The sequence below is a fragment of the Orcinus orca genome, chromosome 19 (assembly GCF_937001465.1).
Source record: "Orcinus orca chromosome 19, mOrcOrc1.1, whole genome shotgun sequence".
NCBI classification, from domain to species: Eukaryota; Metazoa; Chordata; class Mammalia; order Artiodactyla; family Delphinidae; genus Orcinus; species Orcinus orca.
In genome coordinates this window covers 54,633,748-54,705,042 of record NC_064577.1, presented here as the reverse complement: position 1 = coordinate 54,705,042, position 71,295 = coordinate 54,633,748, and the positions used below count along the sequence as shown (strand labels likewise).

The 71,295-nt window shown below is 45.9% G+C and overlaps 1 protein-coding gene across 9 annotated transcripts; it reads left to right on the top strand.

The window, feature by feature from the left end:
- Positions 1–11,829: 11,829 nt before the first annotated feature.
- On the top strand, positions 11,830–66,494 carry HLF (HLF transcription factor, PAR bZIP family member). 9 transcript variants are annotated; one of them, XM_033431780.2, is made up of 5 exons: positions 11,830–12,372; positions 14,545–14,880; positions 33,331–33,522; positions 56,980–57,200; positions 58,281–62,344. In XM_033431780.2, exons 1-5 carry the CDS (start codon positions 12,258–12,260, stop codon positions 58,305–58,307), a joined length of 891 nt encoding a protein of 296 aa, XP_033287671.1. In that variant the 5' UTR covers positions 11,830–12,257; the 3' UTR covers positions 58,308–62,344. The 9 variants fall into 9 exon arrangements, with proteins under 9 accessions (XP_033287671.1, XP_033287669.1, XP_033287668.1 ...); XM_033431778.2 differs by having other exon boundaries at positions 58,222–62,344; XM_033431777.2 differs by lacking the exon at positions 58,281–62,344 and adding an exon at positions 57,636–58,082.
- Positions 66,495–71,295: the final 4,801 nt, after the last annotated feature.

Genomic DNA, 71,295 nt, shown 5'->3' with positions numbered 1-71,295 from the left:
CTGATCGGTACCTTTGGATGACCTGGGCAAATGACTCTAAATTTTGGTGTTGCCCCCATGCTATCCATATTTTTATGCCTTCAAACAGGTATTGTCTTCTATTTGGTGGTACGGAGTTAGGTATGGTGATGAATACCAAGAGGAAAGGACCACACCTTTGAGGAGAAGAGGGAGAGATGGACATGTAAGAAAGAGTTTCAGGAGTACAAAGGAGGAGGAAGTGTTTCTCAGGGTGTCAGGCAGGTTTCAGCAAGGAGTGGCAGCTGAGCTGAGCCCGAAGGTCAAGACAGGCATTCATCAAATGGGGAAAGGAAGGGAGCATGTGCTGTGAGAGCATGACTACTCATATTTATTGAGCTCATACTTTGGGCCAGGCTCTAGTCTAAATTCTTACGTGTATTAATGCATGTAATCCTCACCTGTGAGGTTGGTACAAGTGCTATTCTCATCTTATGACTGGGGAAACCGAAGCACCAAGAAGCTAAGTGACTTGCCCCAAATCATCCAACTGACAGATGGTGGAGCCAGGATTTGAGCCCTAAGGTCTTGTTCCAGAGGCTTCCACCTAAACACTGCATGCTGCCCCCTGCTGGTGGGACTGGAGTACAGGTGGAGAGCAGCAGACGGCAGGAGCTAGAAAGAATCTGGAAGACGGTGCTCAACTGGGACAGGGTGTCTGCTGCATGGTAAGAAGGCTGGGTTTCACTCTGCAGGTAGTGTGGAGACACTGAAGGCTCGTAAGTAAAACAAAACAAAATAAAATCCAATCAGGCTTTTGGAAGATAACTTTGTTGGAAGACTGTTTTGGGGTGGGAGTGAAGAGAGAAAGTACAGGGACAGCAGTAGGTAAGGAGGCGCCCCTCTAAGGAGAGCTGAAGCAAGTCTTAACCAAGCCAACGGTACTGAGGACAGAGGGGAGCGGGTATTTCTAAGAAACAGATAGAATCTGCCTTTGATTTTAAATATTGCATTTAGTTCTCAAAAAGTCAAATTAGGGGGCATGAGGAAGAAAGAAGGGTCAATTCTGTAGGTTCTAACTTGGTGACTTGGTAAATTGGTGCCAGTGGTGGCGGAGGGGGGGAAGGAAATACAAAAAGGGGAGGAGTTAGTTTATTTGAGAGCAGGAGGAAAGTGGAGCATAATTTAGAGTTATATTGCAAAGAGCATTAGATTCTCAGCTAAGCTCACTTGGTTGAATTAGAAAATTGTGCTAACCAGGCCGTATTGTTTCCATTTTCTATTTTCTTCATATTATGACGGTTTGACATCTTAAAAACCTTTCTGGCTGCGGGGAGACTGCCCCTCTTGGGGCTAGACAATTGTTAGAGATAGCAGAGGACTCAGCTGGGAGCATGCCTTTGATTTACTAACCAACGAACCCAGAGCCATACCTCCTCTAACTGGCCTGCACACCCCCAAGGACAAAATTCCTTTGCCTTAATTATCCCAGGGCTGGGTGCTATGCAGCTAGGGACCACCTCTATAGCCTGGAGCCCGCTGAAATTATTAAACTAGCCAATTGTAGACTGTGTACCCTTCCCTGACTTGCCTTTCCCACAGAAACTCCAGTAAAGGCTGTGGCCCAGGTTCTCCCCTCACTCCTGCCCCTTCTGCCTCTTGACCAGCACTGGTGTTTTCTCACGTGGCCCCGCACGGAGTGCCGTGCCTCCCATTTCTAGGACCTGTGGGTATAATAAACTTGCTTTCCTGAGCCTCTCCTTGTCTCCTCTGTGGCTGCACCTGACTGACCATCACCTGAAAGAATAAAAAAACACAGGCAAATTCACCAACTCTGAAGCCACAGACTGCGCTATTATCCTTGGGGAGAGAGAGAAGAATATAGTTACCTCATTGCAAATCCATCTCTCCTCATGGAAAAACAGTTCTAGGCAGAGATAATACGTAATCCTCATATATTGAAAGCATTTTTTTAGACTATCAACTTTAATTTTGATAAAATAATGTAGCTCCAAAGGGTTTGAATTTAATTTTGTCCATTGTTTGGCATCTAGTTAGCATTTATGTGCACGAATTGAACCCAGCACTTGAAAACAAGGAGGCAGCTCTCTGACAGGGAAACTGGTAAGACTCAAAACCGAAAACAAGGAGGTTGAGATAACCCAACATATTGTCTGTAAATGCATGGGGAGGAGGCCTGGGGGCCAGCAAAGGCCAAGCAATGTCCTTCGAGAGTGTGGGGCTGTGTAGGGGAGTGGAAATCAGTACTCAGATGCACCAGGGCTTCTCAGCCTTAGCACTACTGCCATTCTTGAGCCGGATCATTCCCTGTGGGGCTGTCCTGTGCAGGGTACAACTTTAGTAGCATCCCTGGCCAGAAGCAGCCCCACCCCCAACCAGAGTTGTGAGCAGCTGAGATATCTCCAGATGTTGCCAGCTGTGCCAAGGGGAGGGTGCAAAATCCTCCCTCTTTGAGAACCACAGAGAAAGACTTAGATTGGATTCCAGTTTCTGCTACTTATTAGCTGTGTGACCTCAACATGTTAGTCAGCCTCTCAAGCTTCAATATCCCCATTCCTAAAATAAAGAATGCAAGGGGCATATGTGATTTTGTCTGCCAAGGACCCTCTCCTCTAATTGGTCTTCCTTCCACTCCAACCATTTGGTCCCAGTTGGGTGGTCACATTCTTACCATCTACAACCATTGCTGATTAATCCCAGAATGGGCAGCCAACTTAAGCTGGGCCCATCTGAGCCCTTCTCTGGGATTTTTTTTTTTTTTTTTTTTTTTTTTTTAACTAAAACCAAGAAAGATCTGAAGTCAGGGAGGCTGATTCCTCCAGCTCTGTTTTTTTCTTTCTCAAGATTGCTTTGGCCATTCAGGGTCTTTTCTGTTTCCATACAAATTGTGAGATTTTTTGTTCTAGTTCTGTGAAAAATGCCATTGGTAGTTTGATAGGGATTGCATTGAATCTGTAGATTGCTTTGGGTAGTAGAGTCATTTTCTCAATGTTGCTTCTTCCAATCCAAGAACATGGTATATCTCTCCATCTGTTGATATCATCTTTAATTTCTTTCACCAGTGTCTTATAGTTTTTTGCATACAGGTCTTTTGTCTCCTTAGGTAGGTTTATTCCTAGGTATTTTATTCTTTTTGTTGCAATGGTAAATGGGAGTGTTTCCTTAACTTCTCTTTCAGATTTTTCATCATTAGTGTATAGGAATGCAAGAGATTTCTGTGCATTAATTTTGTATCCTGCTACTTTACCAAATTCATTGATTAGCTCTAGTAGTTTTCTGGTGGCATCTTTAGGATTCTCTATGTCTAGTATCATGTCATCTGCAAACAATGACAGTTCTACTTCTTTTCCAATTTGGATTCCTTTTATTTCTTTTTCTTCCCGGATTGCTGTGGCTAAAACTTCCAAAACTATGTTGAATAATAGTGGTGACAGTGGCCAACCTTGTCTTGTTCCTGATTTCAGAGGAAATGGTTTCATTTTTTCACCCTTGAGAATGAATGATGGTGGCCGTGGGTTGGTGATATATGGCCTTCATTATGTTGCGGTAAGTTCCCTCTATGCCTACTTTCTGCAGAGTTTTTATAATAAATGGGTGTTGAATATTGTTGAAAGCTTTTTCTGCATCTATTGAGATTATCATATGGTTTTTATCATTCAATTTGTTAATATGGACAGGACAGGAATAAAGACACAGACATAGAGAATGGACTTGAGGACATGGGGAGGGGGAAGGGTAAGCTGGGATGAAGTGAGAGAGTGACATTGACATATATACACTACCAAATGTAAAATAGATAGCTAGTGGGAAGCAGCTGCGTAGCACAGGAAGATCAGCTCGGTGCTTTGTGACCACCTAGAGGGGTGGGATAGGGAGGGTGGGAGGGAGATGCAAGACGGAGGGTATATGGGGATATATGTATACATATAGCTGATTCACTTTATTATACGGCAGAAACTAACACAACATCGTAAAGCAATTATACTCCAATAAAGATGTTAAATAAAACAAATAAAAATAAAAAACCAAGAAGGAGAGTTAGTCCCTCTCTGGTGGAAGAAAGCCAAAGAGTTTAATGAAACTCCTAAACAACCGGAAGTCATGTAGTGCACAGAAGAGGCCAGTTTGCAGAAAGAGGGAAGCAAGAGACAATGAGAAGGCAAAGAGGAGGCTTCCCAAGCTCCCCACACTTGCCTCAGCCAGTGTGACTTTGGCTTATGACACCCCAAGAATTTTCATCAATAAAAGTATATTAGGGCTTCCCTGGTGGCGCAGTGGTTGGGAGTCCACCTGCCGATGCAGGGGTCACGGGTTCGTGCCCCGGTCCGGGAAGATCCCACATGCTGTGGAGCCGCTGGGCCCGTGAGCCATGGCCGCTGAGCCTGCACATTCGGAGCCTGTGCTCTGCAACGGGAGAGGCCACAACAGTGAGAGGCCCGCGTATTGCAAAAAAAAAAAAAAAAAAAAAAAATTAGTGCCCGTCTCATAAGGTTGTCTTGAAGATGGTCTGTGATGATACAAAGTATTTAGTACAGAGCCTGGCCTGGTCTGTGTTCTGCAAATAGTCATTGTCATGGTTAAGATCATCTGTATCATTCTTATTCTTGTGAACTTGGCATTCCAGAAACTGAACAGCCTGTAGTTCCAGCTGTGCTATTCCACACCTGTGTACTTTGTACTGGGCAGACCTCTCCTGTTCCCCACCTTCCTAATCTACTCCTATGCTATCTACAAAACCTTCCTGAGGCCCCTCTCTGAAGACTTCCTAAGCCATTCAGACAGAGGCAGTCACTTCCCTCTTCACACCCCCTTTTTCTCTCTCAACTGTTCAGATCATACTGACGTAGGTATCTAGTTAACTGGCTGTCTCCCCACCTGACTGCAGGGAACCCCATACTTCTCTTCTTTGCTTTAATCCTCAGCATCCAGCATGGCACTTGGCCCCGAAGGGTCCTGCATCAGTGTTTTGTGCACTGAGGAGAAGAGGACCTGCAGAATCAGGAAGACAGGCCCGCTGTAAGCTCCTCAATCTTCATGTTCCCTGCCTGACGTTAAAAAAAAAAGCACTAACAGATGGGGAATAGCGTGCTTGGAGTCTAGTAAAAGTGGCACCCAAAGAGTCAGGAAGCCTGCTTCCAGCTCTGTGCAAAGACCAGTAGATGTGAAGCCTGTGAGATATAACCAGTAGGAACGGTGAGCTTAGAACATGTCTGTCAGTGTGTGAGAAGACCTAGCACCACCTCTAGCCAAGAAAGGCCCTTTCTCCTGCTTCTCCCACTCTGGCTCTCAGCCTCTGTGATGTAAATGTCCACATCCTCACAGCTACTCAATGGGAGAGAAGTCCCAGCAAGACTGTGTGCAGCCGGCTGGCTCTGCCTGGTGGCATTAAGGCCATGCAACTCACTTGCCTCACTCTGACTCCATGCCCAGCAAGGGTGCTCCCACGGAGAGTGTCCATATGGGGTAGGGAACACACTGTCCAGCTGACATGAATTTTTTTTTTTTTTTTTCCAGTACGCGGGCCTCTCACTGTTGTGGCCTCACCCATTGCGGAGCACAGGCTCCGGACGCACAGACTCAGCGGCCATGGCTCACGGGACCAGCCGCTCCGCGGCATGTGGGATCTTCCCGGACCGGGGCACGAACCCGTGTCCCCTGCATCGGCAGGCGGACTCTCAACAACTGCGCCACTAGGGAAGCCCATGACATGAATTTTTAAGGATTGCTTGAAGTTCAACATACCTGGTTTGCCCAGAGCTCCTTTCCAAAGGAAAGCCGTGCCAAGTTAATCTGGTGGCACATGGTTTGTGCCACGTGTTTGAGTTAAACCAGCTGCCTTGGCCTCTAGTAATTGAATCGATTACCAATGTCCCAACAAAGACACACACTTATAGGCATCAGGTTGGCCAGTCACTTATGAGATGGCAAAACTCGATATAGAATGGTGACGCTGTCTACGGATCAACCTTTGTCTTGGCGTGAAGACACAACGAACAGAGGGAAGTTTGTCCTGCATCCCTGCATGCGGAGAGCCAACTGTTCCTGTTCTCTCCAGGTCTGCGGGATGTGGTGGTCAGGGAAGTGCTTGATCCATGAGAGCGTGTGTCCTCAGCACAAGTTTGTGGTCTTCCTCTCTGCATGTTTAGCCTAACAGTAAATTCTCATCACCTCAGGGCATCTGGCCTTACATTTTCCATGCACCTAAAAGAGCCGAATGCGCAGCTTGGAAATTATATTTTAGAGAGTGATTAACGCTAATCGATTTTGCTGAGCCTGATGGACCCTGGATCCTGAGAAAACTGAAGACTAGATTCTAGGTCATGGCAAGGCCTTGCCTCTGTAGCTCAGCTGTCTCTAACTTCGGTTATATTTACTAGATTTGAAATATTTTCACGTGTTAATTAAGCCACAAATTTCTATTCCTCAGCTTTTAGTAAGACAGGAAATGGGCATCCCTCCTCTACTCTGGCTGAAGAGCTATTTGGAATCTGCTTTACTTGATTGTTTCATTGAACTTCAAACTCATATGTATTTTGGAGTCTGGGAGCAATAGAAGGTGGCTGCCCTGGGGAAAGGGAGAAGAGGGTGAGAAGAGAAAAGGACATGTGTGTTTGGATGAAAAGGAGCATTTAATATCATGGACCAAATAAACAGAAATGCAAACACACAAGTGGGAGCATCCCTGCAAAGGAGCAGAAAAACAGAAAATGCAAAAAGCCCCACTAAACAAGTTCTGACATTTGTTTAGTCCTTCACAATTTACCAAGCACCTCCATGTGCACTATCTCATTTAGTCCTCCAAGCGACTCTGTGAGCTTTAGTTTATATTTTACACAAAGAAAGTGGAGATCTGAGAGGTTATTCAAGGTCACACGACAGAGACAGAATTTGAACCAGCTGGAAGCCCAGCAAGTTTATTTGATGGATGATTGCCATTCATTTACTGTATGGAGGTTAAGAGCGTAAGATTTGCAGTCAAGCAGAACCGTTTTCAGCTACAGCTTCTCCATGTCTCAGCTAGCCATAGGACCATGGCAAGTCACTGACTTTTCTGAGTCACACTGTCCTCATCTGTAAAACAGGGAAAACAATGCTCCCTACCCTACGCTGTTGTTGCAATTATTATTTCAGTAGGAGCAGTAGTAGATACCGAAGTATGTCTCACCCCAAACTCTGTTTATTCTACTGTAACACACTGCATTTTTTTTTCTCTCCCTTTTTCACGTATATCTTTTTCTTTCCTTCTCTTCAACACAGTTTTTCTTCACCTTCCTTCCTATCACACATCCATAAAGCCTCTGGCTTTCAATAAACACACACATACTTGGCTTACTACCTATCTGTTTGTCCCAGTCTTCCTCACTCACATTTACTAAGCACCCCACGACCCAGAGCTGGGATAGGAAGCCCAGCCATGGTCCTTTGCACGAGTCATCCTTTGGAGGAGAGCTTAGCCTTCCAAACACGTGTTTGATTGTTTTTGGTTTGCATGTTCCTGCACCAAGAAAACGGATTTGAGGGTCTCCAGTAGTTAAGCTAATTCAATACAATTTTCCATTTTCAGTGTTTTAGCTGGGATAGAGGTTTCAGGAAGGAAAGAAAGCTGGGTTAGGTGTATCCAGCTCAACTCCCATGTGCTGCCTTTTACTTCTGATTTAATTCCCTGGATAAAGTGCCCTTTCTGGCAACAAGATGAACATCTTCATCTAGAAGTTTGGCTCGCTGGCATAGAAAGACTTTTATAACCCCAGTGCTTATCTCTCTCCACCCCAGGCTCCCAGCCCCTGGGAGGGTACAGTGGCAGGCATTGTGTGCTCAACAAGGTTTCACACCCATTGGGAATCTGAAACACAGACACTATTTACCCTGCAAAGACCTTTCTGCAGACCTGCAGGGCCAGTGCCAAGGTGGCTGCATCACATCTGCCCCCACTGGGCTGCGAGAAAGACTTCCTTACCCAACCTCACTATTCAAATTCCTGAAATAAGACAGGTAGAAAACATTGGCTGGGCAGAAGGCTGATTTCCAGAGCTTCGGGGCAGAGTAGGGCTGTGCTGGCATCTTTTAAGAAGTGGATTCTGAGAAACCTTTCTTCTATGGTCATTTCTATTTTTAGGACAGTTCCATACCCCGGAAGCCTCTGTTATCCTTCCTCGCTTGAAGAGGCAACTGAAGAGTTTTCCACTGACTTGTCAAATGTTCTCCTTATAGTATTTATTTGTTTGGATTTATGCAACAAAGGTTTGGTTTTGATTTTTTTCCCCCCCAAGCACATGCAGGTTAGGACAGGAGTGCTAAAAATGTTCATAGTTGTAACCAAAAACATTCAATAGACTTGATTATTTGCACATATACATAAAAAGCGAATTGGCCATTGCCTCTGCCTCTAGGCTCTTATTTACCCTAATGTAGACAACTTTGTAGAAGGTCTTGTAACAAACCAAAGGAGCCATCGAAACTGAGCCATTCATTTTAGCTATGAACTTGGATGAACTTTGTTCTGTTGCTTGATATGAATCAGAGCCCGGGAAACTTAGAAATAGCATTATTCTGTCCTTGGAAATAAAGCACCCACTTTCCCTTGGGGTCAAAAGTTTTGGTCACCCACAAATATACAGTCAAATAATTTTCAATAAAGGCACCAAAGCCATTCAAGGGGGAAATAAAAGCCTTTCCAACAGTTGCTGCTAGAACAATCAGATATTCCCATGAGAAAAAAATAGAACCTCAACCCCTACCTCAGTGCTATCCACAAAAATTAATTTGAGGTGGGTCATTGACCTAAAAGGAAAAGCTTAAACTATAAAAGCTTTAGAGGAAAATATCTCCAAAACTCAGGATTCTTAGTTCACAGAAAGTAATAACCATGAAAAAATTTTTAATACATTTCATCAAATTAAATTTCCATGAGTCCGTGAGTTTTTGCTCATGGAAAGGCAATGTTAAGAAAATTACTAGGCAAGCAACAGATTGGAAGGAAACACAACACATATATTTGTCAAAGGACCAAAGTATATAAAGAACCCCTAAAATTCAATAATTAAAAAAAAACGATTTTAAAATGGACAAGGCACTTGAACAGACACTTTGCACGGAAAGATGTACAAATGACTAATAAGCACATGAAAAAGTGCTTAACATCACTTGTTATCATGAAAATTCAAATTAAAAGCGCAATGAGACATCCACCCACTTCAATGGCTAAAATACTTTAAAATTGACACCACCAAATATTGGTGAGAATCCAGAGCAACCAGAATCCTCAACTGCTGCTGGAAACGTAGAATAAGTCACCTACTTCAGGAAGGTGTTTGGCGGTTTCTCGGAAAGTAAAACATGTATCTACCCAATGAAGCCATCTCCACTCCTATTTGTTTATCCAAGAGAAATGAAAACACATTCACAAATTGTCAGTTTCCTTTCTCCATATCTTTACCCATGTCATTCCCTTCTGGAATTCCCTCTTTCCTATCCCATCCCTGATTTCTGCACGTACAAATACTATGCAGTCTTAATGTCCTGTTTTGAGGAAGCTTGCTGGTTCCCTTCCCTTCTCTTTATCCTCCAGACCTCTTCTGTACTCTTCCTGTGTTTCTCATAGAACATCACTTTTCACATTGGTTACATATGGCATATCGCCAGCCAGTCTCTAAGCTCCCATCCGACCTGATCCCTCTGGTCTGATTTATCTTTGCACAGCACTCAGAGCTTTACAGTACCGAATGAATGACTGAGTGGACACATACTCATCCAATGACACGCTGGACTTACGGTCAGAAGATCTTGGTCCAAATGCTAGCTCTGTCCAATGATGTTGGATAAATTCTCTGATCTTATTTGCCTTTATTTAAGATAAAATAACTTAATGACTGTGGTAGACTCTTACTTTGGGGGCCTCTCAATGAAGTATGCCACCCAGCTTCCATGCCCTTGTATGGTACCTTCACACACCAACTCAAGGCTTGGCCACATGTCTTGCTTTGACCAGTGGAACATTAGCAAGAAAAGTCCGATGAGCACTGCACACTGGGGCTTATCTTAGATGGATGGCTCTTGGCAGCCCTGAGCTGCCACGTCAGAAGTCAGACTACACTGCTGGAGAGACCACACAAAGAGACCATGTAAGGAGGCCACATGAAAGTAGAGAAACCTTGACCCTCCATGGAGAGGAAGAGAAGGCTGGCCATCTCAGAGTCCCAGCTGAGCCTAGGCCAGATTGCAGGATGATGAGAGAGAATAAAATGGTTGTTCTTTTAAGCCAGTAGGTTTCTGAGTGATCTGTTTAGAGATGTCACTTCCATCTAACCATTATTGCTCATTTAAGACAATCTTATAATGCACATATATGCCAGGCCCGAAACTAAACTTCCTTGAGGGTTAGATATGTCTTATTCATCTTTTTCTCCCCAGTTCCAGCATAGTCCCTGGCATACAGTTGGTGCTCAATAAATGGATGTGGCATTAGCTAAGTCTGATGTTTTGGGAATTTGGTTGAAATCTGAAACATTACAGCACCGTCTCACTTAGAATGGTACCGTATCTTTCGTCATAATTTTCTAGTGAGGAGAAATGTAGAGGTCACTTGATCATATGCCTTTTATGAGGAAACTGCAGCTCAAAGAGGGAAGGGCACTTGCCAGTAGTCACCCTGCCAGGGGCACCCTGCACCTGGTCTCCTGGCTTCCAGATGCCATCGGGGGCTCCAGGGAAGAGCCACTGAGACTCCAGCATATCCCACCTCAGAGGCAGTCTTTACAGAGGCCTTTCTGCCTCATTGAAAGAATGTTTTCTTTAATTTGTGCCCATTCCTTCTTTCAGTTCCTTCCCCAGATCACGGTACCCTAATCTTAGCGAGGAGACGAAGGCGGGGTGGAAGACCCCGATGCCTGCTGCGAGCTCTCCAAGCCTGGATGCCAGCGCTCCCACCCAACCCACACCCAGTTGCTGGCAGTGCTCAGCGACCACCAGAGCCCTGAGACCAAACTGGCAAAGCTGCGGCCGCTGCGATCGCCCTGAACGCCTATACCACTTTAAGGGAAACTTTACAAAATTATTTTAATTACCGTGCAGATCTCGTAACCCAGGCACAAGTCATATATTCTCTCCTAGAGCAAATATTTCTGAAATACCATTCCCTGTGTGTCTCTCTCCTGTCCTCACTCAACTTCAGGCCAAAGTTTATCCCTATGAATACCCCCTTCAAAGCGTGGGAAACAGTTCACAACGAGTCTCTGTCGTCCCCCTCTCTGCTTTTTGTAACTCATTAGAACTTCTAGCAAGTACGGGGCAAGAGAGAGGGTGCTAAGCTTGGCTGGCACCAGGAGAAATATTTAGAAGGGTATTTTCAATTCGATCTAAACCAATCATTGTCGAACTTGGCTGCTCCTTAAAACCACTCCGGGAGCTTTAAAAACTAATGTTGCCTGGATGTCAGGCCAGAGGTCCGATTTAATTGATCTAGGATGCGGCCTGGGCATCTGGATTTTTTTTTTTTTTTAACTCCCTAGATTATTCCCAGGTTAAAAACTACTGAGATAAATTTCTCATTCCTCTTCTTGCTCTGAAAAAGTTAGATTCTCAGCCCAGGTCTGTGGCCCAGGGGACCTGACGCCCGACGCCTGTCTCTTTGCAGCCCGCTAGAGCCGCACGGTCCCAGAAATTTGGAGCGCGCGACGATGCTAAACACGGGGCGGCGGACGGGCGGGCCCGCGTGGGGCCCCGCCCCCGCACGCCTATCGGCGCGCGGTGCGGGCCCTGACGTCACTCTTGTCAGGCCGCGGCACATGGGCGGCCGAATGCGCTGAGCCCGGCGCTGCGGGGCAGCGGAGCGCGGGGGAGCAGCGGCCGCAGGCTCGGGGAGGGGGGTGGGGTGGGACGGCCCGCGGCCTCTGAGCTAGTGCGACGCGGCCGGGCGGTGCGGTGCCTTCCGCCCTCTGCAGCTGTCTGCATATTTTTTCTTCCTTTTTCGCAATTTTGAACATTTAACAAGACGAGGGGTTCGAAGCAAGTGAGAGCATCCTGCACGTCGTGGAGGAGCCCGCGGGCACTTGGCGCGCTCTCTGGGGACTGCATTGGGAACCCGAAAGTTTTTTGTTTTTATATTTTTACGCAGATGTATTTATAAAGACATAAGTAATTTTTTTTTCTTCCCTGTCTGCACCGCCTTGAAAGCGAGAACTTTTGGCAAAGGACGGAGGAAAACGCTCAGCAACATTTTTGGGGGAGGGTGGGGTTGGTTTTTTTTTTTTTAAGAAAAAAAAAAAATTGAGTGCTTCGCGATGGAGAAAATGTCCCGACAGCTCCCACTGAATCCCACCTTTATCCCGCCTCCCTACGGCGTGCTCAGGTCCTTGCTGGAGAACCCGCTGAAGCTCCCCCTTCATCACGAAGACGGTGAGCGCTGCCCTCCTGGCTGCCCCGCTCTGGGAAGGAACAACGCTTCCGGGGCCCCCTCCTGGGCCGGGCACCCCCGCTGGAGCATCCATACCCCTCCGTCCCTGCCCCCGGCACCCCGGCCTTGCTTTGATGAAATCGAGGAGCTCACCTATCGCCCCATCCCTCCTCCTCAAAAAGGGGAGGGGACCCCCTCGCTGAGCAACGTTTAAAATAGCGTTGGGGACCCGGCCGGGCCTTCCCGGGTCCCGCTCGGGCGGCGCAGGTGGGAGATAGAACTTGACAGGTCAGTGTTCCCTAGATTGAGGCTCACCCGCACGCAGAGTGAAACCGCCTGCACGCAGGCAGAGTAGCGCGGGCTGGGAAGAGAAACCACAGGGCCGGCTTCCACGCGGGTGGGGGCTCGAGTCGGGGGTCTCACTGCGGAGCCTGGGTATTGGGATCGTGCTTATCGTTGCTGTTAGTTGTTAGTGTTTGGAACACCCGAGGTGAGAGCGGAGACGCCTGTTCTCCCGGGCTGGGTGCTTCAGAAAGGGGGGTGTTGGCTGGGGTTGGCTGGGGGAGTGGTCTCTGGGCGGGATGCCGCGCACGCCCCCAGCGCTGCCACCTTCCCAGCGCACTTTTCCTGGTGGGAGGGGAGAGCGGAGCAGGCTCACGTGTAACCGCGCAGGAGCCTCCTCTGGCTTGAGCCTTTTCTTGGTAAGTCCCAAACCTTCCCCAGGCAACCTTGGTTGGAGCGGGCCAGGAGGGGTCGTGCGAGGAGGCGCCGAACCCAGCTGGTGCCGCCAGGGATTTGTTGTTTGGGTTTCATGCTTTCGATATCATGGTAGCAGATATGAACCGTGCGGTGAACCGTGCGGCTCAGAGTGTAAAGTCTTGAAAGATCATTTGGCTACAAGTAGCCCGGGATTACTCGCATCTTCTTTCCTAGAGCAACCTGTTGCATTATAAGAGTTGAGGGGTTTGGTTCGCCGTCTGCAGAACATAGTTTCCCTCTTAACTCCCCTTTAAGGAGGAGCACTTGGGAGGAAGGTGCTGCCTGCAGTCTTTTGCATCTGTGGGTGTTTTAAAGTCAGATTCTTGAGAGATGAGACCGTAGAGGATTAGAATGAATGGCGATGGAGACTGTGTTTCTGTGAGGAAGAAGCTCAGAAGCCAAATTGCTTAATCCCAGATGCCACCCGCACCTGAGTACTAGACTTGTTCAAATCCAGAGCGCTGGTTAAAGACCTAATGGGGTGAGTGATACTTCTAGGTAGAAGGCAGCTGCACACCTCCATCACAGGTATCCAGAGGAACCACCTTTCCTGATATTTGTGCTTTTGACAGGTTGCATACATGTATAATTTTTGAGTTGGATCATACTTCAGTGTTTGGGGAAGAGGAGGAAGAAAACACTTTGTATTTAAAACCAAACCAAAACAAAAAACTTCTTTTGTAAAATACGACGTACCTCAGTGGCTTTAGAAGCAAAGCACATTGTGGGCTAGGCAGTTCTCAGCTTTCCTCTCTGCAATGTGAGGCATTGGTCAAGCTCCTATCAAGTCTCAGAGCCTCCATTGCTTCATTGTGAATGGGGATCGTCGCTATTTGCAAGTTTATTATGAGATTTTTTTGAGGGAAAAATATATGGAAAGAACCAGGTATGTTAGTAGGTGCTCAGTACATGGTATCAAAGAAGGGTGGAGAGTCCCTGCTTTACCAAAATTAGAATTATGAATGCACTGGCTTTCTAAATATGAATGACCTCATATTGTTACTGTAATCAGTTTCCTGGAGGATAAATCATGCCTGGTTATTGGCTGTGTTCTTAAAAATCACAGCACTTGTATGTAATTGCAGGTGTTATTTTACCACTGTAGATTTAAATTATCGTCTCCTCAATAATGCACTGAATCCTGTGCTGTCTTGTTTATATCCCAGATCAGTCTCTAGCCCTGTCCCGAGGACTAGTGCTTTCTTTCCAAAGTAAATAGGAAGATGTTGAAAAACAGGCAGAGATCCATGTCCTGCCTGAACTTTTAACTCTAGGTCCACAAGAACCAGCAGCTAGAGAAGAACCCCGGCATTTGTGGGAAGTAGTCTTGTAGCAGAAGCCAGGAGGAGTGATTAAAAAAGCAAGACTTTTTCATTTTCTTTTTTAAACTCCAATTCCCCCCCCCCTTTTTGCAGCATTTAGTAAAGATAAAGACAAGGAAAAGAAGCTGGATGATGAGAGTAATAGCCCGACGGTCCCCCAGTCAGCATTCTTGGGACCCACCTTATGGGACAAAACTCTTCCCTATGATGGAGATACTTTCCAGTTGGAATACATGGACCTGGAGGAGTTTTTGTCGGAAAATGGCATTCCCCCCAGCCCGTCTCAGCATGACCACAGCCCTCACCCTCCCGGGCTACAGCCGGCTTCCTCAGCTGCCCCCTCCGTCATGGACCTCAGCAGTCGGACCTCTGCACCCATTCACCCTGGCATCCCATCCCCCAACTGTATGCAGAGCCCCATCAGACCAGGTAAACTCTCAGAAGGTTCTCCCTTCAGGTGGGGAGGAGGGAGAAGGAGGGAGAGGGTGCGGGTGATATAAACGTCTTAACGATCAGGGGTGCTTTAGCACACTTGAAAAGTGGAGTCTTGTATTTCATTGTAGTGGTTGTCCCACTTCAATGAGCATATCAGCTGGAGAGTCAGCTAAAGGCAGATTCTATGGAACCTACCCCCAGAAAGTCTGATTTTTCAGGTCTGGATGAGGCCCAGGGATATGCATTTTTAACCGGCTCCCTGGGGGATTCTATGCAGCTGATCCAAGGACTGCAGTTTAAGAAATACCAACCTACAGTTAATGATTTGGGTAATTTAGGCATCCATCTCATCTTCTGTCTCTTTTCCTCATTCCCCAAATACACAGATAATAGGACCTTGCTGAATGGTTTGGGTAGACAGACTGTCTATAAGGCTGTGGTTTACCTATATGCATTGTTCTCTGGCCCAAAGGAAAAAAATGTGAGTCAGGGGTGTGGGGCAGATAGCTTTTCCATCCATTTCATCTTGTGTTGTCGTCGATTGAGAAACTAAATCTAAAAGCAGCTCTCACATTAAGCGTGGCTTAGCCTTCTTCAGCATCAGATCCCGTCTCTCTCTTTTCCCCATTCCTATAAACCAAATTGTTCTTATATATTTTTTTTCATTTTCATCTGTTCACCACACGTAATCCACTTTTATCAAAACCCACAAGGCCCCAAGGCTGGCTTTAAATGGTGTTGAAATATTACACAAAAACGTTACCTGAAATGACCAGTACTTCAAAACCCACCGCCAAATGCTCAGATATAAACACAAGTTGAGGGAGCTCTGTCTTCGTGCCTTTAGTACCCTGTCGTACAAAATGAACAGGAAGAAAGGCCACTTCACGAGCGAGCGCAGGTAACCAGGAACAAAGATGCAGCCAGATAAATTGTCAGGAAGGTCGCTGAGCCAAGGGCCTTAGCTGCGGGGAGGACAGAAAGCAGGACAATGGGAGACTTGTGCTAGAGATCATTCCTGAAGTCTATGTCCTCAACTCGTGTAGAATTTCTGTGACACACAGAGCGAGATTAAAATGAAACGAAACGGTGCAGAGGAGGAAGAGAACGCCCCTGCCTTGAAATGTTAGTGTTGAAGCTTTCCCATCAAATCTCTCTGTGCTGCCCCTTCTCCAAAACCCACTTTGAATTATAACTTCAAGGCTACTGGCTGGCATGGCTTTAAGTCTTAGCCTCTGACCACCTCAGAAGGCCACGGAAGCTTAGGGAAACACTCCTTTATGTGACCCTGAGCCCCTGTTACTTAGGACACACAGGCCGTTTTCCCAGGAACAGACAACAAAATAAATAACCATTCAGAGTGAGAAAACAACCAGGAGGAAGGGGACAGAGCCTCAGGGAGAAGGTGCAGTTATGCCTCAGTCATCTTCCCTGCAGAATGAGACTGACCACTTTGTAGCCGTGTGACCTTACAAAGTGATACAGTCTTTCCGGGCCTCAGTTTCCCTTTGTGTAGGAGGGTATAATTTCTATTTGATTGGACTATTGTGAAAATTAGAGACAGTATGTATAAAGGGTCAAATGACAAGCACTAGTTATTTTTTAATGAGAGCAGTTACAATCATTATTCTGTGTCAACTTTCATCATTTATTCCAATTTCTGCCTTCTGAAATACCTTCATAAAGTAATTAGGTACAGTATATAACCCTTTTTTCTGGAGAGAAATGTCAGGAGATTTTGACCAATAGTTTTTGGCTTGGGGTATTCTAAGCCTAACACATACACTCAGTTGACACGTATTTCTCAGTTTTCTCTCGCGTACAGGATATGTGCCATGTTAGAAACGCTGTGTTTTTTCCCAAGAGGCATGCAGATATTGGGACCCCACCCTTAGGTTTCTACTGAAAAATCAAGAATTGGGGTTTTGGAGTTTGAAGCTTCCTTAAAAGTCACTTGTCAGGGCTCACAGAATCAGTATTAATGACTTTCAGAAACTTCTGATGCCCGAATCAGGTTTGCAATCCATAACAAAGGACTGCTGAGTTTCAGTGGCTATCATTTTGTTAGGTTATGGAGTTAAAGGCACTAGGATCAGACGGGGCACTGGCATCTAGAAATAAGCTCTTCATTTAAGCATCCTTTTCCATAATGGAAACACACTTCAAAATAATACTCTTCAATTCATTTAAACTCAGTGATAGTCCTGACAAAAAAGGAAAAGAAGTTAGAGCTCTTCTTAAAATACCAAATGCAGGTAAAATAACACTGCTTTTTCGTACAGTGCTGATCATTATAAAGGTGATAATGCAAAGTAAAATTCTAGGGAGTGTTGGATGGTATATCACAAGCAAACCTGAAAAAGGAGGAAGTTCTTGATTATCCTCTGTAATCACAGTGGTGACCAGAATAGAAATACCAAGTTAATCTTGAGGAAAATAAGTCCTCAGAAGGGAAGAGCACAGATGTAGCTGTGAACATTCTGGGAATTGTAGAATTTCAGTCTAGAGCAAGATTTCTCAGCTTTGGCACTGTTTGACGTTTCAGGTAAGTCTTTGTTGTAAGGACTGTCCTGTGCATTGTAGGATGTTTAAGGGCATCCCTGGCCTCTGTCCTCCAGAAGGCAGTAAAACTACCCCCTCCCACAATCTGTGACAAGTAAAAATGTCTCCAGTTACTACCAAATGTCCCCTGAGGGCAAAATCACCCCCGTTGAGAACTACTGATCTCGACTTTTGATTTGAATGACAAAATCTGGGCTTAATTCAGGGTCCTGTCACACACATGGATGCTTTTTACCTCCTGTAATGCTTTATGGCAAAACTTTTGAGGAGGTCAGGAGACCTTAAGTTGCCAAGAAGAAATATAATGTTAATAAGAGTATACTTATACACTTTTAGTTGATAAAACTGAGACATCAGACTAATCAGGAGATAATTGCAAAGCAATTTTATTAAACATTTGTTTTCTGCTCTCTGCTCAGCATGCATCTTTTGAGTTACACTCAGTAACATTGTGCCATTAGTGCTGCCTGTGTGGTTGAAAGGAAATGAAGCTGTGAGGTGACAAATTATGCATTTCTAGGTTTACCCCAAGTGTGTCTTGGAATGACAAGGTGAGCGTTCTTGTGAATTCTCTTATTATTTACCCTGACTGCCCTCCAACCCCTTTCCTGTTTTATATACTCATCCTTATTCCTCTGTCTAGCTATCTGATCAAAGAATGAATTAAATATCTGAATACAATTTTCCTTGAAGAAATAACCCAGGGATCCATTGAAACCTCCTGTGGCTATGGGGTTATTGCTAAGCTTTCTGGGGTGACATCTTAATGAAGGAAGAGTGGTGGTTCCTGGGTGCTATAGCCACCTGCACGGGCTTCTCAGTCACCCGAGATGCAGCTTCCTGGACTTTCCCGGGCCAGCCTGGACTTTCCCAGGCAGGAAATCATCCTGACCACTTCGATGTTTGCATGTCAGATGCTATCAGAGGTGGTACCTGGGAGTGCTTTCCTGGAGGTATGTGCTGCGTACTGGAAAAATAAGAATCAGTTTGCCCTGAGAATTGAGCAATTGCTTTAAGGACAGCAGTCCCTTTAGGGAAGTCATCTATAGCAGACAAAGGCAGAGTTATTTTTAAATCACATGCTTGTAAAGCCAGATTTGAAATTGTTTCCTCTGGTGGTTTTTCTTTGAATAGCTTGAGGGTGTCCTACCACTTTAGACCCGTATTCAGCTGAGAATTCCGAAGCCTCTCTTTCCAGTTCTGAGCACAGAGCCTAGGTTGTGATGAAGGCTGGTTACGGAGTGAAGTGAAAACCCTTACATGTGGTGGTGAGTGGGAAGAGGAGGGCATGAATGGGTGGCCCAAGGAGAGTGAGGAGGTAGGGGAGACCCCATGGTACCCTCGCAGGATGGAATCCGTGTCCTGGAATTGCTGACCTTGCCTTGTAATGAGCTTTTCACATGGAAGGAAGATGCTGGCTCTGGGTTCTGAACCATGGTGGAGGGGAGTTCTGTGCTGGTGGTTCTGGGATTATGAGAGTCCTGCTTAGGCAACAGGCTTCTTTTGGTTTTTCCAGCATCATGAGATGAAGCTTCAGTTTCTCCCTTCCCTTCAGGGCATGCAGTTCGTATATTTTCCCTTCCAGCATGTTGATAAATCTGCAGATTGGCAGCGCCCTGATTGAGTTGAGGTGCACCGCGCCCCAGGTATATCTTGAAAGTGCTTTTCATTCATCAGGTTCAAGGAGATCACGAGGGGAGAGAGACGGCTTTGTTCTGGAAGCAGGCAGACTTTTTTGTTTCTTGTAAGGGTTTGTCTTCTCCACCACACCTTGTAGAGGACAGGCCTGCCCTGTTCTCTTGGCTTTGTCATGTGAAACATTCCCAGGACAGTGGATCCTAGCCTTCTGGCAAGAGGTATTCCCAGACAGGTATGGACAGCAAGGGTGACTGGGTGCTTAAGAGTATCAGCTCTGGACCCAGGGACTTGGGTTCACATCCTGGATTTGTAACCAGAGGTCGATTCCTTGACCTCTTTAAGCCTTGGTTTTCTCATCAGTAGAATGGAGACTGTAAATAATCCCCCTTTTGTGGGGTTTTAACAGGGTGTGTGGCACATGCATACTCAGAGCCTGGAGCTAGAATAATGTCGTGGCTTGCAAGTAGGGAAAGGAATGGCTTATTCCCAAACCCGTTCTCCATTTAGGGATTTGTTTCATCCAGTGCCCTTCCCTCTGCAAAAATAGGACGTGCGTTTTTTTGTTGTTGTTGTTGTTTTTTCCCCAGCATGCCCAGGCCCTATTCCTTAGAGCCTGCCTGACTTTTCTCCTCTGCTCTGGGTTGAGACGAGCCACTTCCCTGACGTTACCCCAGCAGCTGCGCTTCTGGGTTAGCAACTCCTGTTCCTCCAGTGTGGAAACAGCCGCTCACTGGCTACCCAGCCCCCAGGTCTCGTGCGAGCCCCGGGCACCCTGGCTGCCTGCCTGCATGACCGTGTGCTCCAGGCACGTGGCTGTGCCCTGTGGAGCTCGCCCAGCTCTGGGTGGCGTGCTGGCTGCCTGCCACCCTCCTGCCCCCACTCTCGCTTCCCTTCCCAGGCGAACTACAGCGAGTGCCAGTGAGGAACTGTAATCCTGACCCTGGCATGAGAAAGCTGAGCTCTGGAGGGCCGTTCCCATGCCAGGGAAACCTGCTCTGCCCCACATTCTAGCCAGACCCCAAATGCAGCCCTCTCTCCTGCCCGTCTGCCCGGAGGCGCTGTGTTCTCTGCGCTGCTACAGGAGGCGGGATTCCTGTAGGCCAGCGCCTGCCAGGGGGCTTGTCAGAGTCTTTGCAGTTCAGCGCTGTGTCTACCAGACTAGAAAAATAGCAACATCAAGACAGAACTCGGTAGAGGAGAAGGAAGGGGGTGAGGGTGTGGGTGCGAAGAAAGGCGCTGTGATAACGTCCTGGTGTAGAGAGCCAGAGGGTGAGAGACAGCGGTGACTTATTAGGTTTCTCATAAACCTCCCCTCCAACCGGCACTAATCACTTTCACCCAGGAATCATTTTTTATGTCTCAGCAGTGGAAATGGAGGAGAGAGGGAAGGTAGTAGGGGAAGTAATGAGATTGAGAAAAACATTGGAAAATAATACATGAGAGAGGGACAGGCAGGTACAGGCCCTGTATCTGATTCTGTAAGGGAATGATTGAGAGTATTGGTCCCATCTGATGTCTTCCTTTATTATAATATTTGGTGTCCCCGCAGCAAATGTCTTAATCTGAAACCACTAAACCATTGTTTGGAATAAACTGAAATGTGCTGCAGACCTAGATGCCTGCTGGCTCACCATTCAAATGTCCATCAGAATGACCTGTGTTTGGAAAGACACAGATCCCTCCCGGCAAAATCCCGCCCCTGCCATGCCTGCTCACGATCTCAGGCAGGTCCTTCAAATGGTCTGAGCTTCGGATTTCCCACCTGGAACTTCGGAGTAATCCCTGGACCTGCCTCCTAGCATTGCTGAAGTTTATATGGGGATTACTAGGCACAGGGACGGGCACACAGCAACGCCCAATAACAGCTGCTCCGAGTGGCTTTCTCATTACCATCTGATCTCATTTCTCATAGGAGGACCTCCCACTGGACTCCTAGGCAGTCTCCATACTTTTCCCTTCCTAGCCAGTTAAGGCCTCTGGAGTTGGAATTCCTCCTCTGCTTCTCTGCCGAGCCTTTCTTGCCCCTCTCTTCGCCTCTGAGTTTTAAGTAGCCTTGGGTAGCTAACTTTATTCAGTCCTCCTTGTTCATGAGATTAAAAAAATCAAGCAAGCAAAATGCAGTTCAAAGAAGTTCTTGAGTAGAGGATTTCTCCAGGACATATATGGCTAGTAAATCAGTCAATCAATTGTTGTTACTATTATGAATTTTTACTAGTAGGCAGTAATTATACTTGAAGGAAATACAGTGACCTCAGGGGTAAAGGAACCATAAAGGCGTGTTAGGGTGCTGGGAGAGGAGGGGAGTCTAGTTCATCTTCCTACTTACAAGTAAGACTTTACATAAGCATTCCAGAATAATAATTCCTCCTTCCCCCCAGTGGTCCTTTAATGGATAAATCTTTCTCTTTCCACACATTTATTTTCTCATCTGCAAAGTAGCATTTTGGTTGGGTTGATGTGAGCTTTCTAATGTGCATGAAGGGCCAGCATGGTACCTACCCTAGTTGGCCAACCCTTACCCGAGATCCATACCGTTACTTTCCTGCAGTCAATGGTATGAAGATGAGAAAGCTGCAGAGGAAGCTGGCGGGGTGGGGAGCCGTGTGGATGGTCCCCAGCAATAGCATCAGCTTTGGCTTTGTGCTGCCCCCTGGGGAAGACAGACAAGGGTGTGATTTGGCTGCTGGTCTCCAGGAGATGGCAGCTTAGTAGGGAAGATAGAACTTGTAGGTAAAAAGATGAGTGACAGGGCAAGCTCGCACGTCCTCAGTGCCAAGTGATGTGTACATAGAAGCCTCCAATGTCTACTGAAAAGAGGAGGGTGAAAGAGTAAGCAATAAAGTGAGCAAAACATTTGAAAATTAATAAGGGAGCAGTGCAGACGGTGAGGGCTGCCAGGCCTCACAGGAAGCAGTCAGTGCCTGGGGCAAGAGGGCCTGGGGCGAAGCTTCTTGCAGGAGTTGGACCTTCCGTTGGGCCTCCAAGTGAGTGGTGGAGGAGCCAGGATGGTGAACGGCAGAACGTGGAGGCAGGGATGCCCACGGGTGTTTAGGGAACAAGGTGTGGATCCAGTTTGGCTGGTGCAGAAAATTCATATGAAGGAGGCAGGAGTGTGAGTCTGGAGAGGCAGGTGCCAGCCAGGCTGGCAGCTTCATGCATGCCAGGCTACCGAGCTTGAACTTGATCCAGGAGGCAGTGGGGAGCCATTGAAGGTTTTTGAGCAGGGAAGTGGCATGTGGACGTTTCCTCTTGGGTTCAAGGTTGGATTTGAAACATTTTTAGATACTTCACAATAGTTTCCTCTGGCGAACCGGGACTTCCTTATTTTTGTTATTTTGAAAATAAATACTCTCCCTTGAACATAAAACAGTTTTTCAAAACACAATGTTCTAATGATCTAGAGAAAGTAATTCAAAAACACAGGGTTTAAGTTTCACTTATGAAGCCCATAATTTTGGCAATTAGGGGAAACACTCTTTGGCAAGAAAATAGTTTGAGGGATTTGAATGATTCAGAATTTAAAAGTCCAAAAGCAGGCCTGATCTCATAGGAGTAGAAAAATAGATTTTAATAAGCCCAAGCCATTAATATTCATGACTTTACAATGCCTCTGTTATAAAGCTTACTGGGTTTGCAAACAAGTATGTTAAACCTATTTCTATGAGTGTAGGTTTTTGTTTTTCTTTGAGTGTGTGTATATGTGTATGTGAGAGAGAGAAAGAAGGAAGGTTTCAGTGATACAAATAGTACTTGATTATAAGGATTACCTGCAGCAGTAATATCAGGCTGAAAACACTTAGGCAAGTGTTTGGCCAGCTTAGTAATTTTACTCCTGAGAGACAAAGGAGTCCTTATTACAGTTTTGTATTCTTTTTTTTTTTTTTTTTTTTTTTTTTTCTGGTACGCAGGCCTCTCACTGCTGTGGCCTCTCCCGTTGTGGAGCACAGGCTCCAGACGTGCAGGCTCAGCAGCCATGGCTCACGGGCCCAGCCGCTCCGCGGCATGTGGGATCTTCCTGGACCAGGGCACGAACCCGTGTCCCCTGAATCGTCAGGTGGACTCTCAACCACTGCGCCACCTGGGAAGCCCCAGTTTTGTATTCTTGAGTCCTGACCTTGTATTTGTGGCTCCCTTCTTCCCTGAAGCCGGAATTAGCTGCACAACATGCAGAGATCTGGTGGCTGGGGTTGGGGGGTGCTGCTGGAGGAAAGGGACTTTGTGGGAGCAGACAGGCTCTGGGAGAGCAATGGGAGCTGCTGAATGGCACCTGCACGAAGTAACTCACTCAGGTACCCCCGAAGTGTTCTCTGAGATCAAGCCAAGATGACAGAAATAAGGAGGAGTTGCCCTAACCCAAACCAGTTCCCTTAAGTAAAAGAAAAAAAACAAAACAGTCAATGTGTGCAATTTCACCTCCAGCTATGTACAATAGACAATTACAGGAGTGTTGGCAGAATCAGGCATCTGTTGGGGAAAAACTATTCAGTACTCTTTTCTGTCAAATTGGCTTCTGGTGGATATACACTCCATGACTTAACGTGAAAATTCCTGAAATGTTTGTTTTCCTTCTTTTCTGACTTTAGCAAGTATTGTTACTGTCTCAAGTCCCTAACCATCCAGCTCATAATGGGAATCCAGTCTCATTTTCTGTCCTGAAAAATTATACAGTTCTACTGTCACACAGATCTCCTAAAAGTTTTGTTTTTAGAAGTTTAATCCAGGATTTTTTATTTTTTTCATTAATGATTTTTGGAAGAATGCTTTGGAATTTAGGGTCTTGTAATGAGAGATGGCTTGTGGCTAATTAAACCCCTTTCCCTCTCACATCTTGCCTGGGAGACCCTAGATTCCTAAAAACAATGAGTGCATGCTGCAGAAGGGTGCTCCAGGGAGCTACAACATTAAATCATCTGTGACAAAGTGTTCTCTTAGAAAGTGAGATTGCATAAATGGTTCAGCAGAAATAAGTGCTTTGGCAGAAACTCCTTGAGTGGGAAAGAGCAGTGCTTTCTTTTGTAATTAGCTCTGGGTAACAGTCTGCTTTGATGTCCTTGCAGTGGAACCCAAGCATGGATAGTGGAGCAGAGAAGGAAAGCCTCACTGCTGCTCTGTAAGTGTTTTTGCACTTAATGGAAAGAGTTAAGTGAGGCTGTCCATTCATGCACAATAAATGCCTCTTGAATTGAATTGAATGGGTAAAATGAAGGTTTGTTTGGGGAAGGATGCCACCAGGCCCTGACCAATGGGAATCAGCGCTGTAAACCAGATGAACAAGATCATCTAGATAGGCAGTAATCAGATTGCTCAGAACAGAGATCTCAGCACCCCAAGGTAGGAAGAGTTCTTCTAAGGAGAGTGACAAAGAGTCAAACTCCATCTGCCCAAAGGATTGATCAGAAGACTTAGTTCACCTTAGAATGGATTCATTGTGCTGTGGGCTTAGTATCACTGAAGGAGATTATGGAGGCTTTTACTAGAGAAAACTTTAAAAATAGGATGGGGATCTCATATCCAGTTGGAATAATACTGCTTTTAGAGACCAAATGCCACTGAAAGATTTATAGAGGAAAGAGTAAATAATATAAAATGTAAAGATAGAAATAAAGCCTTGATGGAGTTTCTGAGGCTAGAAAAGGAAAATTTGTAGAACTGACTTCATAGGAATTTCACAGAATTCATTTCATTACAGTTGATTTCTTTTTATTAATACACTTTACCAGGGGAGTTGGATGCCTTTTTTTTCCTCATAGAATCTAAAGTATGTTTATTTCAAATGGCCAGTAACACATGAATGATTTTTAAAATAATATTTATATTCATGTCAAAAATACTTTTTAGCATTGTAAATGAAATTGGCCCAAATATAACAGGGCATTTAGTGATATTTAGTTATTGGATTCCTTAGATGTTTAAAGGTAAAAGACAGGAAGTTTCAGTATTGCAAAAATTAGGTATAAAGAAGCAATTTGAGTTTACTTATAGTCTACTTATTTCTCTTTACCCTCAAGCTTACCTGGCAGTAACATTGCATTGATTCAGATTTTGTGATCATTTGATCTTACACTGATGATTAAATTGAAATTGATATCTTTGTCTTCTTTATAAAGATATTGCCAAACACATTAATTATGCAAATATAATTTTAGGAGGCACTTGAGTACAAAATAGGCTTTAAAGACATTAGCTGCGTGTATATACATTGATGTTCTTAATCACAGCGTATATTAGCGAGGAGCAAAAGAATTTCTGTCATTTAGACGTTTCAGTAATTCGGATTAGTGCTCCCACCAAATTGTTGCAGTTTATCTCTCTCTGCCCTTCCCTCCCACTTGTCTCCACCCACTAAATTTTCATATTTTTAAACTTAGATTTTCATATAAGGAAATATATGGAAACGAAAGAACGTTTTTGTTCAATTATGTACCGCCAGAGAAGATGTCATAGACCAATCTGCAAAGATGGTGGTTTTCTCTCGAATTTTACTAATGAAATAATCATCTCCTAGAGCAGCCGGCTCTCATTCTTCGCTTCCTCTCACCGACGGGCAGCATAATGTGGTTAAAATTCCAGACTTGGCTTAGATCTTGGCTCTCAGAGCCAGATTGACCCGCTCTCTAACTCTTCTGCCTTTGTTTTCTCCTCTGTAAGTGGGGGTGGCAGTACCTGCTCCAGCCGATTCCTGGACCAGTAAACGAGATGCTCTAGGGGAAGCACTTAGAACAGCGGCCGATCTGAATGAAAGCTTTCACCACTTTCATTTGTATTCGTTTTTTTTTAATTTGAGAGATTCTATTTCTTTTTTAAAAAATATTTTTCTATTTATTTATTTATTTTTGGCTGCGTTGGGTCTTCGTTGCTGTGTGCAGGCTTTCTCTAGTTGCGGTGAGCAGGGGCTACTCTCCCTTGCAGTGCGCGGGCTTCTCATTGCGGTGGCTTCTCTTGTTGTGGAGCATGGGCTCTAGGTGCACAGGCCTCAGCAGTTGTGGCACGTGGGCTCAGTAGTTGTGGCTTGCGGGCTCTAGAGCGTGGGCTCAGTAGTTGTGGCGCATGGGCTTAGTTGCTCCGCGGCATGTGGCATCTTCCTGGACCCGGGCTCGAACCCATGTCCCCTGCATGGGCAGGCGGATTCTTAACCACTGCGCACCAGGGAAGCCCCATGTTTATTCTACAATTACTATTTTTCTCTTTTCCTACTTAAGTGGGAAGGAATCTTGTGCTGTAGTAGTGGTGGCCAGTGATGATTGCTGTAGCAATGCTCTCCGCCCCTTGAGTCATTGTAGGGAAGAAAGGGTGATGGAGAGGCAGAGCTGGAGCATTCTAGGTACTGACATCTGTGAGAAGATATAACCCACTCCCCAAAAAACCCGTTTGTGATCCCGTAACAGTATAAGTGCCTGTTTCCTTGAATAGCTCCGTGGGCAAGGGCTGTGTCTTTCATCTTCACACCCCTTACCGTCCTCTGACTCTGTTCCTGGAAGACCTTGAGGGGGTGAAGGGGGAAATGTGACTTAATTCGTTTCTGTTAGTGCTCTCAAGCTTTTCCAGAGTGCTATAGGATTTGTGACTGGGGTTTCTTCTTTTTCCTTTTTTGGTGACACCTTTGGGTTGTGGAGTGGAGGACTGGCAGTGCCCCTAGCTGTGAGTGATGGGCTGCTGAGTGGGGGAGGCAGGACCGAGGGTTTCCATGGTAACGAACCCCCTAGGCTTCTGCTCCCCCTGGTGTAAATCTCTCAAACATTTTCTTAGCCCTCCCTACAAGATGAAAACCTGGCAGAGGGTGTCTCCAGAGAGGAAAAATAGACGCTTCTGTCAAGGTACAATGGAAACATGAGGAAACTGAGAAAACAGAGGTAAATTATTCGGAAGAAAAGTGTGAAAATAGTTTTTTACACAAAAGGGAAAGCTGTAAGTCAGTTAATTTAAGAATTGGGATTAACCTGATATAACTTTGCTTTGCAGCCAGATCAGAGATGTGGAGTTCTTGGCATAGGTCTTAATATAGTACAGTGTGTACATATGGGTGTGGCAGGATAAACCTTTTAAAGGTACAACAGTCCTGCAACTAGTCAAGACCGTTCCCTCTTGTGAGGGGCGTTTGAATTCCCTCACAAGAGGGAACTAAAGCTCCCTCAGCGTATTTTTACATCCAATCAGATATCTGAGCTTTTATAAAAGAGTAGGCACAATGCTCCTAAATTTAAATGAGCTAATTGCATATGAAATCATAGCCATACCCATTATGTGTTAAAGCTGGGATGCTGCTCAGCACTCAGTGTAAGAGGTTGTAGGAAATCAAGTCAGTCATATTAGAAATGAAACTGGGGGACTTCCCTGGTGGCACAGTGGTTAAGAACCCGCCTGCCACTGCAGGGGACACGGGTTTGAGCCCTGGTCTGGGGAGATTCCACATGCCGTGGAGCAACTAAGTGCATGCACCACAAATGCTGAGCCTGCGATCTAGAGCCTGCGAGCCACAACTACTGAGCCCTCACGTTGCAACTACTGAAGCCCACGCACCTAGAGCCCGTGCTCTGCAACTAGAGAAGCCACCGCAGTGAGAAGCCCACGCACAGCAACGAAGAGTAGCCCCTGCTCGCTGCAACAAGAGAAAGCCCACATGCAGCAACAAAGACCCAACACAACCAAAATTAATTAATTAATTAATTATTTTAAAAAAAGAAAAGAAATGAAATTGGTTCCTGGAATTTAGTCTGCTCGCAAGAGGATTGGCTGTTGAGGATCCACTGCCAAAGCATGTCTTCTCTTTTCTTCGTCAGCCCTTCCATCCTGATTACAAGCTGCTTAAAAATAAATGTGGGCCCATCTCAGGGGCCAAAAACCATGGTGATCAGGATGAAATCATTGTAAGGCAGAAATAACAAGCTTTGATAAAGACATTCAGAGAAGCACAGTCTTAATAGCATCAGCACACTCTTGTTGGAGCCTTTAGGCACTAAACTATTCTAAAATCAGATTTGGAGTCAGAGGTCGCCTGAGAAGCCATGATACCCAGGGCAAGTCACTTAAATTCTGAGCCCTGTTTCCTCGTCTGGATCATAGCGACCTATTTTGTAGGAATGCTGTGAGGGTTAAATGCCATTAAATGGGCTAATCAGTGAGCAGACCTGGGAGAGTTGTCACTCAGTAAGTTTCAACTCAGAGTGATAATCTGGTATTTAAACATCACTTTCTACAAGAATGTACTTGTAGTTCATATCTTTGGAGTCTCACTTTTAGATTTCCGACTTGCTGGGCTGAGTCTTTTCAAGCCCCATGATGCTCCTTTAGGTACACTAACAGATCTAATTTATTGTTTCAGCTATGCTGTTAAATACCTTAAGCAAGTTGTCAACCTCTCTGGGCTTCACTTCTTCATTTGTAAGATGGGAATAATCTATGTTTTTCTAACTTACAAATAAATATAAAATAAGATAGTCAATTAGAAAATTGACCAATCTAAATTCAAATCAAAGTATAAATCGTGTTAGCATTTTTATTTACATTGGGTTTTAAGTGGTAAGAGGGGAAAACACATAGCAATAATTTCAAGGTAGACCATTTACAAAGAACACAGAATTTGGAATCAGCCAATCTAGGTGCCGGACCTGGTTTGCAAGGATTGGTGGTGTGTCTCTGGACAGGTCATTGAATCTCTCAAGGCCTCAGTTTTCTTATCTATCAAACACGGGTGTTATTTTTAGTTCTGTGACCCTGTATTCTAAGACTACTATGAATCGAAAGACAAATATTCAAATTTTGGTGCAAAACATGTAAAGCTTCTTGGGGTGATGGTGCTGCTTCCAAGCTGGTCAGTGGGTTAAGAGTCTGACGTTCTGCCACTCATAAAGGATGACAGAGTTCAAAAGCTAAAACTGTAAAGCAAAAGACATTTGACACCTTTGGGGAAAAAAGGCAACAGCATTAAAGCTCGTTACTTCCTAAAGAATGGTCTTCATTCTGAATGGGAACCGCTGGCTTCTCTCTGGTGTTCAGCATTCCAGAGGAAGCCTGAAAGCAAGTTATCTGGCTAGAGTCATTGCTCCAAGGGTTAGATTTTTTTAAGCAGGGTTTTTTATTAGCCAGAGAAAATAATTTTTAAAAAAGGAAAACCCCAAGACCCACAGCTAGCTTTGATGGCAACTTTTCTAGAAGGGCAGTTGCCAGCTGCACTTTGGCTTGCTCCTCTGGGTGGCCAGATCCTGGTTTGAAGGAGCTTCCCATGCAGCAGGTTTCACCTCGGCCGGTTTGGATGGATTAGTAGGTACCTGGAATGTCATCTCGAAAGACTGAAACTTGGTCTGGGCTCAATGGAAAGAGTTCTGTGATTGATTAGGGATGTCTGCCCTGGGCTTAGGTAGGACCATATTTGTGCCAGGTATTTGCTCTCCTGACAGAGCAGGTTATGAAGGATCCTTTAGTACTTGTCCCTCCAGTGGGCAGAAGATCAAGGACTCGGGCCAGTGCTGTTTCCGGTGTCCTGGAAAAGTGTTTATCCAAGACGCTGACAAGTATTGTTTTTTGTCAGCGGAAGTGTTAACTCTGGTTAGCTTCACAGAATGGAAGAAGGGAAGTCTGTTGATTCTGTACCATGGTCACAGGACAGGAGTGGCCAGGTGGAAGGAAGCTATAACTCCAACAGTCCCCGTCAGATTCCCGTGGATATTCCAGTGGAGCACAGACTGGGGTGCTTACTGCTCAGCAGAGGCAGCGGCAAGCCATAGAGCCTGGCAGGCTGTGGCCAGCGGTCACGGCTGCAGAGTCCCTGGAAAACTGGCCCTTGGAAGGACGAGGAGGCTGGGCCCTCGGGACTCCACACACTGTGATTCTTTTTTTTTATATATATAAATTTATTTATTTGTTTTTTATTTTTGGCTGTGTTGGATCTTCGTTGCTGCACACAGGCTTTCTCTAGTTGCGGCGAGTGGGGGCTACTCTTCATTGCAGTGTGTGGGCTTCTCATTGCGGTGGTTTCTCTTGTTGCAGAGCACGGGCTCTAGGTACATGGGCTTCAGTAGTTGTGGCACACGGGCTCAGTAGTTGTGGCTCATGGGCTCTAAAGCACAGGCTCAGTAGTTGTGGCACACGGGCTTAGTTGCTCCGCGGCATGTGGGATCTTCCTGGACCAGGGCTTGAACCTGTGTCCCCTGCATTGGCAGGTAGATTCTTACTCACTGAGCCACCAGGGAAGTCCCTACACACTGTGATTCTTGACATTGAATACAGAAGTTCTGTTACCTTCCTTAAAAAGCATTGGAGAATTTACCAGTCTACTTAGGATTGGAGGTGACCTTCAGTTACCCATGTTAGTAGTTCTGAAGTTTTTTTCTCTTCAGCCTTGGAATGTGCTTTATGTTTTTGTGCTGTTGATCTGCTTTCCTAGAGATGTTTGAACGCTTCAGATTTTTCTTTTTGTAAAGCATGCTCTGGGGGAGTGTAGTGCTCTTCACAGCTCCCCCAGTGTGCTTCCCCTAGCCAGCCAAATGTCTTGGAGACCCCCTAATCTCCTAACTTTAAATCCATCAACTACACTAGTGGATTGATAATAGTTGCAATTTATTGAACACTTAGTATGTGCTTCCAGGCACCAGGGTCACTGTATGACAAGGGATTGGTGCAGGAGTGTATGGGGGCAGTGGGGTGAAGTGGGCTCGAGTTTAAACATTGTCTATGGAGAAGGTACAAAAGAGTTCACTGAGAGTGGACCTGACTTCCTCTGCTACTGAGGTTTCCTGCTGTTTCCAGTGACTGCACTTGAGCTGTGCATATGATTAACTTTCAATTATCCTGAGCCAATTAACCGGTTTGCAGATTAACCAAGGTGAAGGCTCACCTGGGCCTGGGAGGTGCTCATCATCTCAACTGCTCCGTAATTAGCTGGTTATGGCTGATTGCATACCCCGTGGTCCAGGAGCCTGAGGGCTGGGCTGCTGCAAGGGAGGGGAGACAAGGAGCAGTGTCTTCTAGGACCTTCCACCCCCTTCAACGAGAGGAGCCCACTGGCTCATAAAATCCTGCAGTCTCTGGTACAGTCCCTGGGAGGTTCAGAGGCTCCTGGAGTCCTGGTGCTCTGCCCCTGTCCCCAGTACCTTCCAAGTTGGGAAGCTCAAGTTGGCTGGAGGGCACAGTGCATTTGAAATTCCCAGAGATGCAGTGATCTAATATGTTGAAAGGGGCGCAGTGAGCAGGGGCACTAATCCCCCTTTTCTTCCTCAGCCTGTGAACCACCCTTCCATCGCCACCCCAAAGATGTAGTTGACAGGCTTGAGACCCTGAGCAATGGGTCCCTCCTGTGGTCATAGGAGGCCAAGGCCACAGTGGCAACGAGGTGGGAGTTGCCCACAAAAGCAAGGTGTTTGCCACACCTTACACCAGCCCAGAGTATACACAGTTTAACCCGGGAGCCAAACTCCTGCCATACTTGGAGTGATCTCAGTTTCGTGGGGAGGAACCTTGAATCCCAGGTAAACTCCAAATCTTGAGAAAGTGTCCATGACGGACTTTGTTCTATGGCCTGTGAAGGAAGAACAAGCCTTTGCACAGGATGGTGTTTGATGGGCTTCTGTGGATTATCTTTATGTCTTAGGCAGTGTTCACCCGAGCACCTGGCACATCCTTTCACCTCTGACTCCGTGATCATCCTGCACCTGCCAGGCCTGGAGGCCTTGCCTCACTACACCCCAGTTTGCCGACAGCTGCGTTCCCTTCTCAGCCTGGGCCATGGGTTTCCTCAGGTCCTTCTCTTTGGCTCACGTTTTCCCAGGGCTGCTTGTGTGTACAGTCTAGAGATCACATTTTATTAACACAAAGAAATCTGCTCGGGCTGCCTGGCTCTCACAGTCACATGGAGAGAAATGTGCTCCTTCGCTTCGCCAGCCCTCAGCTCTCTGTGCAGAATACAGCCGAGAGCTGGGCACCGGGCCAAGCTTACATTTCACATTGGAACACACTTTCACATCACTCGTTGGCAGGACATCCACGGCGGTGTCTATTTGGGGGGTAAGTCAGAGAAGTGTTATTTCCCTCTTCTGCGTGTCGAGAGATAGGACCTTTAAAAAATGTTTGACCAGGGCTTCCCTGGTGGCACAGTGGTTGAGAGTCCGCCTGCCGATGCAGGGGACACGGGTTCGTGCCCTGGTCCGGGAAGATCCCACATGCCGCGGAGCGGCTGGGCCCGTGAGCCATGGCCACTGAGCCTGCGCGTCCGGAGCCTGTGCTTCGCAACGGGAGAGGCCACAACAGTGAGAGACCCGCGTACCGCAAAAATAATAATAATAAAATAAAAAAATAAAAATAAAAAATGTTTGACCTTTCCCCATCCTTGTTGTCTGCAAGGTGCCCAGGTAGTTAGGTGATCCAGCGAAGCGTGGCAGCAGCACGTGAGAGAAGCCCCCTCCCTCCCAGGTTCCCCTGTTTCCTAAATCAGTAAACATAGCCAGGACTGCCTGGGACAGAGAAACTCAGGCCAAGGTAATAACATCAAAACCAAAGTCCTGGAACTCTTGAGTAAACTAGTTACCCTCCCAGATAAAACAACTTTGTTGTCCAAATCGTCCTTTCCAAAGATCTAAGACTTTTCAAATGCTGGTCCAAGGCCAACCATTGAAAGAGAGAACTTCAGCAAGCCTCCTGGAATGGAAAACACTGTTAAAGTAAACAAACGAGCCTCTTCCATTCAGTTTTCCCTTACTGGTCTATTTTTATGTCTTATTTTACCACCCCCCACCCCGGTACTTAACATTTTGTAATACTCTCCCTTCTCCACTTCTACTCCCATCTCCGTCTCACTTTTCTCAGGGAGCAAGCTGATCATTTTGCCTTCGGTAGCACAAATATCCAATTTCAAAAAGAGGAGTTGGGGGAAAGAGGTGGTATAATTCACTTCTTTTGGTGCCCCCTCATACTCAGCTCTTACACGTGGATGCCTGAAGCCTGACTTGGGTTTGAAAAGAAATTTGATCCTGGAATTTTAAACCCTTTTTAGGAAAGATTGGAATGGTTAGAAAACAAAGATTTACTGGAATAATACTGACTTTTCTCAATGAAATAGATCCCTCTTGAAACAAAAAAGTTGAAAGTAAACTCTTCCTTCCCCATCACACCAACCCATAAATTCCATGAGGATTTCCCAAGTGCCAAAGCTTATTCTGATTCTAGTGTTGACTGCTTTGGGATGTTGCTTCTGCTGTCGGTCCCATCCAGCCAAGCAACAACTAATCAAGATTTAAAGAAACTTTTTCCCACAAGATGCATATGCCACCTGCTGCTTCGTAGGACAGGCCACCCGTGGGAAGCCCCCTCTCACTGAGAAGGATGCCCAGAACCTTGGGGACCCGGATGCAGTCTCCTGGGACCCGGATGCAGTCTCCTGCCAGTCACCTGGTGAAGCTTATGCTTACTCTGCAGAAGGGAGGTGGCAGAAACCCATTCCACCTGCAAGTAAGTAGTTTTAAAAATAATGCCAAGTTCTCATATGGTGGGTAGATGCCTCAGCTCAGTGCAGGGTGGAAAGAGTGCTACTTCACAGAGTAAAACGGTTGCAATCACATTACTCATTTCAGGAGAGGTCAGATAAAGTTTATTGGAGAGATGAAAGTCACCCTGCAGTTTCAAAGAGTTCTCCTGAAAGCATTGAGAAATGGTTGAAGTTCAGAAGTTGATTTGAAGCTTTGTTTCCCTTCCCCTTATAAGCGAGACAGGTATTTTTTAGTCACATTTTCCTTTTTGATGGACAGAAGATCTGGCGGATGACTGGGATGGTCTGATCTGCAGTCAGCGGCAGGTCTGTTGTGTGGGTCATCTGCTTTCTGCATGGGCCGTGGTGAATGTGTAAGCTCTGGCTAGTTGCCATCTGCCACCCAGCAAGACAGCACCTCGAGGCTTTAACCCTCTGCCCTCGCTTGGGGAGGTGTTCAGGGAATGTAATTTCATGTTATAATTAACTGAAGCAATGTGCAGTGCTTTTCTTAGTGTGTTACAGTGGCACGACACTTATCACTCAGAATTGACTGTATCGGGACTGCTTTGACAACTAGTAGGTTAAGTGGTTGGGCCTGAGTTTGGCCTACTCTCGTGCCAGTGTGGGTACTTGAATCCTGTGAGAGTTTTGCATAAAACGGGTAGAGGTGTGTTGAACCCACTTTTCCCCAAAGCACTTCTGTGGACTCTGCACTTGGCTTGCGAGTGTCTCAGAGGCACAGGAAAGGGTTTTCTCTCGGGCACCTAAGCCCATGCTTTACACTGTAGTTGGTGTAAGTGTTTACTCAGTAAACATTTGTTCAGTGATTGAAATAACAAAGACATTACTTTCATTATAAATGGTTTTACAAGAGCACTTGTGCTCACTTTAATATCTTCAGTGATGCTGGCAGAATTCAGTTCAACATGGCGAGTCTTTGCAAAAGGTCACGTGAGTGTGTTGAGCTCCTTTGGGGCAGAACTGAGTCAAGGTGGTCTTGGAGGAAGGGACATGCAGACAGACCCTGTGGACAGTGACAGGGCCAGGGCTCACCACAAGGCTTTGGTGAGCTGCTCTTCCATGTGAACTTTTTGCTATTTTCTGATTGGTTGTTAAATAGCCAAGGATGAAGTGTTTTCAGATGAGAGATCACAAGTAAAGGTGGATACCCAGCCCTGACTTTCCATCTTCAATGATAGACACAACTGGAAGTCAGCAGCTCCAGACTCTACAGTATTCCCAGATCACCTGTAAGAGTTCTTGAAACTCATCTAACAGTTTTATTTTTAATAAATTTATTTATTTTATTTATTTATTTTTGGCTGCATTGAGTCTTCGTTGCTGCATGCGGGCTTTCTCTAGTTGCGGAGAGCGGGGGCCACTCTGGGTTGTGGTGCGCGGGCTTCTCGTCGCGGTGGCTTCTCTTCTTGCAGAGCACGGGCTCTAGGAGCACAGGCTTCAGTAGTTGTGGCACACGGGCTCAGTAGTTGTGGCTCACGGGCTCTAGAGCGCAGGCTCAATAGTTGTGGCGCATGGGCTTAGTTGCTCTGTGGCATGTGGGATCTTCCCAGACCAGGGCTCGAACCTGTGTTCCCTGCCTTGGCAGGCGGATTCTTAACCACTGCGCCACCAGGGAAGCCCATCTAACAGGTTCTTAATTGGAATTTTTTTAAACATGGGATTCATAATATTTTATTTTATTATTATTATTTTTTGGCCACTCCACGCGGCATGTGGGATCTTAGTTCCCCGACCACGGATCCAACCCAGACCCCCTGCAGTGGAAGTGGAAGTGTGGAGTGTTAACCACTGGACCGCCAGGGAAGTCCCCTCTTAATTGGAATTTTAACTGAGCAAGTAAGAAGTCCCATGTTGGGGGCTTCCCTGGTGGTGCAGTAGTTGGGAGTCCGCCTGCCGATGCAGGGGATATGGGTTCATGCCCCGGTTCGGGAAGATACCACATGCAAAAAAAAAAAAAAGAAGTCCCATGTTGGGCTGGGGGAAAGGAGGAATGGAGAGGGATGTCGATTTTTTTAAAAAAACACCAACTTACATTTCTTTGGCTAATAGATGCGGAGGAGGCCTCTCTGGCTGGCGTGTGAGGATGTAACTTCCTTGAGCATAGGATTTGATTGGTTTATGGAGTGGTGCTTCTGCCCTTACCTGCCAGTGGTTGGGGTCACTAAAACAGACACAGCCCTGCTGGAGAGGAGAGGGGCTTCTGAGGTCCACTCCAGGAGCAGCTGCAGCCCGCCACTGAGGGGTGGCAGGAGGCTGCCCTTCTGGCTCACTGCCTCCACAGCAGCAGGTGAAGAGTTAGAATAGGTTGATGGCTGGACTTGTGATGTCCTCAGCAGTCCCTGAGCAGAATTCATTCTAAGCCCCCAGCATGCTCTGTGCCCACACCAGGGAATACAGTGTGAAGCTTCTAGCAACACCCGGAGATGCTCGACCCTTCCCACGTGTGTGTGTTCAGTTTGCTGTGTCTCAATTTAGTAGAACGTTGGGGAAAATAACCTCCCTCCTACCAGGGTGAGGTTGCAAAGGTCTCTGGAAGGAACAGTGCAGAAAATTATTCAAATAACTGAGGCATTTGAAAAATTATTTTGAGAAGGATTTAAAATATTTTTTAAAATACATAGCAAGCACCCTTCCTCCATTATCCAGAATTAACAACTTGGCATATTTACCATATATGTTCATATATCAATTTATATAGTCATCTATGAATTTAAACATTATAGATCAAGTTGGGGTCTTGGGGAACTTTTTAAAAAAAAGCTGTGTGTGAACTCATAAGGCAGAGCAGAAATAACTCCAAATCTGCTTTCTCAGATGTGAATCCCTCCTGGCACTTTGGGTCTGTTGTATTAATAAATAAGCCTGGTTTTAGTCTAGTTAGAAAAGAAGGCCAGGCTGGTGCATCAGAACGCTGCATTCCTTTTGGTTAGACTTTGTTAGAGGATAGGCAGGCGGCTGTTTGGCACAGAGTTTCTGGGTGTTTCCCTTTGGAATATAAAAGGAGTATCCCTTAACCCCAGGAGAGACTGCACCAGAGCCATCTTCTTCCCTCGGTGCTGAAGAAAAACAGACAAATACGCACAACCAACATTCAAAGAAGGGCGTGGTGCAGCCTGAAGCCAGGTAGTGAGCTGTGACACTGGCTCACTCCAAGGACTGCAGTGTCATAGGGATGCCCGTTAGAGGTGGCAGCCGGAGTGGTCGCCATTGTGCCTTCTCTCCTGGTTGGTGAAATCCTGTGAATCAGGCAATCTACAGTGTGCACCAGTTTTCCTCTGAACACAGAGCTTCCATCAAACGGGTGAAAAGAAACAGCGGGATAATAGCTAACCCTTCTCTAGTGTTTACTGTAGTCTGGGCACTAGGCGAAGTACATGTATTATCTCATTAAAACTCAAAACAAACCCTGGGCACTGCTATTTTTAGTACTAGGTAGGTACTATTATTATGGTCCTTTCACAGATGAGAAAACCAAGACCCAGAGAACCGAGTAAATGCTGACGGGAGCCCAGTCAGTAGACAGCAGGGCTGGTACGTGCAGCCCCACGGCCTGGCACCAGCATCCGTGCGCTGAGCCGCTACCTCTCCTGCTTCTCCATAGGAGGCACTTTGCGTCATGGAAGGTGGAGAACTCCTGGGACCTCAGAACCTCCGTGTGGATGGCACAACACAGTGTCTTAGGTGTACTGGGAACCTGGGTGTGGAGGGGATGCAGACGAAAGGAGCAACAAAACCAGGCCAGTCAGACGCATTGTCTGTGGTGGCCCTGAGGTCTCCGCAGCCAGGGCCTGGAGAGGCCAGCTTTCAGAGCACAGGCTTTACTTTTAAATCATGAAGAGTTTAATTTAAAAATGGATTCTGTGCTTTGGTGTGACTCTCAAATCCACAGTGCCTTCCAATTTCTTAAAAGTGAAACTCTGTGAAATGATAAACACAGACATCCAGAAAGAGTCAGGGACAGTCTAGAGGGGTATTGGGAACATGTCATGCCTTGGTGCCAAGCCCACGGCACAGTCCACGTGAGGCAGAGAGCAGGAATCGTCCTCCTGGTGCCCATTCTTTGCGCATCTGCCCTGGTACAATAGTGAGACCCATCAGTCCGGAGAATCTCAGTCTTCCATGCAGAGATCCCCCGCTTCAGCCGCCCTGAGAAACCCACATACAGAAGCATGCATGGCTGTGTGGATGTGCTGGGCGGCAGCTCTGCACTTTGCCGTCAGCCGGGGGGGAAGGAGTGTTCGCCTTCACGTGCTTCTCAGAGATGTGCTTGCTGAGAGCTCCTTGCAGACTCAAAACATGGGGGACGTGTGTTCTCGAGAGCTGTGTATGTGAAGCAGCACAGAGCATGCAGCCGGCACTTGGTAAATATTAGTTCCCTTCCCCTTCCTGTGTGTGAGGCAAGTCGTACAAGGGAAGCGTCAGCAGTTCGGATGCAAAAATAGATCTCCATGTGAGGATGTGGCCTCTTTTCCTTGAGTGTGGACCAGATGTCAGGCTGCCTGGTGAGGACTCCAGGAACGTGACAGCTTCCTTCTTAGGGGCTTCATTGCTGCTTCACTCTAGGGAGAGGCCTCCCTCTCCGTGCACTTCTTGCTTCTGAAAAACAAGAATGAAAAAGAGGATGGTAGAAAAGTCCCAGGAATGAACTTTCTGTTTTCTCCTTCTTAAAAAGGATGTGCGTGTTATTTGGATCTTACTTTCAAGTCTGATACCTGTTCATCACGTCATTATCCCTGTTATTTAATAACATGACAAAAATTAATGTAGAACCACAGCAAATGGACATTTGTTTTGAGTGTGTTTATCCTTTTCCTTACCTGACATTTACTGAGGGCCAACTGTTTACCAGGCACTGAGCTAGGTGTTGGGAATTCAGAGATAAGGAAGGGTCCATCCCTTGAACTTGAGCAGTTTATGAATTTCAAAGAGATAGTTAAATAATTGCGAATAAAGTGTTAAGGGTATGTACAAAGTGAAGGCAAGAGAGGTCAGCTCTGAATGGGGTGCGGAGGTTAAGATCAGAGATGATCTTTGAATTGTGTATTGAAGGATAAGCACAAATTGTTCAATAAGAAGGATACATTTAAGTGACTCATTGAATTTTTCTTGTCTGATATTAAGTTAATTTCCGTTAAATATGCTCAAGAATTAATTCAGGTCATAGTGTTAAGGGACATGGGACTGGAATAAAAAAATGAGGGGGAAAAAGAATAAAAAGAACGTATAGGGTGGTTAATCCACAGAGGGGCTAACTAACTCCCTCCTACCCAGAGAAGGGAAACCTTGCTGCATGGTGAGGGACCCGGGCTCTGCACTGCCAGGGCAGCCGAGCCACATGTCTCAAACATGGCATGTTTAAAGAAGTTGGGAGGTTATAGGCGGCATAACAGATGTGATTTGACAGTTGCTGTGGCAACACACCCACTTCCAGAAAATCAGTAAGTGGGAGAGCAGGAGAACTCATGGTACTTGCCCTGGGCTGCCCTGTGCCCCAAACTGCCTGTTCTGGGCCAAAGGTGTGGACAGATTGAGAAGGACAAATGCCCCACATGGCTGACTGCCACCTGCCTTTGTGGAATTGACTCTGGAATAATATAGAAGATGCGTAAACCAGAACAAAGACAACAGGGGAACAGTGTGGGGGAGGAAGGGGAGTTCTGAGCAAGCAGTGCCAACTCCTTTCAGGAAAATACCTCCCAAGCATTGTATTTGAATATATGGAATGACCCATGGATTTCTATGAAAAAATGCATATGGCATAAATGTGTATAAATCTCCCTTTATGGAAGCAGCAGCAGCAAAGAATGCTGTAGGCATAAGTAAAAGCGTCCCTAGAGTAGCAAAAGGACTTGAGTTAATGAAAAATTGGTTTTGAAGTTTTGGCTGAAGAGCTGGGTGATTGCCTCTGTGGCACCACCTTCTGGCAAATCAGAGATATCACATGGTGTGAATCCTCGGACTGTATAGGTGGTGGGTTTTCCAAGCTTCAGTGTACCAGCTGCTTACCTCCACAGGGGCTATTTCCTCCAGACTATTGGTTCTCAACCTTGGCCTCACTCGAGAATCACCAGTGGAGATTTTGGAAAAAGTTATTTAGAAATATTTAATTACAAAGTAATATATGACTGTTGTAAAATAAAGTCAGAACTGTGCAGGTGTACAGCTTGAGTTCCTATATCCCATTCCTAGATTTAACAGTCAGCAGTTCCTTGGATACTCATCCAGACATTTCCTTTGTGTTTATAAGCATATGTGAGTGTGTGTATAAATGTATTTGTACATATATTTATATAGAGATTGATTGTGTGTGCACAGAAGTATGGAAATATATGTATATGCACACACTATACATAGACTATATACTATACATAGTGCATATATACTATACATAATGTGCAACTTGCCTTTTTTACTTAATATCTTTTGGATATCTTTTCATACTAGTACATATAGATCTATCAGCTGCATGGAATCCCATTGCCTGGATATGCCATCATTTATTTAACAAGTACCTTTAGCCTGTTTCCATCCTTGGTTGCCATTCTCCGTACATTCAGCATACCTAAAGTTTAAATCCCTAGATGTGGAACTGTTGGATCAAAGTATGTAGGCTCCAGGGGCTTCCCTGGTGGCACAGTGGTTGAGAGTCCGCCTGCTGATGCAGGGGACGCAGGTTCGTAACCCGGTCTGGGAAGATCCCACATGCCGCGGAGCGGCTGGGCCGCTGAGCCTGCGCGTCCGGAGCCTGTGCTCCGCAGCAGGAGAGGCCACAACAGTGAGAGGCCCGCGTAGCACAAAAAAAACAAAAAACAAAAAAAAAACTGTAGGCTCCAAAAGAATTGTACTAGTTCATACTCCCACCAAAAGTGTGTGCGAAGGCTATTTCTCCTTTCGTTAAAAGTAAAGGCTATTTCTCCTTTCATAAATAAGTAAAACAAAACAAAAATACAGAGCCCCAGGCCCCATTTTCAGAGCTTCTGATTGAGGTGGGAGGGGTGCTGAGCATCTTTATGTTTTTAGATCCACAGGTGAACCTGGTCCATAACCAGGGTTGGGAACTATGGCCTTCGATAGAGGGGGTAAAGTTAGGAGCCGTTCTCCTAAATTCTGATGCCTTGGTTATGCCCTTTCAGACCCAAACAGCAAGATTTCCCTTACTGTGGCCAGCTGGGGAATAGAGCTACTCATTTCCTCTGAAGTTTTTCTTAAACTAGAGATCTTTATTTAGACAGACATAAAATTAAATGAATCTGTATTTATTAGAGTAGGATTAAAGCTACAAGAGCCAGAGAAGTAACACCTAGGTACAGTTTGATACTTTTCTCACTATTCTGTAGTTATTTGTTCATAAGTCATTTCTCCTTTAAAGACTTTTAAGAAATAATTGTTTAATTCCTTTCCGTGTGGCTTCAGATTCTATTAGAAGAGGTAGAGTTTGTGGGTATTAAAGTCAGTACCTTGTTCTCTGATCTCAGTATGAAGAGCCCCTGGGCTGGTAGGCAGCTGGCCAGCTTTGGGAAGTAACCAAAGTGTCTCCTTTCTGCTGCTTAGTTAGCCACAGTAGCTGGAGAGAGAGAAAAATGACATCTCTTTTCCAGAGATCCTGTTGTAAGCATTCTCCATCTTGGGGGATGATTCCTCCTTCACAGCCTGTTTCATTCCTCCCCTCGAGGCCGTGTCTTGCCATCCTCTTCTGTGTCTCTGTCCACTGAGCTGCTACCAAGGACGGTGTCCCTTGCTCTGTGGCATTAGGAAGCCGTGTCACGCCTTCACTCCTCCCACCAACCCGAAGACCATTGCCTTCAGTCTAACAGCAAGTCTGTCTTTGCCTTTTTGAGGAAACACCCCTGCGCCCTCCCGTTGGTCGTTTGCCCACATTTCTTTTCAGTTGGTCTCTTTATCTCACTTCCATGTTTAGGTGAGAACTGCCTTCCGTTAAGTTTATATTAGGAAATCTGAGCCGATTGGGATGGTGGGGGGAAGGGGGCGGGGGGCTGGTGCGCCCTGGAATGACAAAGGATCTCAGAGGTGCTTGGACACTCTGGGTCCACAGAAAGGTTGCAGGCTGTGCTGGGCCTTCCCGTCTCATGTCTGTCTCACGCGTGGTCCTGACGGGCCCCAGCCTGAAGCTAAAGAAGAAGGTGTGCCACAGCACTAAGGAACCCGCACAAGTGTTTGATAATGACTTAGTGTCTCATTTCTGTTTACCCAAGAGGCACACAGACCTCACCTGTGCCTGTGGAATAGAAAGGCAGATTTCTGCCCCATACAGATTTCTCTACATTAGGCAGGAGCCAGATGGGTTTAGCTTGGCTAATCTTAGTACAAGCTGGAAAATTCCAATTTTTCCAAAACAACACATTTCTAAGAAATTGTCTGGTTTAGAATATTATTCTAGCATATGTAAGGGAACCGCACGACTATGGGCTGACTTACTGCGGGCTTATAAATATGGATGAGAATTTACCTGCGGCTCCCTTTGTCCCGCACCAACGTGGCGGTGGTAAGAACTGCACTCAGTAAGCCCCTCCATCTTTATTCCTTGTCAGAATCAGGGGCTGTTGGGCAATTTTTCCCTTGTGTGGGACTTGAAGTTATTTGAGAAAACCCGAGTGTACGCCTTTTCCCAAGTCTTGGCTTGCATCTGGATGTAAAATCAGATGCGTGACGCATGCTCATTGAATGTTGCTTCGGATTATAGATCACTGGGAACTGTATGTGTTGCTCTTTAGTCTTCCCTTCTCCTCTGCCCAGATGACTGAGACTGAGCTGTCACTTCTTTAAAATAGAATTCCTCCCGTGATACCTCATCACAAATGTATATGCTGGTCAGGCGATAACAAGACCGATGAACACCTACATGAAGCAGAGTGCCTGGCAGCTGCCGCAGAGGCTGGCAGTGCTCACCCCACCCCGGATGAGACACTGGGGGCACAAAATCCATTGTGTTTAGTTACCAGCTGACTCTGTGGAATTAAGTTGATTTCCCCCCCAAGAATCCAGATCCCTGACTTAGCGTAATGCCACCCCTCACCCCCACCGCAGCTTCTGTTGCCTAGCGATAGTTATTTAGTAACCTTTCAGAATTATCGTTAACTAATAAAGGAAGAGGAAGAGAACATCCCTATTCCGTGTTATATACACAGCCTGCATTACAGACCTCTGTGTTGTTGGCTGGAGGGGGTGTCTACAGGCATTTTAATCTATCACCCTCCCTCTCTCTCCATAGCCCCTGCCCTCCAGCCCGCAGCATACACTCTCTAGACCAAGAGTAAAAAAAGATGTCATAGGCCAACAACGTAATAGGCTGGGTCGCTCAACACTGCTCACAGAGATCTCCCCCAGAGAAGGCAGAGCAGACAGGAACGTCCTGAGGACCATGTCAGAGCCCCAGGATTCCTGCCACAGGTGGGGTCTAGGTGTGGGCTGCTTGAAGGGAATTGTTGGCCACCAGCCTGTGGCATTACTTTTGTGGGTGGGCACGTGCGGGTGGCAGTGGAAGTGTAGAGAGGAGGGTTAGGGCTTTGGAGCTGGCCCTGGTTTGAACATAGGCTCTTCCAACTCACTAGCTGTTTGACCTTGAGCAAGTTACCCAAGCTGGCCGATTGCTTCTCCTTTGTTCAGTGGAGATGATACAGCTCCCTGGTTTGGAGGCGCAGGGACTGCCTGTGAGGGGTTGATAACATAGCTAGGAGAACCTTTCCTCAGTCAGTCCCGCTGCACCAACCTGTCCAAGGATTAGTTTACCTCCTGCTTTTCTGGCTCCTCTAAAGTACTGTCCACGGAGTCCTCTTCATCTACCCGTCCCTGAAATGTCCATGGCCCCCCAAGGCCTTGTCTTTGGTTTTCTTCTTGCTCTGTATTCTCTCCTGGGGGAATCTCAAGGCTATGAAATCTGTATCTCCAGTTAGGATTGCTCTCCTGCAGCCCGGACTCATGTTTAAAGCTGAGATCCACGTCCTTCAGCATCTTTATCTGCAGCCCAGAGGTGCCTTGGACTTGATGGATCCACAATCAGATGCTGCCTTTTCTGAATGTGCTCAGGACACTGTATTCCGTATCTCAGTGAAGTTTACCACCTCCTTTCTGGCTGTCCAGGCTAGAAACCTGAAAGTTAACTTGCTCTCTGCTTCTCTCTCCCTTATATTGACTTGACTGAGACTTACATTGATCCCACCTCATTAATAACCCTTAAATCTACCTGGTCCTCTGCCATTGATGTGGGCGAGCCTCTCACCATTTCCTGTCTCCCCTCCGATGCCTTCTCCTCTTGGTTGCCACAGTGTTATTTCCTCGACTGCTCACCATTCCCTTGAGGATAAGATCTGACCATCAGGGGCCCCTCTCTGTCTGGTCTCAACTCTTCCAACCCCTCTCCTTGCCCTCTGAGCTCCAACTACCAACTGCTTTCAGTTCCCTGCCTGGCCCATGAGTTCTGTCACATCTTCGTGCCTTCACAGATTCTGTTCCTCTGCCTTGATTACCCCTTATCTCTTTACTTTCTGGCCAATTTCAAGAATCCACCAAGATGCCAACTCCCTCTGAGAAGCATTTCCTGATGCCCCTGCACTCCCTCCAAGGATCTGGATTAGTGATCCACTTTTGGATTCCACCCTTTGGTTCCCTGGGCAAAGCCCTCCCATAGCACTTAGCACCTGTACTATGAACACCTGTTTGCTTACCTGTTTCCACTTCCAGACTGTGTGCTCCCAGATGTGGGTTTTATTTATATATTTCCAGAGCTTAGTCCATAGTATGTCTCAATATATGTTTGTTAAACAAATCAGTGTTTTAATCAACAGGCCTTTGTTAATCATCTTCTATGTGAGGCATTGGTAAGGGCTTTGCCTGAAAAGATTTCCAGTCTAGTTTGAGAATAGATAATTGCTTAAAAGCTATAGAGTCACTGAACCTGATAAAACTTCCAGGCCAGCATATGCATAAGTGCAAAAGGATATAGATCTTAAACGTGAGGGAAGTTGGAAGTTGTCACCAACACTGGGACAGTCAGCGGGAGGAGGACTTGACTTAGGCCTTGAGGGATGGTGCGACAGGTAGAGGCGGAGAGGATGAGAAGCCAGACCAGTGTGCCTGGAGCAGAGAGCAGAGGTGGGAGTGAGGATGTCCTTGACCTCCAGATGGAGAGCTTGGACTGGAAGGCAGTGGGAGGCCACTGCTGCCATTGATCATGGTAGAGATGTTCCAGGAAGAGGAACCTGGTGGTCGTGTTGCAGGACAGGATTGCAGGTGGCAGACAGGCCAGTTAGGAAGGCACTGAATTTGTCCAGGTCCTCAGAGGAATGGCCTGCCCTGGCCTGTGACAGGGATCTGAACCACAGCAGAAAACCTTCACTGAACTTAAGGATAATTTATTGCAAGAGCTAGAATGAGCCTTTGCTGTCATCCCAAACTCTTGTCCCATTATATAACGGGTGGTCACACCGAAGCCCAGAGATTCTCCCCCACAGTTCCCATAACTGGCGTGGTCTCTGGATTTCGATCCTTCTGCATGAGAGGGGTGTGGTTAAAGTTCAGAGCCTGATGGAAAGACGACGACAGTTCTCAGGCTGATGGTCCCTGGGAGCTTGGAGGATGAGTTTGGCTTTGAGACGACAGTGAGCCATGACCAGCCGCGCCCAGACCAGTGCAGGGTTCTCTGTGAACTCTGGGGTGAGGGAATTTCAGAGAGCGCTGGCCAGGCGCCAAGGCAGGAGGCTTTAGAAAAGCTTGTTTACTTTTGGGTACTCAACTTGGAGACTCGCACAGGAAGGAATTCTTGTGGATCTCCTTGAGCAGCCGCAGAACCACAGACACACCTGAATCCTATTCACGTTCATCCGGAAACTCAGGCTTTAAAACAATCCTGGTTTTCTTCCTATGTTTGTTTGGACTGGTTGGGGGGTTGAGAGAGGAGGAAGGGTGTTGCTCAGGAGAGTGTGGGCCACTTGTTTGCAGTCGGTTCCTGGGTTCACAGTGGACGTCAGCAAGCCCTGCACTTACCTCATGCTCTGCTTCACTCTCCCCTCTAAATCCAAACAAAAAACTCACATGGCCCAAAGGAGAATAGTCAGTTTAATAACTCAGCGTGACAGCAATTTGAAAACTGCGGGTTTCAAATGACTAGGCCTGCACATTTTCACCATCTCAGACAATTAAAGAGACTCCAGGGACCTAGGTGGTGCTGATTCCAGCGGTGCATGTTGTCATTAAAGATGGAAAGAGCCTCCAGGTATAGAGAGCTTGTTTCTCTGCTTGATAAGAAGGTAGCCCCAGCCTAGGGGGACCTCAGTAAATTGCTTAGTGGCTCAATTTCTCCGTAGGTAAAATGTGCCCATGGGCCCTACATGCTTCGCAGGGTTGTCAGGAAGGTGGGATGAGGTTATAGATACTCAGCGTGCGCTTGAACCAGGTCTAGATGCAGCATGTAAATGCAGGCAGGAGCCCCTCCTCTGCTCCTGCCTGGAAAGCTGACAACACCACCGTGCACACATGGGGGCTCTGAGGAGGGGCTGAGGTTAGGACTCTAGTCCCCACTTTATCCTTTCCAGATGTCTCTTGTTGCTTATCCTCTAGCATGTGGAGTTGCAGAAGGGCTTGAAGTGGCCATTCTGGATTATAGCCACTGTCACTGTTACAGCCTTGGGAGGATTGGGCCTCTGCTCTCTCAGAAGATATGGCTGCGGGGACTTCCCTGGTGGCTCAGTGGTTAAGAATCCTCCTGCCAATGCAGGGGACACGGGTTCGAGCCCTGGTCCTGGAAGATCCCACATGCTGTGGAGCAACTGAGCCCGTGTACCACAACTACTGAGTCTGCGCTCTAGAGCCTGCGAGCCACAACTACTGAGCCCGTGTGCCACAACTACTGAAGCCCACGCACCTAGAGTCCATGCTGCACAACAAGAGAAGCCACCGCAATGAGAAGCCCGCACACCGCAACGAAGAGTAGCCCCCACTTGCCACAACTAGAGGAAGCCTATTCGTAGCAACAAAGACCCAGCACAGCCAAACATAAATAAATTAAAAAATAAAAAAGAAGGGATGGCTGCTGCACAGAGCATTTGAAGACTGGGCAAGCAGGCAGTTGGTGGGACTCAACCTTGCACTTCCCAGGTCTTCACCCACCTGCGTTTCCTACAAGTGCAGAGGAGGCCAGGAGGCCTGCTTTTCTCCAGCCCTGCATGTTCCATGACTTGGGATGGAGTGGCGCAGGGACATGAGTGTGTGTGGGGGAAGGACAATGCACCTTGTTTCCAGTTTATGACACTCCCCACGCACCTGTGGCGGGGCAGGGGTGGGGGTCAGTGTCGCAAGATCTGAAATCCAGTTCACGCAGGCTTTGGTCTCTGGCACTGTGAGTACATTTCTGGCCACGCTGTTACTTGTCTGTACAAGGAGGTGCTGTGACAGCAGTGGGGAGAGGCTCTTAGCCCCCGGGAGAGCAGGTGAAGGGGACTCTGCTGCTCTGTCTTGGGGACAGTGACGTGGTGGCCAGGGGGCCCACACGTGCCCTGACCCCTGAATGGAACTGATCTGCCCCATGTCACTGACTGCCAGCGGGCGTGGCTCTGAGCCGCTCTGCTCTCGCCTCTCAAGTTCACCTCAAGGAGGCAGGTTTCTTGCTGACTCCACTGGCAAGACACGCGCTGGTCCGCAGCCTTGGAACGAGAGGCCTTGCTAATCCAGTCCCAGCCTCTGCCGGATCAGGAGCTGCCAAGTCAAGCCAGGGCCATTTTGGGTACTGGTGCACCATCCCAGAGCAGCGTGCTAGTCCTGGACACGGGTCACACTTGGTGACATCTAGCAGGCTTTTCCTGGGCTGCAGCCGGAGGGAGGTGTGTGCCGGGGGGCTCAGGGAGGGACGTGCGGACTCCACATCCCCGCCCCCGAGTGGCCTCCCCACATCCTGCCCATCCCAGCCGGCCCCAGCGGACAGAGGAGGGAGCAGTACTCTGCATGGGGGAGTGGCTGGCCCCCGGCCACAGAGCTATTTAGGGGCAAAGGCACCGTGAGTCCAGGTCTGTCTGTGCTTTCTGATGAACTGAGCCATCTCCCAGGACGAGTCAAAGTGAGGGATGAAGGCCAGAGCAGGAGCCTGGAACGGTGTTCCAGCTGTCTCTGCCCAAACCCAGACCCAGTATTAATTGGCATACTGATAATTCAAGGGTATTGGCCTCTGCAGCCATATCCCATAACAGAATAAATGAGGCGTGGTCTCTGGCTATCCAGAATCTCTTTAAAGGTGCCTGAGTGAGATGTAGTGTTGACAGGAGCCCTAGCCCTGAGGCTCATTAGTTGTTTTGTCATTGAAGGAGTGCTCTTGGCAGGAGCTCGCCATGCAGGAGGACCGAAGTAGTGGAGGAGGGAAGGGAGGGAAAGGAAATGGGGTGGCTGGTTGCCCGAAAGTTCCTGGGGCTCTTGTCCATAGCCGGAGGCATTCCTGCCTCCTTGGGGGACCATCTGCTGCCCAGGAGCCCGGTGGGCCATGGGAGACTGAACCCCACCAACCTCCCGCCAGCTTTCTGGCTGCATGACTTTGTGTATGGGTGTTGGGGGCGGATTTCACCTCTGACCCTCCACTTCGTCATCCATAAAATGTGGCGCGGGCTGATGGGTCAGTGGAATGTTGTACTTGAGGCCAGGAGACCCAGGTCCTGATGCAAAACTCTCAGTTGAGAAGCACACAGTCCCTTGCTGTCCTTTGAAGCATTTACATGCTTAAGAACTTGGGCTTTAGAATCAGAAGAGTTGGGAGGTGAGATTCTGTTTCATGTACTAGTTGGGCAACCTTGGGCAAATCATTTAGCTTTCTGAGCTTGTCTTAAACTGTCTGGAAAATGGGGTTACTAATGATTCCACCTTCACACAGCTATCTTTTTTTTTTTAAGTTTCTTTATTTTATTATTTATTTTAGTTTGGCTGCATTGGGTCTTCATTGCTGCACGCAGGCTTTTCTCTAGTTGGGGAGAGGGGGGCTACTCTTTGTTGCAATGCGCGGGCTTCTCATTGCAGTGGCTTCTGTTGTTGTGGAGCACGGGCTCTAGGCATGTGGGCTTCAGTAGTTGTGGCACTCGTGTTCAGTAGTTGTGGCTCGCGGGCTCTAGAGGGCAGGCTCAGCGGCCATGGCTCACGGGCTTAGTTGCTCCGCAGCATGTAGGATCTTCCCGGACCAGGGCTCGAACCCATGTCCCCTGCATTGGCAGGCGGATTCTTAACCACTGCGCCACGAGGGAAGCCCCACACAACTATCTTGAGGATTAAGTGAAGTGATACACTGGCAGGGCCTTGGCGAGGGGGTACTCCTCCTGGCCACTCATCACTGTGACTAACTGGTTACTCAGCGGGCAGGGGAGGCCTGTCTGCCAGCCCACGGGACTGCATTTCTTTCGCCCTCTCAGTAAATGGTAACAGACAGACCCTTCCTAATGTTTACAAGTAATGGATTGGGCTGGCTTCTTGGTGCTGTGCTTTACCCATAGTTCTGTTGACAGCCTGTTACTGGGTGGAGAGAGTTGTTGGAAAAGAGCTGCTTTGATCAAAGTAATCTTTATAGAGGACCTTTCAGTGTATTTGTTCCACAATCACAGACAGCACTTACTGGGCACCTTGTCTGGATATGGCACAAATGAAGTGTGTGTGTGTGTGTGTGTGAGAGAGAGAGAGAGAGAGAGGGGGAGAGAGAGAGAGAGAGAGAGAGAGAGAGAGAGAGGGAGAGAGAGAGAGAAGAGAAGAGGAGAGGAGAGGAGAGAGGGAGGGAGAGAGAGAGAGGCGGTTGGGGGGGGGGATTTGTTTTTGCCTTGAAGTCAGTGTATCAGCTGAGTAAGGCTCAGGACACTTGAAAAGTCTCAGGGTTATGACAGATTCCCAGCCGCTGGAGTTGAGAAGGACTCTTTTTAATATAACCTTTGGTTAAGCCTTTTCTTTCTCCTCCTCTTCTTCCTTTCTGGGGGTTTGAATGGTCTTTTCTTGACAGTATTTAACATAGCCTCTTGAAGGTTATATATGTGCAAAGTGAAGCAAAGTCCATTTTTAGAGGATAATTTTTATTTCTGTCTTTGAAAGTAAACGTTGCTCATTATAGACAATTTGAAAAATATAACAAATAAAAAGAAAAAATAGTCCCTGTTCCCCACAACAGTCCTTGTTAGGAACCAGGGGTGTTTATCTCCAGTTACTCAGTAGTTAGTACTAAGCATCTTCTCCATGCAGGCTCCTTCTAGAAGCCAGGGATGCAGCAGCAAAGAAGACAAGGTCCCCGTTCCCTGGAGCTTACATGCAAATGGAAGGAGGTCACTGACAAAGGTCAAACAAATACAAAAGATAATGGTGGGGGGGAGATAAATTTTGCAAAGGAAATGAAACAGGGTGGTTTGATAGGTGGTGAGTTGGGACAGAGGAAAGTCAGAGGGTTTGAAGATGTGGCATTTGAACTGGTGTCTAAAGCATGCAGAAGGACCAGGCAGGCAGAGAGCAGGGGGCAAGTGTTTAGGTGGAGGGAATACTAAGGACACAGGCCTTGGGGGAGGGGGGGCCCTGCTTAGGGCAGTTGAGGAGCAGAAGGAAGGCCGGCATGGCTGGGCATGTGCGGTAAGGAGGGGCCTTGAGTGTTATCATGTGTGGCAGTGCAAAGCCTTTGGAGGGTTTGAGGTAGGGGGTGACCTGCATAGGTTTCTGTTTTTAGAGTGTTTCCTAGTGGCTGTGTGGAGAGTGCATTGTGGGGACTCCAGTGGAAGGAGGGGAGCAGTTAGGAGGATGTGGAGAGATGCTCAAGGGAGAGACCATGCCAGCTTGGATGAGGAGGCAGTCTTTTTTCTTGATTTTTTTTAAAGTATCTGGGATCATAGTATCTGTCTATCTCTCTATATATTTTGGCTTGCGGCTTGCAGAATCTTAGCTCCCCAACCAGGGATCGAACCCGGGCCATGGCAGTGAAAGCGCTGAGCCCTCACCACTGGACCACCAGGGAATTCCCCACAGTGTCTATACTTTATATTTGTGTTTATCTGGAGACTACTGATTGCTTTCCAGGCACTGTGCATTATGTTAAGCACTCTATAAATACCTTGTCTCATTCATTTCTCACGTAGCCCTATGAGGCAGGCATTGTAATCTCCATTTGCAGATGAAAAAACTGGAACTAAGAGAGGTACGTTTAGAAAAAGGAAGAAAATTCACCAGTAGTTCCTGTCCTCACAACAGACCTTACTAGGAAATGCGGAATATTTCTTTCTGGCCCTTTATTCACAAACACCCAAGTTTATACTGTATAGGTGGTGGAATGAGAAATCAAACCTAAGTCTGACTCACTTCACAGCTTAACCACTACCCGGTACATTTTAAAACCTTACTGTGATATTAATGTTATTGTATAAGCATGTCCCCAAATATACTAGCTCAGCTTGTAGATCAGTCATCTATTGCCATGACAGTGTTTACCAAACACTCACAAATACTTGGTAGCATACACACATGAGGGTTTATTGTTCTCGTCTGAAATTGCTGTGGGTTGGTCAGGTAGCTCTGCTGATCTTGGCTGGGCTCGCACATCTCAGGAACAAGTGATCTGGGCTGACCTAGACTGGCCTGCCCCACATGCCCTTCACACCCCCAGGAGGCTAGACCAAGCGTGTATATATGGTGGTGACGAAAGTGCTGCAGAGAACCAGCAGGACATGCAAAACCTCTTTAGGCCCAGCCTCAGAACTGACACTCTGTCACTTCTGCCACAAGGCCAGCCCAGATTCAAGGGGTGGGGAAATAGACTCAGCCTGGAACTGCAGTCACGTGGAACAGGACATGGGTAGAGGGAGGGATGAGACCTCTGGCCATTAGGACATTGTTGCCTTTGCAGAGTGCTTGTTGGCCAAGTTAACAGGTTCCTGCCATCGGAATAGAGACTAGCTAAATCATCCTCAGAGTTCAGAAAGCCTGCATCCTTAGGGTGTACTTTTGAGGCCTTTATTTAATCTCTGTACCTAGTATGGTAACACTTTACATACCCTTGAGTGTTACTGCAGTCTTCTAAGTTAATTGGCACCCTGTGATGTAAGGATTCTCGGAAGCAGGGTGTTTTGCAGTGAAGGGAGCCCCGATGATGGTTCTCTTCTGAAAGCAGTTGGTACAAAGGGGGTCAGAAGTGCTATTTCAAACTCAAATTATGACTCTCTAGGGTCAAAGAGGTCATGAGAAGCAAACAGACCACAGACTGGTTATGGGAAGGAGAGGAAGATCATGAACCAAACTGAATCACAAGGAATTTCACCCATCAGTTCTAATAGAGAACCCATGGGCCCAAACCAAATCGTTTTCTCTCTTCTCAGCATTCTTTATAGAGGATAATGTTCATCAGCTGGCTGATGCTCGTCAGTGGTAACACTAGGATATGGTGTCTGTCCTGACAGTACGGCTGTGTTTAACTTCCTGAATGGGGAGCACATCAGAAAGGTTGGAGATGCTGTAATTGGTCTTGAGGGTTAAGTCGTAAATGTAGCTACAGTTTATTACTTTGATGCAGCCATAAACTAAAGAAATAAACCATCAACTTCAGATTGGGACACAGAACACAGATTGTGGCCGTACCCATTCATTGATGACTTCTAGCTAATCAGCTAATTGAACGTGAGATGCTAAATTCTTGTTAAGTATGTAAGAATAAAAAACATCCTATCTTCAGTTATGCTATTTGGAGGTTTAGGCATGCCTACTCTATGACAAAAGTGGAGGCCAATTTTGGGTTTGAAGGTAACTTCTAATCTTCTAGATTTAAGCCCTTTGTTCCACCCTTTCCACCAGAAATCCTCCTTGGCTCTCCTGGAAGTGACTTTCATTAAGATGGTTTTAAAAAGAAGAAAACAATGTTCCAGCAAACTGCAGAGTCTACACCATGGGGTTGATCCTGTCCACCCCTGATATTTCAAAGACAGCCTTGGAGAAATACCAAGCTCAGACTTAACAAATACAGGAAAAAACCACATGATCATCTCAACAGATACCAAAAAAGTCATTTGAGGAAATTTAATATGTGATTTCTGATTTTAAAAAAACAACTCTCAGTGCAGTAGGGCTGGAAGGGTTGGAAATGCCTTAGCTTGTCAAACTGTTATCTGCTAGGATTCTATAATAGACCTTAAGGATATGAAGCATTAAAAGATTTTTCATTAAAGTCTGGGACAAGCAGGGACCTCCAGTCTCATCCCTTTTACCTATTGCCTTGCAGAGCCCAGCCAGTGCAGGGAGGTGTTTTTTTTAGGTAGGAATTATAAACATTGAGGCAACAACTATCTCTAGAGGCAGAAAAGATTATTCACCTAGAAAACTCAGAGAGAAGTTAGAACTATTAGAACTAATAAGGGAGTAAAGTGGCTGGATATAAACCCAGCATTTTAAAACCAGTAGCTTCTTATATGTCAGCAGTAACCAATTAGTAAGTCTAACAAGGGAAATTTACATTAGCAACAATTATGAGAAAACATTGAAGGGATAAATTTAGCAAAAACTGTGAAAGTTTAAAGTGAAGAAAACTGTGAAACTTAAAGATGTAAGAAAAAGAACAAAAAATAAAAATGGGGAGTATACTAAGGTTATATTGAATATTTAAAAGGTATCAGTTGTCCCTAAATTAACCTATGACTTTCATGCAATCTTCATTCAAAAATTCCATTAATAATTTTAAATATAACTTAATATATCCTGAAATTCATCTAGAAGAGTGTAAGAATACTGAATAAAATTTTATGAATAGAACAATAAAGAGGGAAGAATTTGCCCTATCAAATATCAAACCTTACTTACCATTATATTAAGACACTTGGAGAATACTGTGTAATGCCCCTTGCATGTACTTTATACAAAAATAAATCTTAGGTGATTCAAAATCCTAAAAATATAAATTAATTATAGTTGTATTAGAGAAAAGTATAGAGTAATATATGTACACACACGTATGTACACACATGTATATGTATACATACATACTTGTATACGTGCATGCATATAATTTGGGGATAGAGAAGGTATGAAATTAGAAGCCATAAAGGAGAAAATTTTAAGAGATTATTACCATATTACAGTGTAAGATCTTGTCAGTAGTGCAAAACTCTATAAGCAAAGTTAGAAAACAAACAGTCTGGGAGAAAATATTTTCTACAGATAAAACAGATGAAAGGATTATATCCATCGTCTATAAAGAGTTCTTTCTATAAAGAATTCTTACAAATGAATAAGCAACAAAATCCATTTAAAGAGAAGCAAAATATATGAAGAGGGTGGTATACAGGAGAAGAAATGGATCCAATGGACATGTGAGATGCTCAGTCTCACTAGTAACAAGGAAATGTAAATTCAACAATAGTGATATTTGTATATATCAGATTGGCAACATTTTAAAAATTAATATTTAATTATACAAAACTGCACTCTTAGAAATGTTGGTACAACTATAAATAGATAAGATTCAGCAATGCTTTTAGAAATATAAAATATACATGTCTTTTGCATGAACAGTCTCACTTCTAGACATCCCTTCTATAAAAATACATACCTAAAAATCCTTCTATTGGGGAATGATTAAGTAAATTGTTACATATCCAAGCTATGGAATACTACTCACCCTTTAAAAAAACAGAGTAGTTCTGTTTGTACTAACATGGGAAATTGCATATGGTATACTGGTATATTGAAAAAGTAATTTAAGATCTGTGGGTAGAATAATCCTATTTGGGTTAAATCATTTATATGTAAAAACCAAGGATTGAGAGGTTCACACCAAGCAGTTAAGGGTGGTCTCCTCTGGGAAGAGCAGCAAGGTAGATTGGGGGCAAGGGAGACACATTTCTGCATTTGTTGAAATTTTGCAATGAACATCTTTGGTAATTTAAAAAAAATAATGTAGGGCTTCCCTGGTGGCGCAGTGGTTGAGAGTCCGCCTGCCGATGCAGGGGACACGGGTTCGTGCCCCGGTCCGGGAAGATCCCACATGCCGCAGAGTGGCTGGGCCCATGAGCCATGGCCTCTGAGCCTGTGCGTCCGGATCCTGTGCTCCGCAACGGGAGAGGTCACAACGGTGAGAGGCCCGCGTACCGGGGAAAAAAAAAAAAAAAAAAAAATTAATGTAATGATGCAGTCTTAACTTGAAAATTCTTATATTAAAAAATTGCAAATCCACAAAAGGTAGGACAAAATAATAAAGATCTTCCTCCCTGTTACTCAGTGATACTGTGGACATTTAGGAATAAAGGGGGAAAAATGAGTCCAGCAGAGTTAATACAGTAGAAAATATAGACAAACAAGATGATGCAAGGGTATCTTGGGAGAAAAGAGACCCGGCTGTGTTTCTCATGTCCTTTGCTGGTTGCTCTGTGATGCTGGGGAAGCTATTGAAAGCCATTGACTCGTCTGTGGTCCAGTTAGGTTTTCTCTGTGCTGCAGGTAGGGCTGACCTACTTCCATTGGGAGAAAGGGCTCGAGAGAAAGAATGCAGATAAAGCTTCTGCCTAAATGTGAAGTGTTATTGTTAGAATGTTCATGAATGAATGTCAGCGCCCAGCATCTCAGAGGGCCCCCATCAAATGAGGAGTATTCTTTGTAGAAGCAGAACTCTGAAGTAGGCACCACCGTGAGGAGTGGGGTGGGGATAAGATAGAGAAAACATGAAAGACCATGTGGTCTGGTAGAGGAGGGTGTGTGTGTGTGTGTAAACCTTAACATGTATAAATCAATAAAGGGGATTTAAATACAACATAATTAACAGAATACTGAAGTACTAGGGAAGAACTTGAAGTAACTTTGAGCAATTAGATTTGGGAAATATTAATTAAGACATGCTTCCAGAGGGGAGCAGAGGATGTATCTACCTGTGGGTGTGTGTATGTGATGCGGGGGTGACACATGGGGCATGGTGGTTGAACTGAGAGGGCATTGGGTAGCTTTATTATTGAGTTCAAAGAGAGTTTCTAAAGGGAAAGTAAAATACCTGTTTGACTCAGATATGGTCCATTTTCTAAGGCAATGTCGAGAGGCACAAGATCAAATTTAGCTTGACCCCATCCAGTGCAGAACTCAGCAGCCTCTAGAAGCTGGAGCTGAACTGAGCGTGGCTAATGAGAAACCTCCATCCTCTGCCAATGCCTTGGGACCCATCTCTTCCTCTTTGGCAAGCAGGATACAAAGAGAGCTCAAAGCAGAGTGGGGACCAAAAGGTCCCCAGAACGTTCATTCGGCAAGCTCCCCACCAGGCCTTTCCGGAAAACAGACGAGCCTGGTTTCACAGGTTAGCCAGAAAGCAAGTCAATGGCTTTGCCCTTCAACCCGGGGTAGTTTCTAATGGCACCTACAGGATACTCCGCATGGCGTCCAGCCTTCAGCAGTGAGGGAGAAGAGGACGTGTGCTAAGCCGAGCTGAGCTGTATCCTCTCATTTATTCTCTGGGCGTGAAAGGGGTGATTGTAAAATTCAAATGGAACTAGAAGTTGAGGTTCAGAGCTCCCCACATAAACGCTGCAGTCTGTTATTCCGAAATGCAGTCCACCCTCTTTCGAGGACCTTTGTGCGTTTCAGCGGTTTGGTTTGCAGAACCGTCAAGTGGAAGTTAGATCATCTCCGTTGCATCTTTTCCGTTTTGCTCAATATTCCTTGAATGCACACATGGGTTAGCACCACAGCCTGGTAGCTCATCTCCTGTCTCCAGTCCTGCCTCCTTCAGTTCACTCCTCACACTTCTTTCCACACTTCAGCTCTGCTTCTCACTTCAGTGCTCAGAACCCCTCAGTGACATTCAAGGCCTTTTATAACATCCCTACTGCCCACCTTCCTTGACCACGTCTCTTGCATTTATGCCTCTCTCCTTTCCATCTTGTGTTCTGATACAGCTACCCAAGACTACTTGTGGTTCCTCAAAAATGCAACCCTCTATCTCTTGTATCTGTCCCTGGATTACCGTTTTTGCTAATTACTGTGTGTCTCAAGACGCTGCTATACCAAGCATCTTCTCTAGGAGTGTTCCCTAACCTGCTTCGGGTTATGTCCTTTCCCCCCACACTCTGGAAGCACGTGTGGTTTCCTTTCATCCCTTCACTATATCTCACTGGCTAGTTTTGGTCTGATTCCCTGACTCACCTGGAAAACACCTTAAAGGTAAAAAAGAGTACCTGACACATAGTTGGTGCTTCATGAATATGTTGTAGGACGGAATGAATGCATGTATTTTTTAATTTAGTTTGTGAATATGTGTATGTGGGTCCTTGTTTTCCCTGATCTGACATGAGTAAAGCCATTCAGCCTGCTGTGCCTCAGGAACGATGTTAGAGTCACATTTAAGTAAGTTTAAGACTCTTGCCCTCATCCTCATACTTGAGCATCATCAAGTAGCTGTCTCCTGGGCCTCCATAGAGTGTGCATGAATTAAAACTCCTGTGTTGTTCCAGGCCAGCTGTTGCCAGCCAACCGCAATACTCCGAGCCCCATTGACCCTGACACCATCCAGGTCCCGGTGGGCTATGAGCCAGACCCGGCCGACCTTGCCCTCTCCAGCATCCCCGGGCAGGAAATGTTTGACCCTCGCAAACGCAAGTTCTCTGAGGAAGAACTGAAGCCACAGCCCATGATTAAGAAAGCTCGCAAAGTCTTCATCCCAGATGATCTGAAGGTAAATTGGAACTGGTAATTAGGCTGTGGGCAAGTGGAGAGTGGGATCAAGAGGCAGATTAAAAGGGTGACCCCAAGAAAATCACACAAGCTAGTGAACAAAGACTTGTGATTTCTGATCCCATTTCTTGGCACGTGACGAGGCAAGTTGCTTCCTCTCTGGGTGTCTTCTGAACTATGCCTTCCATGTCTTGGTAATGCATAGATATAAGGAAAAGCAATAAAATGGAGTGCTTTGCAGCCCATGAAGGAAGCAAACCCACTACTATCTGCAAGGAAACCTATGAAAGCCTAATAAAATCAAACCAGGATCTTTCAAGGTTGAAAAGAGAAAAAAAAAAAATTATTGGGGAAGGGCATCTGGACCTCATAGTCTCCAAGGGTTCCCTTTCCTTTGGGAATTTAACACTAATTAACTGCTTCCATTTCTCTGTAGGCCTCAGGGAGTAACAGCCAGAGACAGGACCTCTCTCCACATTGCCAGCCTTGGATGCTAGGGTGGGACTTTTAAGGAAGCTGGTGGGTTTCCTGACACTATTTATAAGTAATATTCACTCTGTGTCTCAAGTAAAGATCACTTGAGTATCTCAACAAAAGGTTAATTTGGGGTTGGTTTTTCTCTACTGTGTTGAAGGCACACATTATTTATAAAGGAAAATAGCCTTACCTTAGGAAATCAGATACAACTTAAAATTAATCTGACACATTTAACGATACCTTAGGAAGAGAATTCTTTCTAAACTTACGCCACGCCTACCAATACCAAAATAGAACCATTTTTGATTACCCATTGCTTAGAATTTTTTGTGTTTATGTTGCTTTCCAATCATATGGACAATAGAGATATGATTGTATACATTCAAGGCATTGGAAGCAGACATAATTTTCTAACTGCTGACCACCATTTCTCAAACCTAAATATGGTTCACATGAAGAGACACGCCTGTTGGGAAAATGGGAGTTTGGGACATTGTCCTGGAACTGATTTAGACCATTTACTTCTGCTTTTCACATATACAAAGAGCACTGGAGGAAAATGTACCCGGCAGATTTAAGTCACTGCTGTCATCCAGTACCTCAGATTACCTTCAGTGATGCAGAATCATAAAATGTCCGGGTTTTGGGACTTCCCTGGTGGTGCACTGGTTAAGAATCCACCAGCCAATGCAGAGGACATGGGTTCGAGCCCTGGTCCGGGAAGATCCTACATGCCGCGGAGCAACTGTGCCTGTGCACCACAACTACTGAGCCTGCACTCTGGAGCCCGCGAGCCACAACTACTGAGCCCGTGTGCCACAACTACTGAAGCCCACATGTCTAGAGCCCATGCTCCACAACAAGAGAAGCCACCACAAGGAGAAGCCCTCTCACCACAACGAAGAGTAGTAGCCCCCGCTCGCTGCAACTAGAGAAAGCCCGCACGCAGCAACAAAGACATAATGTAGCCAAAAATAAATAAATAAATAAATTTATTAAAAAATAAAATGTCGGGTTTTAAAAGGGACCTCAGAGATTCACTGGACCAAAGTGATCATTTTACCACTGAGGAAATGGAGACACAGAAAGGTAGAGGTGAGCACTGCTAGTTAGTGTAAGGCCCAGCTTCGTCCCCAAGTCGGCTAGCTTCCAGAAAGGTCACTGAAGCACGTTGGCCCTGACAGGAGCTACATCGGGAGCCTTTGGGTGACAAACCAATAGCTGTCACCCTGAGAATCAAAAGAGGAAAGTGCATAGTAAAAACACCAGAAAATTGAAGCTAGTCAGGGAATCGATGGTTAGACTGAGATGGGGTAAGAAAGGGGCCCCATGGAATTAGGTCCTGGGTGATTAGGCATCTTCTTTCAGCTCATGCTTTTCCTCATCTTGTGTTCTTAGCCATACAGTTCTGTGTGCATTTTGGAACTTGCCTCTTAAACTAAACAGGGGAGCCCATTCAGTAGGGATTTCCTCTTGAATGGAGGCAAGTTTGAAGGGATGCTGCTGAGTAGTAGATACAACTTCCAGCCAGACCTGCACATGGTCTCCAAATTTACAAATTTAAAGCAAAGAGCAAGCTTACTTAATTACCCTGGTAACCTCAGCAACAGAGGCCACGTGAAAAACGTCTGTGCTGGAATTATGCATGTCACTGCCACCGTGGCTGGGCCTGGCCTTCTCACGTGCCAGTGAGGGGAGCAGGCAGGAACACTGTCCTGCCAGGTGTCCCTGGATTCCTTCAGTTGTGAGTAAAGTCTCAGGCCCCAGAGCATGAGCAGTGGTGAAGCAAGAAGAAGAGCTGTAAGATGTTTCTCATGTGGCAGGAGGACTGAGCTGGGTGGGGCAGGTGACCTTCAGCCCTGGATGAGCAGACCGAGTGAGTGAAGTGGCCCTCCCTGCCACTGCCTGCACTCTCTCTCTGGAGCCATTCATTTGGGTTAGCGGGCAGCCCCAGGAGGATGAAGGGGTGGCATACTGATGCCTAGCTGAGAGTCAGTTTAATCGCCTTGGTGTCTTTCAAACACCCATTCATTCACTTGATAAATATTTTTCAAATGCTAGTGTCTGCCAGGTCCGATGTCAGGGCCTGGGGATTCCAAGGTGAGCCACTACTGACATTGTTCCTGCCCCCAAATGAGAAAAAGGGAGTGTTGACATGTCAGGGGGGGCCTGCTGGGCAGAGGTGTCATCAAACACCAGACCCTCAAGAAGATGGGACTGGACTGAGGAGTTCTTTGCCAGGTAGGGGTATCTCCGTAGCCAGATGGCATCTGCCCCTGGGAGATAGAGGGAAAGGGTACAGGTGATGTATCAGCCCCACTCAATATCCCGCTCTCCCCGCCCCCCATTTCTGTGCTGACAAAGGTGGGAAAGCTGGTTTTTCTTGTCTGGGACAGTCCTCCTATCATGCCTGCCTTCTGCAGCCTCTGCTCCAGTCCTATTCCCAGCTCCCCTCCCACCTGAGATGGTCCCCATTCCACACCTTGCCCAGCTCATCTGCACATGTGGACAGGTGAGGCTGGGAAATGAAAGCACCTTAGAAGTGAGAAGAGCTCAGAAACTGGTTGCTACACTGAGGTCAGCTGGTGACTCCCCTGGTCCTTAAGACCTGGTCACAAACCACCAAGTCCATGGCCTACGGTGGTACCGCTTCCCCATCCTCCTGCGCGCTGCACACAGCTTCTCCTTGTTCTCATGTAACCCTTCTCTCCCCGGCCCCTGTGTGCAGGTTCGGATACATCCTAAGCCAACCCCTCTTTCCAATCATCTTGGAAACTACACTCCTGGGAACACTAATGAGTATGGTAGATTCACTGATTGACCAAGGGGGTAGAATTGGGGCTTACAAAGTAATGCAGACAACTTCCATCAGAGCTGGAGCTTTCACTGTTGTTAATGTGCCTTAGGCTGTCTCACCCCTGTGGAGTCTTGTGCTCTCTTAGCTCCTCCCAGCTTCTCTGGGCCAGCGCCCTAGTCTCTCACCCCTTCCTCCTGCCTCTGCACCCTTTCTGAAGGAAAGCAACAAATCCTGCCGCAAGCTTAATTATCCAGGTATTTTCCAAAGGACAGCCTCCTCTCTAAGAAGAATTCTGGTACTAGCTATTATGAAGATCACCTTTTTCACTTTGTTACACATTATGATGAAATGTATAGCAAGCTGGGAGTGGTTTATAAATAAGAGAACAGTACTAGCCTGTGAAGGGCAGATAGAAGGTGCTTGCATATGCTTTCTGTCTCACACTTCCTGTCTTTGTGCTGGGCAAGTGTTGGCTCAGGATAAATGGCAGGGATGGCACAGACCACTGACTTTGGGCTTTGCTCGCAGCCTTGGCCTCAAACCATGTGACCTCCTCCAGTGCCAAATGCCTCTTGGAATCCTGGGGGAGGGGAAGAACTGGCTCACTCACTTATTCTGGGTGGCACATAACTGCAGGTATTAGCTTTGCTAGGATTGAGGAATTTACTGTTGCAAGTTGTTGAAAAAAGGGGGTTGCAAAACCCACCAGGTGGCACCATAAATGGAAGAAGACTTACATTTCTTAGTCCTCCTAGGAAGGTTTTCCCTTTTTTGGCAGTGATGGTGGGGGGGGGGGGAAGGAGGGATTGCTTTCATGTTGACCACAGTTAAACATCACTTAGGCTAAGACAGCCTAGAAGACAGTTAAACAGGAAATTCGAGTAAATTATTTAAATGTTAGCCACCAAAATGAGTATATTGATCAGTGGCAGGTGGAACTTTTTTTATTTGTTTTTAATTGCCAAAGTATACATGCCCATTATAGAATATTCTAGTAGTTCAGAAGGATATAAAATAAAAGGTGAAAGATCCTACCTCTCTCCTTGGCTCCCTCCTTCAATCCCCTTTCCAAAGCCACCACTTTTAATAGCTGCGTATAAATCTTCTGGGCCTCTTTCTATGAATATATACTATTATAATTTTTAAACCAAAGTGGGATGAGGAACCTGTTGATCTGCAAATTGCCACTGTTTCTACCCACATAGTGATATGTCGCTAGCATCTTTCTGGTTCAGCTGGATCATTATTTTTAACAGTTGTGTGAATCTATCATGATGTAGTTATTAAAGCTCCTGATAATTAGGGGGGGGTTGCCCATTATTTTCTGTTACAAACAATGCTGCAGTAAAAATTTTGTGTCCGTGTGTGCGCACGTGCGTGAGGACTGCGCTAGGGTGCAAGCCCAGAGGCACGGTGCAGATACTGCCAGGTCGCCTTTCAACAATACTGTGTCAACTTATTCAGGAAAGCACGCTCCCAGGGAAGAAAAGGGTTTAACATTTCCAGCAAAGAGAGGGAAGGAGTTAGGCTTGTTCTTCAGGGAGTGCGGGAGGCTAGGCTTTGCTTGGGGACGTGCGCTCTGTTGGGCGCGAGAGGCGGCCCGGCGAAGGGCGGGTGCCCTCGGCTCGCAGAGCCGGAGCCGGAGCCGGAGCCGGGGACGGGAAGCCTGGTGGGGATGCGGGACGCGGGCCGAGGTCTAACCGCGTCGGTGTGTGTTTCCCCCGCCCCGAGCAGGACGACAAGTACTGGGCGCGGCGCCGGAAGAACAACATGGCGGCCAAGCGCTCGCGTGATGCGCGGCGCCTCAAGGAGAACCAGATCGCCATCCGCGCGTCCTTCCTGGAGAAGGAGAACTCGGCGCTGCGCCAGGAGGTGGCCGACCTGCGCAAGGAGCTGGGCAAGTGCAAGAACATCCTGGCCAAGTACGAGGCCCGGCACGGGCCCCTGTAGGCCGGCGTCTGCGGGCGGCCTCAGGCCCCGGACAGGGGTCTCCTGGTTGATTGCACCGCACCTACCGACCTTCCTGACATCAGCACTTTACCAGATGCATCAACAGGACGGACTCACATTTTGGCGTGGGTGTGTGTATGTGCTTGTGCTTATGTGTGGTCAACGGGTGTGTGTGTGTGAGTGTGTGTGTGTGTGTGTGCGCGCGCGCGTCTGCGCGCGTCCCTTTGCACTTGCCATTTTGATAGCCCTCCATCGTCTTTTAGTTCCAAAATGAAAGGTGCCATGTTTTTACTGGACTGCGGAGACCTCTCGTGGGTTTCCTGACCCCCTTCCTCCTCCACTCCTGTCCTTTCCGCGTGGCTTCATGTTGGCACTTACCTACTTTTCCAGGACCCTTTGGTTGGGCTCACTAAGAAGGGCCCTGGTGAAATAGTAGATCTTGGTTTTCAAGACCACAGGCTCTTGTTTCTGTTTAATCTGTAAGTTACCATGCTAATAAGGTGCACAGAATAATTTAGCACTACACTGCAGCTCCATTCAGTTACAGGTTGCTTCCCTCCTATCTTCAGTTTTGGTGATAATCGTCTTCAAATTTAAAGTGCTGTTTAGATTTATTAGATCCCATATTTACTTACTGCTGTCTACTAAGTTTCCTTTTAACTCTACCAACCCCGGCAAGTAAGAGTACTATTATAGAACACAGAGTGTGTTTTTGCACTGTCTGTACCTAAAGCAATAATCCTATTGTACGCTAGAGCATGCTGCCTGAGTATTACTAGTGGACGTAGGATATTTTCCCTACCTAAGAATTTCACTGTCTTTTAAAAAACAAAAATTACAGTAATGCATTTGAGCATGACCGGAACATCCCCAGGACAGAGAAGCAGAGGGAAATGCCAGGTCTAAGAACGAGGGGTTAACTTATCAGTATACAGCCAAAAAAATGCATCTTGGAACAGTTTTTGACATTGATGTGTTTGCTTTTGTTTTCTCCTCTTTCCCATACCCTTAGCCCCCAGTTTTCTAGTTAACTTTTTCCACATCCCTCTTGATATTCAATACAATTCAATTAAGATTCAGTTTTCCCCATTTTTTGTAATATATATGTTTTTGTGAATTATACCTTGTCGTTTTTAAAGATCAGTCAGTTAAGTTAATAAGTTGATGTTTTGTAAAACCCTTTTTCCTAGTGGTGTCATTTTTGAATGCTTCATAAATTAATGATTTTGGAACTTATGTTTCTTATTCTCTGTTTGCTTTTGAACGTATGTGCTCTTATAAAATGGACTTCTGAAAAATGAATGTAAAAGACACTGGTGTATCTCAGAAGGGGATGGTGTTGTCACAAACTGTGGTTAATCCAATCAATTTAAATGTTTACTGTAGACCAAAAGGAGAGATTATTAAATTGTTTAATGTTTATACAGAGTAATTATAGGAAGTTCTTTTTGTACAGTATTTTTCAGATATAAATACTGACGATGTATTTTGGAAGACATATATTATATATAGCAAAGAGAAAAGGAAAACTATTCCATGTTTTAAAATTATATAGCAAAGATATATATTCATCAATGTTGTACAGAGAAGAAGTGCTTGGGTGTTTTTGAAGTCTTTAATATTTTAAGCCTATCACTGACACATCAGCATGTTTTCTGCTTTAAATTAAAATTTTACAACAGTATCGAAGCTTGCTGTGACAAATTCTGCTCTAAAACATCAAAGGAGCTTTCTTATTTCCTATTAGGTCTCAGAAAGAAGTCAGTTAACATCACCCAAAAGCACAAAATGGATGTTAGTCAAATATTTATTGGATGATACAGTGTTTTTTAGGCAAAGCATCTGCCACAAAAATGTTCACTTCAAAATTATGAGTTCCTGGAATGGAACATCACTGCAAGCATCCCAAACAATTCTGTTCTCCTCTGTGAGCACGTGCATCGTACGCAGTATAAGGTTAATATTGGTGCTATGTGTATGGTTTATAATTTGATAGATGTTTTGACTTTAAAGACGATTGTTCTTTTGTTTCACTAACTTGTGTCGAGAGATTCTGCTGTTGTTGCAAAGAAACATTTTCCGCAAGATTAAAATACCCTTTAATCAGTGGGATTTTCTAGTTTCCTGCGTCCAGAGTATGTAATTCTTTAGTGACCTGGTGGTCTCCTTGTCAATCCATCAGCAATGCTTCTCTCATAGTGTCATAGTCTTGGAAAATCTGAATAGTAAAATATTCCTGCTAGGTATCCATTTTGTCCCAAGCTACAGATTATGGTGGGAGATGGGAGAGTATTGGAATTGAAATACATTGTTCAGGTAAATAACCAATAAAATAAACAAGACCTTTGGCAAACTTAAGCAGAACTGAATAAGTGTTATTCAGAGAAACAAGTGGACATGGAGTTGGCCTTTTTATAGGTAAAGAGACTAATTGCAGCAGAATTGTTAAATCGTCACTAAAACAGAAACAAATGACATCTTTAAGTGGAGAAGTGTTGAAGGATTGTCCTGAAGACCATCTAAATTCATTGACGTTTAAAATGGTAGCTGAAAAAACTGTATTTGAGTACTGGTCTTTCTGAAATTAGGTTGTTTGTATCAAATGAGCATCATAAATGTTTTCTGCAGAAGAAATAAGATCATAATAAAACATTCTTTGGCGTGCCAAGGGAGGTTTCAGAAACCTACCTCGTCTTAAAAATTTAAAAACTTTGGAGTCTGTATAGGTGCCTTAGATGTAGGTTATTGTCACCACACACATGAGCACTCAACCCCTGGACTCACTGCCTTCTGTCCAGGGCAGTCAGCTAGTAAATAAAGCAGTTCTGCTAAATGGTATGGGAAGCCCGGCCCAATTTGGAATGACTTGGAACATCCAGGGTCAAATGAGTTCTGCAGACTGAAGCTATTAAAAGAGTCCTGTTGTAATTTTTCACCTTTTCATCTTAAGCATCTTTCAGAGATTAATTACTTGGCCATTAAAAATGAATCCAAATCATATTATGCCAACATCATTTAGACATGATTTGGAATGAGCGGCCTAGAACTTCCTGACAAGGTCACATCATTTCTTTTGACTAGACTTGCGAAGAAAGGCAAAAATTGGTCAGCCTATCCTTCTGCTTGTGCCGCCTTGAGGACATAGGTAGGGAATGGGAGGGAGGTCAGTGATCACTTCCTCCCCTTGAGAAAGTGGCCACTTTTGACCATTCAAAACCCACAGTGAGCAGGATAGTGACAGGCCTTTCATCTTCAAATACAACAGACCACTGTGAAACCATCCTTTGAAGCAGAAGGACCATTCGTTTGAGGAGCATGCAGACGGAATTCTGGCATTGGGTGGGGAGGAAGCTGTATGAGAAAGCCCAGAGGTTCCTTCCAACTCACCAGTTTTGTGAGGGAATTCACAATAATTCTGAATGTACATTTGAAAGGTCTTGAGTCTGTTTTCAGAAGAGTCAAGAAGAATTTTAAGTAGAGTTCTTCCCACCTCCCACCCCCACCCCAAAGTAAAACAAAGGTCATTCTGTAAAACGCAAGGAGTTTATCTACTTTTCCCCTAATGTTCCTTTTAGGAAAACTCAAACTTGATCAGCGTTAATCAGACCAATCCCAGAAGGTGGTAGACACCTGCTTTCAGTCCGCCAGCTTCCTGCTGAGGGCTTCTAGGCCCCCACTGGGAAGGCCAAGATCTCCTCTAGGTTTTCTCTACAATTAACAGTGTCATTTTTAAATGAGCAAAGCCATGTCTTCAATCTTGATACATTGGATTTGGCAACTAAAGTCAGTACATTTTGCAAAGGGCCAAGTGTATGTAGAGGAATGTGTGTGTGTGTGTGTGTGTGTGAATAGTTAAGGCATAAAATCTTTCATTTTGGAGCACCTTACCGAACATAACAATAATCACTGTTATCCTTTTGGCAACACCACAAAGACTGCATCTGTTAAACAGGTACAAGTTCACTTGAGGTCAGTGTAATTGTACACCATGGTATTGGTGGTGTTTATTGCTGATAAGTCCAAACCTTTATCTGTCTGTTATTCTTAATGTTTAATAAACTTTGGATTGTTTCCTGTCTTTCCTTTATTTTTGTTGACAGTCTGCTGGAAATTAGATTCTGTTACCAATTCTATCATAAACAAGCCATTGACAGAGATTAATTACATAGATGATAAAGTAATAATACTATATAGTTAGTGAAATATCAACATTTATTGAGTACTTACATGCCAGGCACTATGCTAAACACTTGCATGGAATATTTTATTTAATCCCATGTCAACCCTATGAGGTAGGGACAATTGTCATCTCCATTTACAGAAGAAAGAAGGTTCGGGAGCTTAAGTAGCTGGTAGAAGTGACAGAAAAGAGTTCTGATCCATCAAATGGGTGTCATTTAGAGTGGTGGTTCCCAAAAACCAGTCCAAAGACTGTTTTCTTGTTGGATGTACAAGAATCACCTGGGACCATATTACAAGACTGCAGATCCAGTGATGCTGAATCAGTACATCTGGGATGGGGCCTGGAAATCTGAATTTCTTAAAGGTTCACAGCTAACTCCCATGTGTGGCCAAGTAATTAGAGCCAAGGATTTAATTGACCTTAATTTGAGTTCATGACCTTGGGGGATCCATGTAGAAGCTTCAAAACTTCCATAATTACCCGAAACTGTATGCAACTTTTTGTGTATAAACATGTATTTTTCTGTAGAGGAGATCCATAGCTTCCCCACCCTCCAAAGGAACCTGTGATGCAAGATGGAATAAAACCCCCTGATTAACAGGAAGGCTGATGTAGAATGGTGGTTCCCAGCCCAGGCAGCCCATTAGAATCACCTGGGGAGCTCAAAACACTGGCGCTCATGTGCCACGGTCCAGGCCAAGGAGCTCAGCATCTGTGGCAGGAGAGAAGGGAGCTCTGGTGAGGAGTTAGTTCAGTGGTTCAGATCTGTCACTTAGCGAGTGTGTGACCTTGAACAGCTACTAAGCACTTTTAAACCTAAATCTCCCATCTGTGAGAAGGTCAGCTCTCCACCCTGAGGGTTTTGGGGAGAACTAATGACATAAATGCATAGTCTCTGGTACCTCATCGGCCCTCAATAAATAACTGCCACAGGGACCTGAGGATAGAATGTGTACCTGCTGCACTTTTTCCAGTTCAATATTTCAGACCATTTGTTCCTCCAAAGAAGTCAGAAAACAGTTCTGTGAAGAAGAAGGGGTAGGTGGCTGGTGGCGAGAGAACAGGTGATGCCCCGGCATGGGTGTGGTTCATACTCTGACATCCCTAGTAGATCAGAGCTTTGACCACAGGTTGGGGGACGTCCATCCAGGTGGCACCTTCCAATTTAAGCAGCTACAAGTCAGGGGTCAGCTCTATTTCACCATTAAACAACTTTCTCCTTTCTCAGAGGAATAGGTACAATGACCTTAGCAAAATTCTCTTTGAGTAACTGATTTTATATTTTTGCATCTTCAAACCTCTTAGAGGAAATGACTGCTTCTCCATGCCTGGAGAGACTGTGACTTTATGGTGGCAGGAACTGATGTGAAGCCCAGCTGTGTAGATGCCCAGTCACTCGTGAGACCTCAGTCCCCAGGGCCCATCACTGCTGCCCTTGGGATGGCTTTTCCATTCCCATTTAAACATAACAAACCTTCAACTGCCAAGTCCTTCTCTTCAAAGCACAGGAATTCCATTCCCTCTTTGAAAATCACTGGCTTAGAAGTCTCTTTGGGCATCTTTAGCAAGGATCTGGGTGGGAATTGTGGAAGTCTTGCCTTTGTGGTCGGGAGATGGCTTCTTGGTAATAAATGTAAATGACCCTATTGGAGGAGAAAGGCCCAGGTAAAGAAGGTGGTGAGCGTTCTCTGCCTCTCTGGGCTTTGAGTCAGTGAAGACTTGCATCCAAAGGCCCCTCTCTGACTTCTCTTCATCCTGCAAAGCCTGGCACGATAGGAAAAGCTGACAGTTACTGAACCCTGTACTAAACTAAAAGCTGACAGGTACTAAACCGTGTACCTGCCACATCTCACTTCCTTCTCATGCTATGAAATTGCTACTAATATTTTTCCTGTTTTAAAGAAACAGGCTCATGGAAATGAAGTAAGCAGAATTTAAGCCCAGGCAGGAAGCCTGATTCCAGAGTTTGTGTTCTGTGCTACTGTACTCCATGGCTTAAACTACGGGCTCAACAAAGGCAAAAGGCAACCACTGTAATTAGGAGGGTGAGCCCGGAGCAGGCAAACCTGGGCTTGAATCCCATCTCTATTATTTACTGTGTGACCATAGAAAATTCAGCAAATTGCCCTGAGTTTTACCTGCAAAATGGACAAACTACAACTCTCCTTATATGGTTGTTATTAGGATTAAGTGAGAACATGCATTGAAAACACTTGGATCAATGTGCAGAGTATAACAGGAATTCAACAAGTATTTGCTTTTTGTAATAATCATAGCAATTATTAATAAATGTTGCTTGATTTGATTTCACTGGTGATGTGTTACGATAGAGTCAGACTATATATTGTGTATTTTAGTGGGTGCTTTTTTTTTTTTTTTTTTTGCGGTACACGGGCCTCTCACTGCTGTGGCCTCTCACTGCTGCGGCCTCTCCCATTGCGGAGCACAGGCTCCGGACGCACAGGCTCAGTGGCCATGGCTCACGGGCCCAGCCGCTCCACGGCATGTGGGATCCTCCCGGATTGGGGCACGAACTCGTGTCCCTGCATCGGCAGGCTGACTCTCAACCACTGTGCCACCAGGGAAGCCCTAGTGGGTGCACTTTTATTCTGCAAATACTTGATTCAAGAGCCTCTTCTACATTTTGGTGACATCCCTGTTTTATGGATGAGTAAACAGCGGAGAGAGTGTGGTCACTTTATGAGCGAAGTTGTGTTTCTGAGATTGATTTTATAAACATAAAATTCATGAAGCATCACCAATTTCAAGCCAACTCTGTTGCCTCTGATATTGTTGGGATCTTGGAGACCTTTACTTTAACGAATGTACTGAATGGTACTGAAAGTCTGACCCTTGCAGTGTGAGGGAAGGCTCCCGCTCACACAGAGATGAGAAGTCGTGGGTGGTTCCCAAGGGTCTTTTGTTAGCTTCTGCCTTCAGGCCTGCCCCAGTCTCCATGCTATACATCTATATCTATACCTCTATCTATCTATCATCTATCTATGTATCTATCATCTATCTATCTATCTATCTATGTATCTCTCTCTCTCTCTCTCTATCATCTGTCATCTTTTTTTAGCTCCTGCTAGTAACATGTAGAGCCAGGCCCAGACCCCCATGGTCTATGACAAGGCTGAGAACTATGTCAGCAGCTTACTAAACCCATTGCTTTCCCTTCTAGACATTCACCTAGACCACCTTTTCCAGCCTTCCTTTCATTTCGTGTGGCCAGACAACTGAATTCTGACCAATAGAGCATGAGCAGGAGTGATCCTGGGTGTCACTTCACGACTGGCCCACAAACATCTCCATCTACCCTTCTTCCTCTTCTCCTTCTTCTGGCTCCAGCAGGTGCTCTGAGAAGAAGGAGACTTAAGGAGGAAGGGACCTAGGTCTCTTGAGTCACTGAACTGTTACATGAGGGAGAAAAAAACCTTCCTGTACTAAGCCTTTGAGAACCTGGGGTTGGCTGTTGCAGTGGTCAGCCTACCCTGATTTGAGAACCTTCTTCTGCATTCCAGTGTCCTTATTTGAATTCCTCACATCTTTGCCAGCCTCTTCCCCAGGCTGGGGAGTGGAGGATGGTTCCTTGTTAAAACCCAGACTTGTCACCTCTTGCATACAGGACCTTGTGGTTTACCTACCTCCAGGACAGACCTCCCACCCTGGTTTGGCCCAACCTGTTGGGCTGGACCTTCAGAATATCACTGCCTGCCTCTTGCCTCAGTTTGTCCTGCATTTGAACAGTGTCCAGAGCTGTCCAGATGCCCTCAGGGGACCAGCCTCTATATCTATCTCTCCCCTAGCCTAGACCCTCTCCCTGGCCACTTGGTCCCTCCTCCATCCCTCACACCAGATATTCAGTTACATACCTAGAAATGAGGTCTAATGTTTCCTAGAGCACTGATCTTCCCATTTTTTAAAGAATAAATTTATTTTATTTATTTATTTATTTTTGGCTGCGTTCGATCTTCGTTGCTGTGGGCGGGCTTTCTCTAGTTGCAGGGAGCAGGCTTCTCATTGCGGTGGCTTCTTCCCATATTTTAACTCACATAACTCCCTAAAATTCTTTGTTAACCATGAACCCACATTGCACATTATAAAGCTAACATCTAAAAATTTTCACCACAAGTATAAATAGGTACAAACAGAGCACTAGCTGCTCTAAATATCAGCATTTTAATAAAGCACGACATGGCTCTTCTTAATGTACCCAGTGAGGTACAAAACCCCAAGTGATCAGATACCTGCCAACATCCATTTGAAAAATGCAGGGCTTCCCTGGTGGCACAGTGGTTAAGAATCCGCCTGCCAATGCAAGGGACACGGGTTCAAGCCCTGGTCCCGGAAGATCCCACATGCCGCGAGCAACTAAGCCCGTGCGCCATAACTACTGAGCCTGCACTCTAGAGCCCGCGAGCCACAACTATTCAGTATGCGAGCCACAACTACTGAAGCCTGTGCGCCTAGAGCCCCTGCTCTACAACAAGAGAAGTCACCACAATGAGAGACCCGTGCACTACAACGAAGAGTAGCCCCTGCACCGCAACTAGAGAAAACCTGCGCACAGCAACAAAGACCCAATGCAGCCAAAAATAAAATAAAATGTAAAAATTTTTAAAAAAAGAGTAAAAAAGAAATGCAGTTGGAATTTGTACATCACTTCTTTTTCCCCCAAAATCGTTATTT

What these genes read in the sequence shown, in the direction of transcription:
- HLF (XM_033431774.2), top strand. Translation starts at nt 12,258, where the DNA reads ATGGAGAAAATGTCCCGACAGCTCCCACTGAATCCCACCTTTATCCCG. An exon ending in CCCCCTTCATCACGAAGACG is followed by an intron (nt 12,373 to 14,544) that starts GTGAGCGCTGCC and finishes CCCTTTTTGCAG; the next exon opens with CATTTAGTAAAGATAAAGAC. An exon ending in TCATCCCAGATGATCTGAAG is followed by an intron (nt 57,201 to 62,204) that starts GTAAATTGGAAC and finishes CCCCGCCCCGAG; the next exon opens with CAGGACGACAAGTACTGGGC.